The sequence below is a fragment of the Aricia agestis genome, chromosome 16, assembly GCF_905147365.1.
Source record: "Aricia agestis chromosome 16, ilAriAges1.1, whole genome shotgun sequence".
Taxonomy (NCBI): Eukaryota; Metazoa; Arthropoda; class Insecta; order Lepidoptera; family Lycaenidae; genus Aricia; species Aricia agestis.
Genome location: NC_056421.1, coordinates 2,256,983 through 2,314,371, shown reverse-complemented (window position 1 = coordinate 2,314,371; position 57,389 = coordinate 2,256,983). Strand labels below are relative to the sequence as shown.

Sequence of the window (57,389 nt, the reverse complement as noted above, 5' to 3'; positions counted from 1 at the left end):
GAATGATTTCGGCAGATAGCAGAATCAAATGTCACAAAATCGTCTTGGGCGGTTTTCGGGAGTTTTGGAATATCTATCTTTGACGGACTGCTTTGACTGACGATGGTTTAAAAAATACTCCTGATTTACTTAAAAAGCAATAGTGTGAATTTTATCGCCTTTTTATAAAATAAAGGTACATTTTGATTTTACTTACGTATTAATTGAAATAAATTATTATCTGAAGTACGATAAACTTAAAGAAGTTTTTATTTTTGAGTCCAAACAACCATAATTTGTGTGTTGCAAAAAAATAGCGAAAGAGCAAAAAATAGTTAGGATAAGCAAAATTTGCTAGTACTATATTGTATGTATTGATTGAGCCTTTAACAAGTTTTGCAAATAAAATATGTTACGTTTCAATACTGCTCTATTTATTTCAGGGAAAAAATAAAAGAGAACGAATATTATTAATTACTTATTAATAAGACTTATAATGATGATTGTATAAATTAATAATTATTGCGTAAATATTTCATACAGCATTGAAACACTGAGTATTCCAATTTCAATTTTTTCTGAAGAAAGGCGTGGGGCCTTTGCCTAAACTGTTGTCCTAAACATCCATAGCTTATATTATAAATGCGAAAATGTGTCTGTCTGACTGTTACCTCTTCACGCTCGAACCACTGAACCGATCTTGCTGAAATTTCTTATGGAGATACTTTGAGTTCCGGGAAAGGACATAGGTACTTATATCCCGAAAAAAATATATGGTTCAGTCGCGATAAACGAACGAGTTGTTGGCGTCATCTAATTACAAAATACTAGATGACGCCCGCAACTCCGTTGGGTCAAAATTAGTTTATCGCGCGGGAACCGTACATTTTTCCGGGATATAAAGTATCCTATGTGCTTTCCCGGGACTCAAAGTATCTCCATGCCAAATTTCAGCAAAATCGGTTCAGTGGTTCGAGCGTGAAGAGGTAACAGACAGACAGATTCTTGATGACTTTTTAAAACAAACAAAACTCAGCATGGCACGATGCATTATCCTGAGTTTTGAAATCTTGTGGTTACTTCTATACATATTATAAAACAAAGTCGCCTTTTTCCCCTCATATCCCTTTGTCCCCTTTAATCTTTAAAACTACGCAACGGATTTTGATGATTCTTTCAGTGTTAGATAGCCCATTTATTGTGAAAGGCTATATTTTATCACGTTAAAACTAATAGGAGCGAAGAAATAGAGGAATATGTGGAAAAAACGGGGAAAATTATTTGAAAGGGCTAACTTGAACGCGCTAATATCAGAAACTACTGGTCCGATTTGAAAAATTCTTTCAGTGTTAGATAGCCCATTTATTGAGGAAGGCTATATTTTATAGAATATGAAAAAAACGGGGTGAAATATTTAAAAGGGCTTATCTCGCGAACTACTGGAGCAATTTTTATGTTATTTGGCACAGATAAGAAGTAGACCACGTGAAGGATCATAGGCTATCGACTTTAGTCATTTTTTCAGTGGCTATAATATATTTTATACTCGTGCGACGCCAGGGCGGGTCGCTAGTATTTAATAAAATAAAGACGATGGTCAATTTTTTTACGAATTACGTGGTGGTACCGTCACATCAAGTCAAATTCCCGCGCTGGACAAAAGATGATGATGATGAATTTCCCAATTGTTATACATTTGAACACTAGGCTAGTAATAGTGGGTATAAATTAGTGAGCCAATAGCGGCCGGCCATTTCGCAAGCTGACATTTTGTGCCCTACACCGCGTAGGACTTAGGTTCAGTAGGACCAGGAACAATACTATGATGCAAATGCTAGCTTTTATCTTGTTTTGTCGTGTTGATGGTGATTGCAATTATTTGAATGTAGGAAGGTTATAAATTTGATTATGTTTTGTAATAGATTCTGATTTGGACGCTGTTAAGCATTCGTGTACTAACCGACAAAAAATACGTATCGAGTTATGAATCCAGTTATGTTCTTTAGATGATTTATAATAAGACTACATTCAAAATATTTAAAAAAATTGTGGGTTAGTACACATATGCTTCACAGCGATCAGTGGTCTCTAGACTCTATCATACTAACATTTTATCTGGTACAATGCTAGATTTGTGGTCTCTACTCATTACCAAAGTACTTGTTTATCTGGAGATATTATCCGAAATTCCAGTTTTGAAAAATTGACTCCAGTATTTTCGAAATCTATTAGATTTAGACATAGAATTAATAGTATATGAATACAATATGTAGAGACTTTTCCCTAACTCTGTCTAGTTTTGCAACTCATTAACACTCCATGTTTCCTTAAGCCTATAACGTCATAATATGATTAAAATAATGTCAGGACCCTTAACAATGACCTGCTGACCATCAAATTCGTAAATAATAAATAATAAACAAAATAAAAATTGTCTTATTTCTGAAAATAGACGTGGAAGAGCCATACTTCGGCACGAATAGGCCGGATCGACCGGAGAAATACCACGGGTTCACAGAAAACCGGCATGAAACAGCACTTGCGCTGTGTTTCGCCGAGTGAGTGAGTTTAGCGGAGGCCCAATCCCTTACCCTTTCCCTTCCCTACCCACCCCTATTACCCCTTAAAAGGCCGGCAACGCACCTGCAGCTCTTCCGATGTTGCGAGTTTCCATGGGCGACGGAAGTTGCTTTCCATCAGGTGACCCATTTGCTCGTTTTCCCCCTTATTTCATAAAAAAAAAGATTTAAGAAAAAAAATGCTCTCAGAATGTTGATACTACGGTGCCTACCACCGTACGAAGAACCGGCGTAAGAAACTCGTTTTCAAGATTTTAACATTTTTTAATCCGCACTTATTGTGTGGTTAAAAAATGGATTGGATTCACGGCGCCTACTCAAGAAATAAATCATGATGATGATACACCATTTGCACATGAAATTGCAAATTAGAAACCACTTAAAGTCTCAAACGTAAAATTGGCAATTGGTCAAAACCGATTTCGGTGGCGCTACGTGCGCGGAATCGCGCGTTGATGTCTTTTGCCCTGTTGATAACGAGAAAAAGATTTTATTGATTACAATAATATAACATTTTACTAAATACTAAGGAAAAGCTTAATTGAGAATTAGATTTTTTGATTAAAATATAAGATTTTACTTAGAAAAAGCTTGCTTTTCAAAAAATAAATTATTGATAACCTATAGTGAGTCATCAAGTCCGGGCCTGAAAAAAAAATGAGTTTGATTTATTTTATTTCTAATCCTTGATAAAAACGAAGGCTGTTATAAGTTTGTGTCTGTCTGTCTGTCTGCCAGTGTGTATGTCCATGGTATTGTAGCAGCCAAAAGGACGTAGTTAGTAATTTTGATCTGATTGTTTTAAAATTAATTTTATTATTTATGTAGATTTCTTTGTTAGAGTGTAGTCGAGAAATCGTTCTTTTAAAAAGAATAAAAATAATAATAATAATAATAATATCTATGGACGCTTCACACCACGTCAGTCTGGCCCCGTGCTAAGTACCTGAAGGACTTGTGTTACAGGCACCAAACAACGGAAATATATTTAATACTTTTATACTATACATATATTTAAGATTTTTATTATATCATACACATATTTAATACACATCCAGACCCGGGAACTTTGAAAAATATTTGTTCCGTCGGCGGGATTCGAACCCGCGACCCCCGGCTTGAGCTACCGACGCGCTCACCACTGAGCCACAGAGGTCATATAATGAAAGAAGGCATATAATGAAGTATAATAATAATATTTTTATGTTATAAATAGCACATATAATATGCGACTTATACTTTTATAATAATACTAGACGTTCCGCGCGGCTTCACCCGCGTAAATTTGATATTTCACAGACAAATAAGTCCACAAAAATAGCCTATGACCCTTCACGTCTACTTCTATGCGAAAAATAACAAAAATTGCTCCAGTAGTTCGTGAGATATTAGCCCTTTCAAATAATTTCCCCCGTTTTTCCACATTTTCCTCTATTTCTTCGCTTCTTTTAGTCTTAGCGTGATAAAATATAGCCAATAGCCTTCCTCGATAAGTAGGGTATCTAACACTAAAATAATTTTTAAATCGGATCAGTAGTTCCTGAGATTAGCGCGTTTAAATAAGCCCTTTCAAATAATTTCTCCCCGTTTTTTCCACATTTTCCTCTATATTTTCTTCGCTCCTATTAGTCTCAGCATAAACAAATATTGCCTATAGCCTTCCTCGATAAATGGGCTATTTAAAAATAAAATATTTTTTCAAATCGGACCAATAGTTTCTGAGATTAGCGCGTTCAAACAAACAAACAAACTCTTCCGCTTTATAATATTATATAGTATACAGTGTGTAATAAAGATAAGTGATAATACTTTAGGGTGTGTACATGTTCCTTGTAGAGAGTTCACTGTGAAAGTAGCAGCGCTCAAAGTAGAAAAAAAATTTTCACTCTTGTATGGGCAAGGGCCCGAGCGTCACGAGTTTCCCCATACGAAAGTGAAAAAAAATTTTGGTCTTTCAGCGCTACTACTTTCACAGTGAACTCTCTACAAGGAACACGTACACACCCTAAAGTATTATCACTTATTTTTGTTACACCCTGTAGATACTCAATAAATTTAGAAAAAAAGTGCAAAGTATTTTATTGCAAACTTTTACCTAATTTCTCTACTAGGTAGTGGTCAAACGGTGCGCAGGCGCCGCCGGTTGCTACATAGACAATTGGGCTGGTCCGTTTCTGATGCAACTTTTGCAATTATTCCTTAACCAGTTTGCATATGGCACCGTAAATTACATTCGAAAGGGCTCAGATTCCCACAGAATCTATAACAATAATTAACAGTAGCGAGTTGGTTCAAGCTGATTTGGACTTTATTTTCTGCACGCAGAGTTTAATTTCAATTGTATAATTTGAATTATAGATATGCAAAAGTTTTGTTTATGTGTAGCAATTAGGCATCTTAAAACAACACTAATATAGGACTTTACACCTTATTTTGAAGGTCCTAATGAATATAATCCTTTGTAAGTGACAATAAGTATATTAGAGCAAGGTGAAGTGAAGGCATGGTCCCTGTTAGAATGGATGTGTCCGCTTATCTCCTTAACATTTACACATTCCGATCCTTAAGGTCTTGAAGGTCTGAAGAAGTCGTGGTCGATTTAAATTCACATAAAGCGATTCTAAACTTTCATAGAATCTTTAACAAAGGGAGGTTCGGTAGGTTCTGTCTTCTTATATAATAAATTAATTATTATGTGGATTGTGGCGGTACCCACAATTCGCCTCACATTCCTGCATCGCGCTATCGAAGTTTTCTAAGTGCGTCGGTATATACAGTATGTAACAAAAATAAGTGATATTACTTGAGGGTGTGTACGTGTTCCTTATAGAGAGTTCACTGTGAAAGTAGCAGCTCTGAAAGACGAATTTTTTCTCAATTTTGTATGGGCAAGGTCCCGAGCGTCACGAGTTTCCCCATACAAAAGAGAAAAAAATATTTGGTCTTTCAGCTGCTACTTTCACAGTGAACTCTCTACAAGGAACACGTACACACCCTAAAGTATTATCACTTATTTTTGTTACACCCTGTATACGACAGCAAGTGAAATGTATCACGTGGGCTCCAGCCTGACCGAGCATACCACCTCGCTCGGTCGGAACATCTTCCTTTGTGGCCACCAGGCACCACGTATATCCCCTCAATTATATTATAGGGAAGTAATTTTCAGGATTTCGATTCCATACATTTTGATCGGTGATTCTATAAAGAAACGATAAAGAAAACGTATTTGCTAAGCCCCCTGACTCTTTATTCTGTAACGCCATAGGTTCATTAATACATTGAGTTAAGTAGGTTAGGTTAGGACTACATTATTATGTCACGAGCATATTATATAATCTGGATCTTGTCCTATACATTATGTCATTTGAGAAATGCCATAAAAACTATACCATATATAGGGTACTTTTACACTTACGCCAAATTCAACCTTAACTCAACAAGCTAAGAAAGATTATTGAAAATCAACAAAAAGTTACATGGCATATAAAACAGGATGCGATCACATGCGATTTTCGCGTTTATTGCAATGACATAAGAGCTCAAATTGAGTGTAATGAATTGCGTAGAATATGTAACATACTTTACATACCAGAATTCACTTCTTTACATTCTAAATAGGTTGTAAATAATTGGAAAAAAGTTTAACTGTGTTATAAAAAGTTGTTTGCGAAATGCTTAAAATATTTATTGGAAAAAGTCTCATTCCCATTTTGTTGTACTTAATAAGTTTTTTTTTATAAAATTCGGGGCAAAAGGGCAAACGGGTCATCTGATGGAAAGTAACTACCGTCGCTCGCAATACTACACTCGCAATATCAGAAGAGTTGCAAGTGCATTGCCGGCCGTAGTAAAAAGTTTATGTTTGAAACATTAAATTACAGACTTATGAGTTACATGGCTTGGATGACATTGTCATGGATGGATACATGAAAATCAGTTGTAACATCCTGGGACGCTGCCCTAGGACTCCATAGGACGCTGCCACCCATAGGCCATGGCCTATACTGCCGTTACATGAATCCAGAGCTGCACAGATGATGATAGTGACAGTTTTTTACGTCCTCTGCAAGTTCACATATTGTGATGGACCAATACGAATATGTAGATAGGCATGTTCGTCGATTGATGCCAAAGATCGACGATGATAGCGCATGCTACACACAGCTTTGCAATGAGAAACGTGAAGGGGCGTCTTAGGTATAAGTCCATAGGCTGATACTGACATTATGTCAACGTCAACTTTGTCTCTACTTGGATAGTATTTAGTAATAATCCCTGATCAATATTCACGCTGTAATAGAAGCCTTATGCGTCACCTGACTCATGTCCTGCGTGGTATTGCTTAAACCATTCTAGATCATAGTGTTAGCTATAAACTGAGTTGTGAGCATTACATCAACTATTTACATTGGATGCAAATAGTGTCCTGAGTTAGAAAATCTGTTAAACTGTTGTTTTTAGATATTTAAAATAAAAATATTAAAAAAAAAAGCGAAGAACGTTTCTTAAATGTTTATTCACTTGGTAGCGGTCGGAATGAAGACTACTTTTTATGTATTTCTAAAACATTCTTTTTTTTTTTTATGAAAGAGGGCAACTTCCGTCGCCCATGGACACTCGCAGCATCAGAAGAGCTGCAGGTGCGTTGCCGGCCTTTTTAGAGGGAATAGGGTAATAGGGGAGGGTAGGGATGGGAAGGGAAAGGAATAGGGGAGGATAGGAAAGGGAATTGGGCCTCCGGTAAACTCACTCACTCAGCGAAACACAGCGCAAGCGCTGTTTCACGCCGGTTTTCTGTGAGAACGTGGTATTTCTCCGGTCGAGCCGGCCCATTCGTGCCGAAGCATGGCTCTCCCACGTATAATTGTTTGTAAATACATAGTATGAAGCAGCGATATATTTAGTAGTATTTAATATGAAGTTCATGAACTACACTGCAATCCCTCAGACCATTTGTCATATTATAATCTCAGGACAAAATGTCACGAGTTAATTTGCGATAATTTATTAATAAGTAAGTTAATTTGCGATAACACCGCCTTGCACACTAATTATTGTGGCATATCACATCGAAGCAACGAGGATGTGGTATGTACATAAAGTTAATATACCTAGTGGAATAGAGAAAAGGCCTGAGCAAGAGAGATGTCACTATAGTAACACTGCGTGGTAAAAAGAGACGTGTGATAGACAGCAGCACTCTTTTTTTGATGCCCAGTTGGCACGTGCCGCACGTTGACAATTTAATCTCATAGAAAACATGTTCAATCATGCTTGTGTAAGTGTATACGTACACATATTTTTACACACAGATGAAACCAATTTCGGTTTCGTTTGACAGCTCGAGATTGTTGCTCCATTCCGCTAGGTATATTAACTTTATGGGTATGTACGCGTCGTCAGAAAGAGGCGACGACATGTACTTGCTTTTAAGATTCAAATTATTAGCAATTTCTACATTCGCAAAATTGTCCTTCAAATCAGACACGTGTAAGCGAGCCACCTGCTACAGTGACTAGACAGTGAAAGATTACGTGAGATTTGCACTTGGCCAAGCTCATCTGTTGCGTCAGGTATTGTGAGCCAGTCCGCTAGCATTGACATTGTGTGCAAGTTTTCAGTCCACTAGACTACACATACAGATTGAACTTGATATGCAACTAGTAAGCTTTGGTGAATTAATACAGAATATAATGGAAAAACAGGGAAAAAATATGTTTGCTAAAATATGGATTTTGGTGGAACAATAATATTAAATTTAATAAAAAATATATTATGGTAAACATAGAATAGATATAATAGTTTCAAGTATAAGTAAATTATAATTTAAAATTATGGGTATCCCCACGTACGTTTGCAAACAGATTCGTTGTACGATTTTAACATTTAAAGTTTTAGGTAATGATAATTGAAGCTCATTTTCTTAATTAAAATTTAAGAAAACTAGACATAGAGAACCTTATATTATTCTTAAGTACATTTAAAGTTACTTTTTAAAACTTTGTAACCATAAAGTATACAATTTTGTTCTTGTACGACTTCCTATACGATTTCAATCGATTCGATTCGAAAAAATGAGTCCGGACGGGCCGTAGTCGATAATTGAGTACTCGTAAGAGTTTTACTAATTTCTATACAGATGGTGATTTTCCGGTTGCGTTAGCGCGTGCTGGAATGTCTCTAATAAGGTTGCTGGTTGCTGGTTTCCTCCGAGTTTTTACCTCATGACCGCTGTGAGCTGAGGTAACTTCCCTGTCAGCTGTCTGCTATCATAATTGCACTTCTTTGGTTCTTTGTGAGACACTTATTGTGTCTAAACTTTCTGATCGTTTAAGTATTACATGTTAAATATGCACTTTGTTCAAAGTAATTAAAGTAAAAAAAGCGACATCGCAGAAGACAGAAAAAAATATGGGCGTTTCGTTAGTTCTTTACGAGAACATTGATTTCTTTTTACCCAAAAAGGGTATTGTCTGGCCGACAAAGAATGAAGTTCCAGTGATTTTAATGTTCTATGTGGTTGTACTAATAAAAAAATATCAAATATTCACTAATTATAAGTTACACTTAAGATATATATAGAGCTTAGGATTACACTTAAGATAGATATAGAGCTTGTAGCCAAGATATGGGAGATCCGAGGGTTTATGGAGAACTGCATCTCTCAAGTCTAAGTAATTACTATGTGTCTTTAATTTAGCCACAGATGACACGTCCCCAAAATTTCAAGCTGTTTCCGCGTCTGAGCCTAGACACTCTCAAACTTAGAATTTCTTTCCCAGTCAGCGCGCATCTCAAGAAAAATCCTTCACCTATTGGGTATTGAGTAGCCCCGCCAAATCACAAGATGCCGCAAAATCAATGCGAAACTTACGTAAAGCGAATTGTCAACCAGACCGCGTATTCGTTGCTCACCTGAATACGTACCACACTTCTTGGTCAATGTCCTAAATGGTATTGCAATAAGACAACTACATTGTCTCGTTTTGCAGAAAAATTACGCACCAGCAGGTCTTCTGATGTTGCGAGTGTCCATTGGCGACGGTAGTTGCTTTCCATCAGGTGACCTGTTAGGTCGTTTGCCCCCTTATCTTATAAAAAAATCTTTGAGCTAATTCAAATATTTTTTTTAGATAATTAAAATAATGTATTAATACACAATCCATACAGTGATCCATAGGCGGTGGTCTGTATATGGTGTATATTTGCCTGTATTATGTATAATTATGGTGTCTGGCCTGTATAACGTATATGGTGTTCTGTTCAAACTAGCAGGACAACTTCATGTTACGTCTTTCTATCTTGGTAAACGATGTAACCTATTAACATACGCACCTATATACAAGAACTACAGTTTACTTCTTGATAATGAATACTGACGTTATAGGTTACACGCTCAGTTTCTCATCAGTCATCACTCATCAGTTTAGTCCATCAATCTGGTATAGATTGACGGCGAAACTGAACGTCTTAATGAAACCCACGGATTGATGGAATGATCATGTTTTTTTTATTTTTTATTTATTTATTTTTGGAACGATGTTCGGCGTAAAGGCTAGATAGGTTAGACAGAACGATATTTGACCTCGACACTTTTTTATTAATACCTGCATGGTAGGGACAGAGAGCGTTGATAGTATTCCTGTGAGTCAAATATATGCTGTTTTTTGAGAATAAACCGACGAGTTGTTAGTATTCCTGGGCGTCAATATCTATGGCGATTTTTTAAATTTTTTGAGTGTATAATATGTACACAGGTTTTTTGAACATAAGAAATAACTTCGTTCCATTCTGGTGTCCCTTGATACCTCTCAAGTTTTTTTATTATGTACTTTTTGTTCATCAGTTTGGCGTCACTGATGATTTACTACAGTTCTTAATTGAAGACATAAGTGAATGAACCGGGTAACTAACATTTTATAACATAAGAACAATTACTCATTTTTCACTTTTAATTTGAACAAACCTTGTAACTTACCTCCTTCATCATCTGGCTAATATAATTATCTAGCTGTACATTGAATACATTTTATTTTTTATTTGAAACCATTTTCCTGTACAAAATATACAAAAGCTCTGTGAAAGAACTCAAGTCTCGTTGTGACTAGATGATGCCCACAACTCCGTTGCGCCAAATTCATTTATTGTTCGGGAACCGTACATTTTTTCGACATAAAAAGTATCTTAGGTCCTTTACCGCGGACTCATAGAACATCCTTACTAAACAGCAAAATCGGTTCAGACACTTGAATGTGAAGAGGTGACAGACAGACAGACAGACACACTTTCGCGTTTATAATATTAGTATGCATTCCAATATCAACATTTATCTTGCTTCGATCCCAAGCAACAATAAGTAACCTATTACGTATAAAACCAATCCTATAAATCTCACCATATTAGAATTCGATTGAAACACAGATGCCCTAGAATAACACCTAGGTGAAATACTTACTCAATAATTAGAACAAATAGTTGGCGTTGGGCGAGACCGACAAATATGTAACAATATAAAACCTAGATTTTATTAGTAGTTATATAACAGCTTACGTCTTGATCTAGAATCCTAGACTTAGACCATTAGAACTGATACACTCGTTAATATGAGATAAAACTTGTGGATTTATATAGAGCTGTAGTTTATTATTTTTATTAGCAAAGCTTCAGTCAAAGTGGTTTTTCAAGCTTAGAAAAATTCATCGATTAAAATAATGTTTACGAAGACTAATTTTAGTATACTATTTTCCGGGCTGTTTGTCCACTACAAATTTCGATCACTGCAACTCCTACGTTGCCAGAATCAATTATTTAGTGGTAGCTGGTTGTGCACTTAATTTTGTTATAATTTAATATTTCCTTAATTTCCTTAATAATTAAATAATAAGTTCTCAAATTACACTCTGGATTTGTGTTGTGTTTGATTTCCACTGTTGGGATGTAGCTCAGTTTGGGAGTTTCTGTTCATCAACTGTTGGATGAACCTTTAACATAATATGGCAATTCAGCACTGTCGGAAGAAGACGAAGAATACATATCTTTGACACTTGACAGATGACAAGTGTTTACTGGTCCCTTTTTGCCGGGGACCGGGCTTGACGGCATACGAGAAAAGTTTTTCTGATAATTTTTCCTTGAAAAGGCTCAATCCAGCTGGAATTTCAAGTTTCTTTCCCTTTTGGTTTTTCAATATAATCGCTGTGAACTTTTTGTGTGGTCGGCCGATCAAAGTGCATCAAAATTCAAGAGTACTTCAGCTACGCTCCGGAGCGGACCACGTGCTTGAGAAGGCAAGCATTCTGCCCCTACAAGATACAACGGGCTTGCTGCTACTGCAATTGCCTGATGAGCACCCCTGCTGACTATGGAACGGGTGAGTCGGGCATGATACGGGTTCGGAGTGTTTTGTTTTTTTTTTGAGAACTTTTACTATCCCACAGGCAATCTAGCTATTACACGCATTTTGCCTGTCCAGTAGCTAAGCACGAAAACCCTTTGATATGATCTCAGGGGTGCCCGAGGGACAAGCTAAATCTGTTTTAATGACAGCAGCGAAATCAATCAGAAGTAAGTTAGAAGAAGGAGATATTCGAATTATGAAAATTTAGAAGAAGGAGATATTTCAGTTTCTTTATCTAAGCAAAGTTCGTTCGTAAGCAAAGTAATCTGTAACTTTGGTAAACAGGAATACGCACATTTTTCAGCCTGAAAACTGTTCTTCAAGGATTCAAAATATATCAAAATAACTTTAATGTTGTTGAAGCGTGAAGATGAAGAAGCAACAGACAGAAAAGCAGTCGGACACCTTTCAGCTTTGATAACATTTAGAGTGGACTAGACGACGCCCGTAACACCGTTTCGCCAAAATTAGTTTATCGCGCAGGTAACGTAATTTTTTCCGGGGAAAAAAGTATCTTATGTCCTTTCTTGGGGCTCAAAGTATCTTCACACCAAATTTCAGCAAAATCGGTTTAGCGGTTTTGGCGTGAAGAAGCAACAGATAGACAAGCGGTCGGACACTTTTTCGCATTGATAACATTTAGAGTCGATTAATTAACAGCTTTATACAAATCCAGGCTTTCTCGCTTTTCCCATACAGGGTGTGCTCATGTTTCGGGCGGGTTTACTGCGATATAAATACCATCACTTTCATCCACACACCACTTTCTTTGCGCCTGCGCACACCGTGTTAGACATGCTGCGTCTCAGATATGTGAGTTCTGATTAATATATTAAACATTAAAGTTGATTCAATTAAAAATGTAATAACATAAATCATCTAATTTTAAATAAAATGAAGTAAAAAATAAAATGTTGATAATGACTAATGAGTTACTAATTAACTTTAAATATGCTATGGGACTAAGATTTATAATGGCGATTATAGAAACAATTATACTGTTTTCATCCCTCTTGTAATACTCGGCAAGCATTTTTATACATCATCAGCTATATTTTAATCCTCAACGAGACATTAGGGGGCGTCCACAAATTACGTGAGGTGTTTTTATTTATTTTCTGACCCCCCCTCCCCCTCTGGTGAGATTGCGTGAGATTTTCTGAACCCCTTTCCCCCACTCCGCAATCTCACGTGAGATTTTTTTAAATGTGGGTTTGTAAACGCGTTGGATTGTTTGACTGTCAGTAGATGTATACAGTGGGTATAACGTCAAAGTATAAATGAAATTATTTTCTTTCGAACGAATTAGAGAAAGATCTTAATCTAAACATTAAAATGGACCAAAACAGTATATTTTTTTTTATAAAAATGAGTAAAAAATTTACGTGAGAATTGCTGAGACCCTCCCTCCCCCCAACGTAAGATTAGATGAGATTTGACTTGACTCCCTCCCCCACTTATATACCTCACGTAATTTGTGGACGCACCCTTAATAGTTATGCTGTGCTAAATTTGAAATTAGTGACAACCCTGGATATAATTTTTATAATTATATTTAAAAAAATTAAGCATTTTTATTTTATTTCAGCTTCTACTACTCTTCTGCCTGGTCTACCTGAGCCGGGGCGAGCAGGAAAAGCGGTCAGCATCAGGCATCGCCATAGCATCAGGCATCCACGGAGTATCTGGCATTGTAGGATCGGGCATTGCCGTGGGACCAGGCGTTGTAGGGTCAGGCATTGCCGTAGGATCAGGCGTCGTAGGACCAGGCATTGCCGTAGGATCAGGTGTTCCGGTAGCATCAGGCATCCCCGTCCGTCACACGTACTCTGAGTACCACAACCGCGTAGCGATCCCGGTACCACAGCCCGTGCCCGTGTCCGTCCCACGGCCGGTCCCGGTACCTGTCCACGTGGGGGTACCGGTTGATAGTCCCCGAGCGGTGCCAGTATCGGTCCCACATCCCGTCGCCCACATCGTGACCAGGCCCGTCGCCGTACCAGTCGACAGACCGGTACCATATCCCGTAGCGCAGCCGGTCCCGGTTACCGTGACGCAGGGTGTCGGTATACCAGTACCCCAACCATACGCCGTGGGAGTACCAGCGGCGGTACCAGTGGGGGTACCACAGCCTGTGCCCGTAGGGGTACAACAGGTGGTATCTCCTGTGGTGGGCGGCATTGGAGTTAGTGGTATCGGTATTGGGATTGGCGGGATAGGTACTGGAATTGGCGGTATAGGCAGTGGGATTGGCGGTATAGGCAGTGGAATTGGCATAGGCCGGTACATCGGTAGTCCCGTTGGGATACTCGGATCCCATGGAATTTCTGGTCACATCATATCTTCCGGGATACACGGCAAAGGGTGGTAGATCATAGTCTAACCAAATAGGTGTAGCCAAAAATAGATTTGTTGTAAGATACTTGCCATAGATTTAGAAGTACAGCATGTAAGTTCATAACAAAATTATTTTTCTTATCTCTAGTCTTATGTTTAGTTTGTAAGTTTTTTGTTTGTAAAATATATATAAAATGTTACCAACGCTTACCAAACCCACTGAAAAAGATGTAAAAATGTTTTATTTACTTTTAAAAGTTATTTAACAAAATAAGTTTTGCAATAAAAGTTTTATGAAAACAGTTTCTATGATTGTATTCTTTTTTCATCCTTATTGATAGTTTTTCAATTTTTAACCACACATTTTACATTATAAGCTCTATTCATAGTGCAGAAAGTCGACATATTGTACAGAATCCAAGCTATTGCTACGTATTATAATAATTTATCATCAAGGAAACAAAAGATAACAATATAAAAATTAATAAGTTATTATGTCGATGCACTCGGGTTTTTATTGTTACTCGTTTATCTTTTATTGGTGAAACATTGTTGCATTACTAATTTACTGAGAATAGGAAAACTACTTTACAATAATTATACTTGTCTCAAAGAGGCAAGTCACAAAACATCACATTAATTGCCAAAATATTTGGGGTTCGAGTCTTGGTTCGTTGTAAACAGAGTTGTAAAGTAATAAAGTAACTAAAGTAGATATCTTGGAATGTAACAATTTACTCAGAGAAAGACATTTACGAAATCTTATCACTTAACAGAACTTAGACAGAGAACGGGAGTTAGAAATCTGGAACATATGAAGAAAATTCTCATTTTTTGCGTAACATCCTTTTTTTGTAGCTTTAAATGAAGTACTAAATTCTTCTGTATCTACTAAAATTTACTAATTCAGAATAAGTATTCTTCAAAATATATTATTGGCAGAAATATTAAACCTATACATTACTAGCTGTCCCGGTGAACTTCGTGTCACTTTAAAACCTTCCCTGGACTTCTACGAATATGTTGAGACTAAAATTAGCCCAATCCGTTCAGCCGTTTTCAAGTTTTAGCGTTACTAACACAATTGGAAATCTGTTTTTATATATATAGATTAAAATTATAATTGGCGGATATATTTACTTTGCATCGTGAAGGGCACAATTTGGCTATCGGTGTTTATGACACACTTATTATCTATGCGTGATTAGTATCGAGGTATCGACGTCGATAGCTTATCACAACCCACTCGGTACAAAGAAATACTTTACTAGTCGACAAACTGAGCGCTGAAAACGACGTCAATATGAAGACTAGTAAGTAAAAATTATAAAAAAAAACTCTTTATTTTAAAACAAAAATTTGAGAAAATAAAAAAGAAGATATAAAGTGGTGGCCTTGCTGTTTAAAGCAGTTCTTTTCAAGTTTGAGGGATATCAGTGATAATTTTTAATTGTGGTACCCAGTGCGAAAAACAGTGATGAATCAAGAATGTGATGGTATGAAAAGTGAGGTTTTGGTTGTGGTGCTAATTGAGGATGTAAATGTGTTATGGTGGATAAGTATTTTTAATGGGGCACGTATCAAAAGATAAAACAGATTATTATTAGATTAATTAGATTATTATTATTATTAGATTATTTTTACGAACTAAAAGAAGTTAACTAAATCAATGAAGAAATAATATACATCATGCAACTTTATTCTTAAGACATGACCATGATTATCTTGGTGATAAGTTCATAATATGGAAAGGAAGTTAAATGATTGTGTAATAAACATGGTCAATACATAAAATAATAACATGGTAACAGATCTACATCCTGCTTACTTACAAAATATTGATAATAATAATAATTGGCCATTATGATGAGAGGACATTAAAGTGTTTTGTGAACATGAAACATTTTCAGAATTTTCGTTTTCACTGGAGAGCATACCAAGGCAGAAGGGGTTTGGATGTCTGTCGCTCAAATTTGGAAGTATCGCCTCTGCTTTGATTCTTATTGTGAGTATGGATATTATGTATACGAGTAAATAACTAATAATATATAATAATAGCTCCCACACCACTCGGTGGCCGGTTTCATTAAAACCAGGCCAGCTACGCAGGAGTAATTGTATAGTGCCCAAGTGTGTGCGCAGTATACAAGAGCACTCTCTATTCCTTTATTCTCATAACCCAGTGGAACGGAAGACCGACACAACCGGCGAGAGATCAGGCGCAGGACCGACTTTTTACATGCCCATCCGACGCATGGATCATCTTACTTGTCAGACAATCAGGTGATCAGCCTGCATTGTCCTAATCAAACTTGGAAATAACATGTTTCCAACGCGGGAATCAAACCCACGACCTCCGAGTCAAGAGCCGCACTCTATACCACTAGACCACGGAGGCGTTAGTTGGCGGAGGCGTCGAAATAACTAATATTTTAATGATAATATCATAATATCTCCGACGACGTTGATGATGATGATGGTTTTTTGAAAGCAATCCAGCTGGACGTACAAGTGTTGTATAAGCAGCATACAAAAGTTATTTTATATTATGTACCATCGAGTAAATTGATTCCTAGGCAGTTGACGGACCTACGTCACTTGGTCGGCTTATGTCAATAATTCAATGTTAGCTGTGGGTCGGTCGGATGAGTTTGACTTAACGCGACTGAATTATGCAGGTTAGCCATCTGCCTAGGAATCAACTTCTCTGATAGTACTTACAGTAAGAATCCCGATCCTTATCCACTTTCGTATCGCCGTGAACATTAGCGACGAGAAACTGGCGAGAGATCAGACATAATACCAAAACTTGGCGAGTACACTACAACACAACACAACATTAATTAATAGGATACAATTAATAATATTGTATTTAAATTACCCTGGCCTTGGTGCGAAAAACCTATACCTATACTTACAAAGATAGCAAAAAAAAGGATATGGGCAAATAGCCCATAGACGGCCCAAAAAAAAAATACTTTGCGTGTACCATCGATGCATAATAATATCTGTCTTGTCATGGTGATCAGTCTGATGTCGATGTCCTCACCAAACTTAAAGGTGCTCCCTCACCGCGAGCATTTACCAGTATAGATTCGTTTTGAGCATTACATTACAATACTATCTCTCTAACTGACAGCATTCTCATGTAATGTAACATTCGACTGTGAGCATTCCATAGCTAGTTGATGTTACAAGTTGTATCAAAATATTACGATTACAAACTGTATTATTTACACGGTGCGCATTGCAATTCTCGGCTCTGTAACGTTACATTACAAGCGAATGCTCCCTATGCACCTTAAAAATAATTTTATTACGGAAATAAAAAGGCGATGATCAAGTTTCTATGCATCCCCCATTGATTATACTAACATATTGTAATATTTTGTGTCTATCTGTCTATGCATAAAAATACATTGCTAAAACTATTCTTTTCAGCTGTACTCAGTATTCGCGATCGCCCAATGTCTGGCCGCCCTCAACGTCCTGCCTCCCCACTGGAGCAGCGACAACGTGGAGGTGACATTGCTGTACACGCTGGTCATCGGAGTGACCATCTCTCACACTCTCACGCTGTTCCTCAGCACGCTTATGCTGATTGGAGTACTGCGGGTAGGTGCTTTCTTAAAGTGTTAATTGTATGTATGTTAGTTTATAAGGTATTTATAATATGGGCCAAGATGCCTGAGTTAAATAAATAAATAAATAAAGTCTTCTCCTTGAAGAATCTATATTAAGCATATTATTGCATAAGCACTTTACATCGGTAAATATCTCCCATAGGCGACGGTGTTCTTTGGCACTCTCATGCGGATGCATAGGTACAGCAGCTGTTGGCTCATGCTTATGCTGGGTTATCTACTTTAGAGTTTAGGCATCCTCGTTCGAACATTATTTGAACCTCTGACAGAATGTTAATACAAACGACATAATAGTAATTTTATGGAGCCTTCGTGATAAAATATATTTTATGGGGCCGCAGGTTCCACTAGCAGTAGATTTAGCTGACTGCAGAACTATATACGTAATTTGAAACTTGTCTTTGAATTTTGGCAAAATATAGATATCTTCAAAACTTTTTATTAAAGAAAAACACAATGCATTAGCCAAGTAATATAAAATATCTTGCAATCTAGATTTTGTTTACAGTAATACGATAAATTTAAATATTTAAGGTTCTTCACACCTACTAATAATACCTACGAATAAACTCATTCTCACTTTCCAGGAGAAGTCCAGGTTTATCAAGCCCTGGGTGTTATGGACCACCATCCAGGTGTCAGTCTCTCTACTTCTGTTCATCTTCTTCAGCACCATGAGCATCGTCAACCATTCACCTGATAATTCCCTGCTGCTTTATGTGGTGGAGTTCTTGGGACTAAGTGAGTAGATTGTTTAAAAAATTATCTAGGAACAAAATTTTTGGCTTATGGATTTGGTTCATGGATTTTTAATAAATTGAGGCCAATCATCACTCACACTAAGAATCACATGTACTTCCTTAAAGATTTTTTAGTTTCTACGTATATTATGTGCAGGAGAAAATGCATATCTAAATGTGAAACATAATAATAACTAATTAACGGCCGTTCCCATTATTTGATCTATCTCTGGTATATTAACTTTATGGTTTTTCCACACAGTACAAAATGAATTAATTAATATACTTACCTACTTATTTATAATAGCGAAGACGCACAACTTCAACTTAACATTAAATTAAAACCCCTTCATATTTCTAATAGCAATATGTCAATTCCAGTGATTCGCTTCTACATGCTGATGATTGTGTCGAGCTACTACAAGCAGCTCGAGGAGGAAGGCTCGGAGACAGAGAGACTCAGGCAGCTTATCAACAACGAGCTATGGTACAACTCCGCTTAGCGGCTAAACACCTGATTATATAAGCACTGTAAAGAAGAGCTACTACAAGTGCCTGGTTTTTGACTGAAATGTATCTATTCATAGTGCCGAATTTATATTTTTAAAGACTGTAGGCCACTTATTTCCGCCGCCCCATGTATGTACAAAATATGCCGGCTCTCTATGGACGCTGCTGCCCCTAATTAGGCCGCGGTCTATACGGCCTATATATAAATCCGAGACTTTTGATTGGTTAGCTTCAAAATAGTACTTAATCAACAATGCTACAAAACTTGAGAAACTGGGAGAGAACTAAATAATTCTGTTGTGATAAAATAAACTATGACGTTTGCCGCATAAATTGTCCAAAATTTTGTGACTAGTTTCGTGGTTTAAACCATATAGGATGGTGTTGTGTGGAATAAAAATAAATTTGTATTTTATCCTATTTATGAATTTGTACAGATGCGTACTTAGAGGTATCTTATTTAAATGTTGTGATATTTTTGTATCTTTAATAAATAAATTATTGTAATTAAAATAACGGTCTATTAAAAGAACAAGAAACCTTCTTGTAATATTTCTTGTGCGATTGCAAAATAAAGAAATAAGTTTATGCATTTTCAATGCAGAGCATATTAAACTATGTTTTAATTTTTTAGGAGTACCACAATATGAAACGAAAATGGTTCTCATATATAAAATTATAATATTCAATAAGTATCTAAAAATATTTTATTACAGGCAAGTTTATCTACTCGTAAATATACACGTCTATATTACAATAAATTATAAACAAAATATACATTCTTCATAACTGGTGACTCACAGGCAGTATTATGAAGAATTTATTTTCTTTATCCCCCCGTATAAAAATATTTAATCTAATTTGTAAAATCACATTAAAGGCACTATCATTAACAAAATCTTAGGTAGGCAACTAGTAAATTGATTGAAAACATACTGTACAGTTTTTTTTACTTTTAAAATAACATGCAATGACTATCACAGCATTAAAGTTATTTGTTGTTAAATTTCCTGCATAAATTCAAACTCTTTATTGTTTGAACTCTCAAATTAAGATAAATTGCATATTATTATTATTTTTAATCCAGATTCGAGAGAAGTATAATATTATGTTTCTACTATATCGACAATATTAGAACAATTTGTGACTCTAATACTTTTGCCAGTTTTAGTTTTGTCAGTAGGTCAATTTTTGTCACATATCAGCCCAATAATTACATTAATCTTGGTTACAGCTGTCCTTACCAACTTTAGTTTCTCTCTCTTGTTCTTGATATATAGACAAACAAGTAACAAAACAAAGGGATAAAACTTTAGGGAATGTACGCGTGCCCTATATATAGAGTTCATTGTAGAGCTCGACAAGGCTTTAAATAAACGTGGCGAAAAAAGGAACTAAAGCTGCCATCATACAAAAACGTCATATTTGACAGTTATCACTTGAGGCGGTACCCACAATTCGCCTAACATTCCTGCATCGCGCTATCGAAGTTTCGGAGAACGGCAAGATATATACAACGTCTGAAATGACGTCAGTGGGCTTCGGCCTGACCGAGCATGCTATCTCGCTCGGTCGGAAGATCTTCCTTTTCGGCCGCCACGAACAACGTTAAATTGGTGACCACCGACAAGAACACGCATCCTTCTGGACATCAATCATCATCAACACTCCCCGCCCATCCGCACCACGTCAGCAGACATCAAGCATAACCTCCTCGACCATAAGCCGCGTTAGGCTTCCGCGCCGGTCGAACACGTGTCTGGCTTGAACGGGGCAGCCATAGGCTACAACGACCGGTCAGCAAGCAGAGCACGGGGTCCCTCCCCTGGTCATTGCACGCGTAGCTTAGGCCCACACCTGACAACACAAGCGCATCGAAGAATACCACAGGTCTTCGGGGGGGAGTGATGTGGCGGTACCCACAATTCGCCTAACATTCCTGCATCACGCTATCGAAGTTTCGGAGAACGGCAAGATATTATATACAACGTCTGAAATGACGTCAGTGGGCTTCGGCCTGACCGAGCATGCTATCTCGCTCGGTCGGAAGATCTTCCTTTTCGGCCGCCACGAACAACGTTAAACACTTATCCTTTACCAGCAGCGCCCCCGCCCACGTTCATTTATAGCCTTGTCGCACTTTAAAAGTACAGAAAGTAATTTAAATTGACTTTTATGAGCTAATCTTTTGTTACACTATATTATGTAAGAAAGGGATGGCTATCTTTAGACAAGAACAGCAATAACCCAGACTAGCGCTAGTGGTGTTATTCTATCAGTCTGGTTACGCGTTGGTGTCGTCTTGTCTCATGTAGTTGACGGAGACGTTCCTCTTCATCTTCACAATGGAACTCCAGATCAGAATCACCAGGTACATCTGTACAGCTGGAAATTAGAAAATACACATGAGAAAGCGAATACGCTTAGCTAATTTTATCTCCGGAATCTCTAAGAAATCTCAAATCTAAGTGTATCACCAGAATGGAAATATAAAACAAGCTGAATTAGTACACCATATTGTTATAATATTGTGGGGACACAATATATTATATTATATCGATGTGACAATGTGACGTTAATCGTTATATTATATCGATGTTCGATGCATGTGGTGAACAAACATGTGAACTAAACATTAGTGTTCTTGGTGCAGCAACCCGAGTGGTCGCTTGCGTAATAAACGTAATTCAGTTAGCAAAAGGATTTTATTTATGAACACGCATTCTAGTTACCCTAACGTAATAACATAGGGTGTAACAATATATAACTAGCTGTTTGACCGAGCTTTGCTCGGTATAGCAAACACTCATTGCTTCGTGTTACTTAACAACGCCATCAGTCAGCTGTTGTTGTGTCGTTAAAGCAATTAGTTGCTCACAAAATAGTATTATTATTCGCCAATAGATGTCAGGAAGAGTCATATTTTTCAGTTTATCGATTATCGATAAAACACGAATAAAAAGACATTTTCTAAAAATGATTCCTAGCTAGATCGATTTATCGCCCCCGAAACCCCCTATATACTAAATTTCATGAAAATCATTGGAGCCGATTCCGAGATTTCAATTATATATATATATATATATATATATATATATATATATATATATATATATATATATATATATATATATATATATATACAAGAATTGCTCGTTTAAAGATATAAGATAACATCAATGCTCTGTTAAATTAATTTTGAGCAAAATGACACTCGTACACGTTATTGACCTTTTCTATAATGCCATGATGGATAACCATGATTGTCGTCGTGTGAAATTTATTTACAATATCCACAACTGACGTCATTCATAAGTCCCTCTTTGCTCAGTACTCACATACGGTTTTTCTCCACAATTGACGTCATTCATAAGTCCCTCTTTGCTCAGTACTCACATACGGTTTTTCTCGATAGTTTTACTCGAAATCGAGCAAAAACCACTGTGTGGCCCGCAAAACTCACGGCTCGCATCGAGCCGGCTTAACAATTTTTTTGACACTAGTTTTTATATTCGTAGCTAATTTCCTTCGAACAGGAGTAAAACTATCGAGCAATGCTGAATGTGTGTACGAAAGCCCGAGCCGTGGCTTTTACTCTACATGATTGCTCGATCGAGCAAAACAGTATGTGAGTACTTACACTATTTTTTTTTACCGGAGGCCCAATCCCCTACCCTATTCCCTTCCCTACCCTCCCCAATTCCTTTCCCATCCCTACCCTCCCCTATTACCCTATTCCCTCTTAAAAAGCCGGCAACGCACCTGCAGCTCTTCTGATGCTGCGAGTGTCCATGGGCGACGGAAGTTGCTTTCCATCAGGTGACCCGTTTGCTCGTTTGCCCCCATATTTCATAAAAAAAAAATTAGCTTGTATTCATAGGCCAACATGGCTACTTCATTTTTATCATCTGAATTTACGCATATTCAAGCGTCTTTAGCATATTTTATACCACATCTGTGGCTAAACTGTACTTGGCTTACTGGCAAACGAGAAGGGAAGGCTGTACACGGAGCCCTGTATCAGGTGATCGAGCAGCTCGTTACTTACTCAGCTGGAACAGTATGAGGAACAGCTATCCCGCGGACTCGCGCGTGTTGTAGGCGAGGCTGTACACGGAGCCTGTATCAGGTGATCGGGCAGCTCGTTACTTACTCAGCTGGAATAGTATGAGGAACAGCTCTCCCGCGGACTCGCGCGTGTTGTAGGCGAGGCTGTACACGGAGCCTGTATCAGGTGATCGGGCAGCTCGTTACTTACTCAGCTGGAATAGTATGAGGAACAGCTCTCCCGCGGACTCGCGCGTGAGGAAGGCGAGGCTGTACACGAAGCCAATGGCTGAGAACACGATCTCGAAGTACAGGTAAATCTTCATGAGGAGGACGTGTTTCTGGAATTGTGAAGAATACTCGTAAAGTTAATGAAGCATTTAATTGGTAGACAAAGGGGCTCGTTCACTAAGTAGACAATACTATACGTTTCGCACGGTCACGCCCGCGTAAATAAGGTAACGTGGGACAAAAAGTGACCTATGTCCTGCCCCGTGGTCTTCTCCATATCTCTGCCAAATCGCATAACATTCAATGCAGTAGTTTGTGATTGGTGCGTGTAAAGTATTAAGAGGAGTCCACACCGCCCTTTTTTCCATACAAACGTTGTCCCCTGTTTCCTCCCTGGATAATGCTAGTAGAGTTATAATTTTTTTCCTGAATATCTACGGCCACTAATACAATGTCCCTATGTTTTCTTTTTTTTTCATAATTTAATTATTAAATAAGATATGAACGTTCAAAAACCCAAAAAAATGGCCAGATTTTCCGCTGTGTTCAAACGTCCAGAAAACAGAATTGGCTAGATTATACAAAAAAAAGCAAAAAATAGGAACACAGCTCAAGCCTTTTTTTAATCTTTAATGAGAAAAGTACTTCAATCGGTTAAGTTTTGGAGAAGGAATCAGGGGACAACGAATCGTTGATTTTCTGGATTTTCTGCAGTTGTCTCTATCGCGTTCTGCGGTATAGGCTTGAGGTAAGGGAGACAGCTATAGATATTACACGTACTTTTTTTTCATTTCTCTAGCCCCTGGTGTATCCTCTTAAGATTGTAAAGTTAGTGAAATGGAAATAATTAAACACCAGTTAAAAGTCAAGTACAGTGTTAGAAGCAATTATCACTAGCTCAGTTATCTAACAAATTGGCACTCTGTTTAAGACATAACAGGCACAACCTGTATCTAAAATAATGGACGTATAGGTTTCATTTATGTATTTATTTCTATGAAATTGAATATTAAATTGTGGCTACTACAATATTTAATGATGATGCTTTTAAATTGTTGTGACAAAAGCTTATAATTTACACCTCTTACCTAACCTATTCTCTTTACTTTTACATCCTAACCATTCAGGCAGGATATAATAGTTATAATAGTCCGAGCTAGGTGTGTATCGGATGTGTTTCTGTGCCAATAACTTTCCCTCTTACAGAGAAAGCATAAGGCTCTAAACGCGCTAAACAGGTTTTGTGTGGAAAAACGAACTTGATCAGCTGATGATAAGTGATAGCAAGATAGCGCCTTTGATGTTTTAATTAAAGGGTCATTAACGCTATTCAAAATGTAAAAATGTTAATTCTGTAATGAATGCGAAAGTTTGTCTGGTTAATCGCTCACGCAACCGTTGCGATAAACAAATTTATACGAAGCCCAGTGTTAAATAAACTTAGGTCCCTATCAGACAGAGAGCGGTCAAAGCGTTCTGCGTTCGAGCGGTCAGTCACACAGGAGAAATTCTGACGCGGTAAGAACGCTCCCTGTGTATCTATACAACGTAATACAACACAAATAACGCAAAACTGACCGCTTGAACGCTTGACCGCGTGACTGCTCTCTATCTGACAGGTCCCAAAGGCTTTGTTTTTATGCCGTATTCAATATCGAGTATGAATAGTATGTCCGTCCCTTCCGTAGATTGTAAGAGTAAAGGAGCAGAGTGCTCTCGTGTACGTATTACGCACTGACTTGGATACTGAAATTGACTGCTGCCTATTTTTATATCACTAATGATGAAGATCACAAACATGTGTCATGATCTAATTGATCTTGGTCATTAGCACTGACGACAACTTAGCTTAAGATTTGACAAAGGATTAACTCTAGTCGCCATCAGACCCATTCGAATAATACCCCTATCACCACACTACAAACTCCTCGTCATTATCAAAATATTATCGGCCATTCTCAGGAGAGCAAAATTTAAGTGTCCCGGGCTTGTATACTCTGTAATATTATCTTATTCAAGTATGCAATATTTTTAAACGGTAGATAGCATCCGTAACTAGCTACAAACTTAAACACAGGCTTCTAATTTAAATAATTCAGACTAAATTAATTTAAGTCGTGTTCATAAATCATGTTTTTCTCATTACCGTGACGTGTCCCCACGTCAACTTGATCTCGAAACTTGCTTGTAATTTTTATAACATACATATTAACCATGATCTATTCATCGTTTTAAATGCTCATAAACATTGGTTATCGTATTGGAAAATATCGACTCAATAGGCCCAGCCTATAAATAGTTATCATGAAATAATGGCTTGTCCTATCAAAAGTTCTAATTACCGTAACGCATGCTGTTTTCGGGTGCCCACCCAAAAATAACAGGATTTGGCACATTACAAGTGCACGGGTCACTTCTCCTTAGCGTGTTCCACGGCCCATCAGCGGTCCCACGTCGTTAATGTTAGTGTGCCGCTGATGAAGCACGAGAGTATCTACTTACCGTAGCTTTGGTAACGAACTTTTCTAATTACCGTAATCTTATTTTGCTACTTGATTTTTGAATAAGATTGTATGTTGATCATGGTAATTTGGCCTACGTACTTTGCCCTAAGCAAGTTTTTGCAAACTGTGTCGGTTTTTTTAATTTTTCAAGAAAATCTAACTTTTTCTAATTACCGTACCTATACTAATTACCATATGTTCCTAATTACCGTTGTATGAAAAACTGATACATACTTTTTTTTCAATTGAAGTTTTCTCGCGGTTTTCATAGATTATTATTATCATGAATGAGTCTTTAATAATACTAGCTTTTGCCCGCGCTTTGCCCGCTTTAAAAAGTATTATTATATACAAACTTTCATCCCCTATTTTATCCCCTTAGAGGTAGAATTTGTCAAAACCCTTTCTTAGGGGATGCCTACGTCATAGTAGCTTTTTGCATGGAAAGTATTAGCCCGATCGGTTTAAAATTATATTGTAAAGTGGTCTGGGGCTCTTTCTAGCGAGTATAAATTAAGGTGTGGAGTTCTGCAAGGTGGATTAACATCTCCTCGTCTGTTCAATCTTTACTTAAATAAGCTGATCGAGGAGCTGAGCAGCACTAATGTCGGTTTTTCCATTGGCGGAGTACGGCTGAACTACAAGTTATGCTGATGACATGGTGTTGCTCAGTCCCTCGATTAGTGGCCTCAGAAAACTGCTAGGCAAGTGTCAAGCGTATGCCGAGGCCCAAGAACTGAGGTATAACTCTAAGAAAAGTGAATTTCTTGTTTTTCAACCCCGTGAACACAGAGTTGGCACAATACCACCCGTGTTTCTAAATGAAGTTCCACTTGCTAAAGTCAATAAATTCAAATACCTGGGTCATTGGGTAACTGGCACGCTTGCTGACGAAGTAGATATTGAGAGGGAGTGAAGGGCGTTGGCCGTACGTAGGAACATGTTAGCTCGTAGATTAATTTCGAGCTGTAAAAGCTGTGAGCTACATTTGAGTTGCTATTCTGTCCAAAGAGATTTAGAATATAATTATTTTTAGGTTCATCTACCTGGATCTTAATAAATATCTACCGATTAAAACAATATTTGTTGTTATTTTCTCATTTTTCAGATTTTATTTGAAAGCGTCTATTTCTTACTATCGGCAGGTTATGGTTGTATAGGACATCGTTAATTCTACCCCTTTTGTGACAATTATACATGTGCAACTTATTAATCAGTGTTTTTCTATGATGTTTTAGATAGAATTATAATGCTTTCTAATTACCGTTACACAAAATTTTACATTTGTCTAATTACCGTACCCATAAAAATTTTAAGTCTTGTTATCTAAAAAACTATAATTAACTGTACCACGCCAAATTTATTATTGTATTCGTGTCTTTCATTACTTTCATATTTTAATGAGTTTAAGTCAAATTAGCGAAGAAAAAAAATGGTAACGGTAATTAGGCAAATAATGCCAAACCTGAGAATGGCCGTTATGTAATCCCACGATGAGGCGTGTCTGCGGCGCACATACTGTCTGCATGGCCGCGCCATGCCGACTGTACGTGCGCCGCAGACTCAATCACACAAAAAGAGTGCCGTCTGCGATCTCCCTGAACAGTACAGTCATGATCATCTCCAACATCATGTCGGCCGTCCACGATGACACTTTTAGTTCTAAGTTCATTCGCCACACCATAATTCCAAAACACATTCAACACTTCCCCGATGATCTTACCAGGTGTAACCCCACGATGAACAGCACAGTCATAATCAGCTCCAGCACCATGCCAGCCGCGTCCACGATGAGGCGAGGGTACTCTGTGCCGGGGGGCGCTGCCGTCTCCCCGCGCTGGATGTACGAGATGTAGATGGAGAGCAGTGTGGTGACGACGAGGGTGAGGGCCTGGAATTGAGAAGGAGGAATTGAGGGTAATTGGAAGAAAAGATAGTATATCTGTGAATCCGCGGTTAACTGGGAGCGTTTCCACCGAAGCTGCATTGCTATTGGTTCTCAAAACATGCTTTGTTTTGAGAACCATTAATAGCATCGCTTCATTAGCGTTAAGCGCAACGTTTTGTTGGATTGAATGACAGAATTTTATCAGCGCTGCTATCAGACTATAATGTAAGGGACACAATGACCACTGACCTCTATAATACACTGGACAGGCGATCGCTATAAAATGTTCCTATTTGACAGTCGCCATATTGGCGTTGATTGCTATGTGAAAGCAGTACTGAGTGTACTTGGAACTACTATTTTGCAAATGGCGGTTGTCATTTTCTATGTAATTAGTTCACAGTACGCTCGCCGCGGCGCTTCAAATCGGCACAAAAAAAGCTGTCATTTTGTACGGCATAGCCTGTCCAGTGTATTATAGAGGTCAGTGACAATGACACATACACACCCTAAATTATTACTACTTAGTTTTTTTTACACCCTATATAGTAAAAAGTCGCCTTCGTCTCAGGCACTAAAGCCCTGAAATAGAATCGTAACTTACAAAGTTAAGGTACCCGAAGGCTATGAGGCCCTTCCGCAGTGGGAAGCAGAAGCAGCATCGCGACAGGATCGGGATCTCCACGTAGTAGTCCAACTTCTCCCTGAAATTGCAAAATTAGGTTAGGTACAACATATACAGTGTGTAACAAAACTAAGCGATAATACTTCAGGGTGTGTACATGTTCCTTTTAGAGAGTTCACTGTGAAAGTAGCAGTGCTGAAAGACCATTTTTTTCAGTTTTGTATGTACAAGGGCTCGAGCGTCACATTAAGTTTCCCCGTACAAATGTGAAAAAAATTAGTCTTTCAGCTCTGCTACTTTTACAGTGAACTCTTTATGAGGAACACGTACACACCCTAAAGTATTATCACTTAGTTTTCTTACACCCTGTATAAAAATGAAAAGCTTTAATGACATGATGGAGTATTTTCGAAACTTTTTGTTTTGTATGGCGAGCATCATCTTTTTTCGCCATAACGCGTCGTGTCGTGCATCGTCGCTTCGCGCTGTGGTCTGAATTGACCCTTAGGGCCTATCTCTACTACTTATAGAGGTATATAAAAAATTAATTACGAATATAAGATAGGTATATAACAAAAAGGTGTTTTTTTTAAATCGGATGATTCTCTAAATCACAAGGCGCATAAAATAACACAAGGTCATTTGAAATGAGTGCCATTATTTTAAACAAGTTTTCTTCAATAATATTATGACTGTCGACGCGCCTTTCCAAGAACGCAGATTTAGCGAACTGCGATTCTGCGTAGTCCATGTGGTTTTTTTTAATGAAATAAGGAGGTAAACGAGAAAACGGGTCACCTGATGGAAAGCAACTTCCGTCGCCCATAGACACTCGCAGCATCAGAAGAGCTGCAGGTGCGTTGCCGGCCTTTTAAGAATAGGGTAATAGGGGAGGGTAGGGATGGGAAGGAATTAGGGGAGGGTAGGGAAGGGAATAAAGTAGGGGATTTTGCCTCCGGTAAACTCACTCACTCGGCGAAACACAGCGCAAGCGCTGTTTCACGCCGGTTTTCTGTGAGAACGTGGTATTTCTCCGGTCGAGCCGGCCCATTCGTGCCGAAGCATGGCTCTCCCACGTTTAAATTCCCACTCTATCGAGAATCAATTGCTTTAGTTGCTAGATTTTAAAAATCAAAACTCGTGTAGCCTCTTCGTACTACGTAGCACAAAACTAAACTTCTTTCTTCACAAAGGAGGAATAAACTTCCTGATAAGTATATTTGATACGAGGGCTGCTATTTATGTATCCGGAATGAAAAAAAGAAACAAACATATATCATTTAATATGGTTTTATTGCTTTTCAAAATATTCGCCGCGATGATCGACACACTTTTGCATACGCTGGAACCAATTTTCATTGCACTTTTTCCATTCTGATTGAGGTATCTCCAAAACGTGCATTTTGAACGCATCAACAGCCTCTTCGCGGCTCGAAAAACGTTGACCACGTAATTTGTTCTTCGCGTATGGAAATAAAAAGAAATCGTTAGGTGCCAAATCAGGGCTGTACGGCGGATGACCAGTCAATTCGATCTTTTGACCCTCCAAAAACTGAGTTGTTTCAGCTGAGGTGTGACAGCTAGCATTGTCGTGATGTAATATGATTCTGCGTTGTCGGTTGTCCTTTCTTATTTCTTCAAAGACTTCTGGTAAACAAATGGTCGCATACCATTCAGAATTAACCTTTTTACGATTCTCTAATGGCACTGTAGCCACATGTCCATTAATTCCAAAAAAACAGGCGACCATTTGCTTCAAAGTACTTTTTGCACGAGTAACTTTTGTTGGTTTCGGCTCATCTTGGAACACCCACACCGTTGACTGTTGTTTAGTTTCGGGGTCATATGCATAGATCCAAGATTCATCACCTGTGTAAATATTATTAACGGCTTTTGACGTACCACGGTTGTATTTTTTTATCATTTTTTTGCACCAATCGACACGAGCCCGTTTTTGATCGATTGTCAAGTTGTGCGGAATCCAACGCGAACATATTTTTTTTACAGCCAAATGTTCGTGTAATATCTTATGTACGCTCGTCATACTTATGCCTAGGGACGCCTCTATCTCGCGATATGTAACATGACGATCACGCATTATTAGTTCCCGCACAGCATCTATATTTTGTGGGACAACAGCTGTTTTTGGGCGACCTTCTTTATTTTCATCCGTGAGCATAGACCGCCCACGATTAAACTCACTGTACCAGTGATAAACAGTGGTTTTTGATGGTGCTTCATCTCCAAAAGTTGCGGTGAGTTGAATAAAGCACTGTTGTTGATTTAGCCCACGCCGAAAATCGTAGTAAATCATTGCACGAAAATGTTCACGCGTTAAATCCATGGCAAATGAAGACACGCAATTTTCAAAATGACGCCACAATGGAAAAATAATTGACAGTCACATGAAACAAAATGTATTCTTCAACCAAAGAGTTCTATTTTCAAATGTTGTAATTACTTTTTAAATATTGTTCTTGTAAGTGGCAATTTCCGGATACATAAATAGCAGCCCTCGTAAGTACATCTTTCACCCTTTGACCCTAAGGCTGGACAAAGGAATGTTTGTTCGTTTATCAGAGAATGCTACGTTTATAACATTGCAGTTCTCTTGATAATTAAAGCAGTATTATGATGCCATTGTTATAACAATTTAATCGTACTCAGCTGACCTGAATAAAAGTTGGAATTTTCCGCCATTATTGATAAAAATTTATTTGAATTTAGAAGCCTTTGAGCAAAAATTTCAACATAAAAATTTCACCATAAGCCAAATAATAAAAATCAATGAACCACTTATTTGTAAAAATAAGTGGTTTTTTAATCATTTCAAATCAGAAGAATGAGACACTGAAATAGACTATAGAGTTTAACGCAGTAAGCTTCGAATACTCCTTTTCACGAAGGGATGAATGACAACGCTTATATCCAAGATTGTGCATGTGTAACTCTATAATAGACATAATCGACGTCGATCATGGACAACCATAAACATACATAATATTAAGTGAATATAAGAAGTATCTCTACTCGTTTATAATTTCCACTGCATCTGTCCATCATTGTCCATTGGCCAACGTGGAGTGGCCAGTATAGTTTATATTTATAACTAGATGACCCGGTTAAATTTATATCGCGCGGGAACCGTTCATTTTTCTGGGACCAAAACTATCCTATGTCCTTTCCCGGAAATCAAAGTATCTCCATGCCCAGTGAAATGAGTTGAGCGGTTTGAGCGTGAAGAGGTAACAGACAGACATACAGACAGACAGATGAATAATAAATAAAATAAAAATTGTTTTATTTCTGAGTAGATTTTAAGAAAATACTTTCAGAAAGTTAATATTAGCTACGGTGTCTACCACTGGTTAGATAAACAGACATCCACAGTTTCGCATATTTTATAATATTATTATAGATTATGGATTCTTTCTAAATTCTTTTTAAAAGATTAATTTTTTTCTCACTTTTTTTTTTGGTAGAAAAATTGGGCCCCTTTTTCCCGAGTTTCTTACGCCGGTTTTTCTCGCCGGGTTAGTTCCCGAACCGGTCGTAGGCACCATGTAGAACTTTCTGAAAATATAAATTTTAAATTTATTCAGAAATAAAACAATTTTGATTTGATTTGATTTGATCTAATACAAACCTTCCCTGGATTACCACGGAATTTAAAATTCATTTTTATTTATCTATACTATTAATATTATAAATGCGAAAGTATCTCTGTCTGTCTGTCTGTCTGTCTGTCTCGCTTTCACGCCAAAACTACCGAACCGATTGTAATGAAATTTTGTATACAGATAGTCTAAAGCCTGAGAAAGGACATAGGCTACTTTTTTACTGGAAAAAAGGGTTGTAGGGGGGTGAAAATACGAAAATGTGTTCAAATTAAGTTAGTTCCAAAAATTCATATTAGATGGCGCCGTGCGTCTCTTACATCGCGCCGTGCGTCTCTTACATCGCGCAAACGCTTGCCCAAAATCTTTTTATAAGAGGTGGTATCATCATACATTCGCGTTCCGAAGTTATTTAATAAGTCAGTACTTTATATTAAATACAGTGACTTAACCTTAAACCTATCAATGATAAATAGTTTATGGGTAAAGTTGTGTAATTGGGGGGCTAAAGAAGCTTTAAAATTTGGCATAAAATATAAAGTTTAATTTTAAAAAATGAAATATTATGTGCACACTGCACAGCTGTTTTGATTTAAGGGGTACCAGGGTTTTTTTTCATAAAAGCTTTTGACACCAATTTTGTTGACATCGCGCGCTATAAACTGAAGTCCACGCGGACGAAGTCGCGGGCAACAGCTAGTATAATATAGTTTCGACTGCTGATACGAACTTTCAATAGGAAAGTGCAAATTCACAGGAGAGCGCTTTTAAAATTTAGCATGGCAAGTTACGCTGGCATTTGACCTGCACGAGACATTTCTCATCAAGTACTAAACCATGAGAGAATGTCGCAACTGCAAACTGTTAAGCGATAATGCGCGACCCTGGCCGACATGACAGGCTAATTACATCGGGATGGAGATTCACCTCATACAGTAGTATAGGTTCGGCGCAAATTCATTATGCCAAATAGCATAATATAACGACTTCTAAGGTTAAGTATGGCCACTAAAAACAGAAATAGTTTCATATTTAAGTTGTAAGCTGCTCAATTTCCGTTGCCAATGTGTCACTCTAATGTAATTTGTAACGTATAAAAGGAAACTAATTAATAATTATACATTGTTAATAATTATCTATTATGGTGATCATGTTAAGCAATTTTGATGTGAGCATGTTGATGTGTATTGTGTACTGTGTCTTTCATATTATATAGCAGTTGAAAATAGTAAACGTTATTGAATAGAGATATTTCCGGACCAATACGACCTGCAAACCTTTTTTTTTTTTTAATGAAATAAGGGGGCAAACGAGCAAACGGGTCACCTGATGGTAAGCAACTTCCGTCGCCCATGGACACTCGCAGCATCAGAAGAGCTGCAGGTGCGTTGCCGGCCTTTTAAGAGGGAATATGGTAATAGGGGAGGGTAGGGATGGGAAGGAATTAGGGGAGGGTAGGGAAGGGAATAAAGTAGGGGATTGGGCCTCCGGTAAACTCACTCACACGGCGAAACACAGCGCTAGCGCTGTTTCACGCCGGTTTTCTGTGAGAACGTGGTATTTCTCCGGTCGAGCCGGCCCATTCGTGCCGAAGCATGGCTTTCCCACGTATAAAACCTTCAAGAAAAGAGCGTATTCCCTCTTAAAAGGCCGGCAACGCACCTGCTCTTTTAATGTTGCAAGTGTCCATGAGCGACGGTAGTTGCTTTCCATCAAGTGACCCGTTTGCTCGTTTTATTTTATAAAAAAAAGACAGTAAAACGAATTTATTTTTAAATTATTTTCATTTCAGAAAATTATAATGCACGAACTTAGAACTCTACGGCCGGTATAAATAGTCAGTACTCTCAGTCTCAAGACGCGGTTCGCCTCTATGATTGGTCCAAATTTTGGCAGCCAACCAATCACAGAACCTGAACCGTGTCTTGAGACCGAGATGCATCTTGCGGTACTGATTATTATTTATACCGGCCTACATGTACTGAGGCGTAGTTCATGTAATTGCAGTAAGCTATTGCAGTTCGCTTGCACTATGCTAAGAAGGAAAAAATATGTTACACTTTTGCGAGTAGGTACCTACAATTCGGTACCGATTCCGTCTAGAATTTACATACTGCGCGGCGTAATTATACTCATGTTTCAAGGTATTTTATCCTTGTTTAAAGAATTTTGTATTTATTATACCTCCAAAAATTTACAAGAGCCAAAACGGTGAATCACTTAACAAAATTTGGATAAATTAAAAAAAAATGTTGCGCAGATTTCCGTTGTTAAAGTTTATAATATTATATCTCATACCTACATATAAATGTTTTTAACATCAGCCATTACTTATGTAATTACATCGCTGTACGTTTTTGTCTATTTTTGGCAATAATATATCTCTTAACTTTTTTATTGTTTTGAGTTGCTATATCATTTTAAGCAATATCAGGTTTAACCATGATTTAGCAATTATTATTAAATATTAAACTGTTGATGGCAAAAAATGAAAAACTGATGTTAATGTGGCAGAAAAACTCCTGGACATCTAATAAAAATTGTATCAACCGCCCCATAGAGTTAAGTTCATATCAATGGTATATTAAGTCTCTAAGAGGCTGTGACACTACTTGCTGATAAGTGCCGGCTATCCACAACCTATCTGACAGATAAAGTATAGAGTATATTCTGTCAATCTTCTATATCCTTAAGTCGACAAGTACAAAAGTATTGGTGATAAATGATAATATTTTCGTTGGGCACTAAGCAGTTGATGGAACCAGGCAATAATTGCCATCATTAATTTGGATGGTTACAAAATTTCCAAAACAAATAGCTTAAGAAGATGACTAAAGCAAAATTGTCGATTTCATAATTCATTTTTATACTTAAAAATAAGCCCCGATTAGCGAAAACTCGATCTCTTAAAATTTTCTCTTTAGAAAAGAATCAAGATGTATCTAATTGTAACGAATTTTTTATATATTGCCAAAACCATGCAATAAACTGACTTAATATTTTAACACATTATATAAAATTCTATCACCAAGGGGCTGGCTTGGCGAATTTTTAAAATGTAAAATCGAGTTATTAAGAAAAGACTAACTTGGCGGTGATTCCGCGTCGTCCTTTTTCACCTGGCATAATATGAAAGACGGGCTTGAGTGTGAAGACAGAAGGAAGATGTTTCATTTTTTGCGTTAGTCGCCCTCTTACATAAGACTAACTAGGTATACCTTTTCCATCACGTCTCAACACTGATTAGAGAATAGAAAACAACAATACAATGTGATAGTGTATGTTTGTATTTCTGTGGTTGCGACTCATGGTTACAGTAATACTTATTACCGGCGTCTTAGATAACATCTACGAACAACAACACCTCAATATGTACACATAAATTGTTTCTTGCAACAGATTTTCATGAACAATATACAAACAAAATTTGACGCAGAATCTATGTATTATATCTAAGAAGAATCATTATTTTTTTAGAATTGAAAAATCTACCGCATCTTTTACTGACCTACTTATCGATTAGGATACTTTTAGCAGACTTCAATATAAATAATATCTAGGTGTAGAGCCGTGTATTTTTTTTTCAAAATAAGTTTGCGTATGCGACAATTCGCATACGCAAACTTATTGCGTATGCGAATTGTCATTGCGGTGCCATGTTAAAAAAATTCACTTCGCAATCGAAGTGAATTTTTTTAACATGGCACCGATAAAAACCGGCGTGAAACAGCGCGTGCGCTGTGTTTCGCCGAGTGAGTGAGTTTACCGGAGGCCCAATCCCCTACCCTAGTCCCTTCACTACCCTTCCCTATTCCCTTCCTTACCGTGAGGGCAAGGAAGGGAATAGGGAACTTACACCTCTTAAAAGGCCGGCAACGCGACTGCAGCTCTTCTGATGTTGCGAGTGTCCATGGCGACAGAAGTTGCTTTCCATCAGGTGACCCGTTTGCTCGTTTGCCCCCTTAAGTATTTCATAAAAAAAGACAGTTAAGTTCATATTACTTCTTCTTTAAATGATAATAATTAATAATTAACTAGATGACGCCCGCAACCACTCTGCGAAACTCGTTTGTCACGCGGGAACCATACATTTTGTCCGGGATAAATAGTATCCTGCATCCTTTCGCGAGACTCAAAGTATATCTGCTTACTAAACATCGAGGTGAAAGACAGACAAACAGACAGACAGGCATAGGACATAAAATATATTATCATAAAAATTCAAGTTAACTCGAGTTAACAATATTTTGAGCTTCTACATATTGATTTTGACGGCTGCATCTATAACCATCAAATTATTATTTAACTTTCATTAAATGATGATTTTTGACTTAATTAATCATTAAATGTCTCTGAATGCAGCCTTATGTCAGTGACGCACGCGCTGAGTGCAAAACTTTACGGTAGTCAAACACGCTAATTGCAGAAAAACATGAGAAAAACGGTGTCAGACGTTAGTATAATAAACTGTTTGAGTTCTGAGCACACCTTGAGCAGCTGGTAGCATATCTGAATGTTTAAACACACTAGGTCGAAAATACGCGGCCGAAGTTCGGCATTATTACGCCAGCAATGCGCTACGCATACAACGACGTACGCATACACAAAAAAAAATACGCAACGTAATTTCGGCATGGTGTGTCACCGGTTATTTAAAGTTCATTGTTGACGTAATCATGCCGAACTTCTACCGCATTTTTTTTCGGCTTAATGTGTTTAGATACTAAGGGAATAGAAGGATCACTACTGTTTAAAGGGTAGAGCCTCTGAAACCTGTTTTCGCCACATGACTAACATTTATTCCTTAAGGACTCATTATATTATTATTAAGTATATCTACAATATTCCTAATTTTCAAAAATATTGCTGCCTATGATTTTAAAAAGGGAATCGGCCTACCACACCTTCCTACTACTATTCTTCTAAGTCAAGATAGACCGTTGTAACCACAGCCTTTTTGCAGACCTAGCTTCAAATCTCAGTGTTTCCAAAGCCCACACGAGGAGAATGTAGATTATTATTAATGCCACCCAAGCTTACCAGTCGTTAAATCACAAAAACCTTATCGTTAAAAGGGCCATCCATCCACCTAAAAGCCACCTAACAGCTAATTAAGAAATTAGGTTCATTGCTTACTAATATAGAAGTGCTCGGTAATTGTTTTCCACAATTATCACGGCTCTGCTTATCTTCAGCTAACAAGCTTCTGACTTGGCCCCAAACGAGGACGATGTATTATTTAGAAAGATAATTATTCGCTCTATATTCTGGTAAAGGTTTCATGAAAGTAACATTTCTAAGAAGTATTCTGTAGGCCTTCTACGAAGACCACGAGGTCGCAGTCCCATGCGTTGGTCCGATTAAATCCGCACCACACTTGAGTCCACCGTCTACGACGCTCTTCGAGTGGCCGAGGATAGGAACAGCTGGCGTAAGACCATTAGAAGGAAGGTCATGGAAGGGGGAGGTCACGACCCTCAGATATGAGGAACACGATTGGAGGAGGAGGACTACGAAACTGTTTTGAGACTCAAACAATCGGACAAGAATGCCGCGTCCTGCTCTAACAACGTCATTTCACGTTTGTTAGAGTGGGACGCGGCATTCTCGTACGATTGTTTGAGTCACAAAACAGTTTAATGGTACAAGCCCTGATTCATTAGGATTTACAGCCATAAAAATGTTCCCCGAAGGTAAACAGTTTTGTGTTTTGTTTCGTATTATCCTTAGCTGTGTTCAAGGAGATACTGTACTGTGTTTTGAGATCATAATAATAATAAATTTATTGTAATATACTCACAATTAAGACAGTAGGCTTCGGACTGACCAAGCAGGCAGGCAAGCATTGTATGCTTACTGCTATATGAGCTTTTGTTGATTTAACGACCGATAAGCTTGGGTGGCAATAATTTAAACTCTACTAAATAGGAGGTTACCAACTTACCACTGTCAACGTAGCAAGTTAATGTCTGTTAGAGGCTTCCACTTACACGTAATTACCAAAACGGTTGGGTTATTTGCACGTTCCAGATTTTACCACATTATGCCAACTCCAAGAGACCTTGGCAGTGTGATCACCAGAGCGGGTAATATCCATTGTGGTACATAATGACCGTTATATCACTATTTACTAGTCACTATAGTCACTACTGTATCATCATTATCACGACCAACTTTATCACAATATTCATATTTATTTGCTTCCAAAGTAGTGGCAGAGGCAGCGTTAGGAGTAGCCCAGTATATATATGTATGTATTATCTATGGAGTTGCCCACGGCCTCGCGGTCTAAGGGGTCTCAAGCCCCTTGGATCAGTAGGTTTTTTTAAAGGATTTACGAGTTTTGATACTCAAATATTCATAAACAAACAGTTTTATACTTAAATAAAAGTTTGAGTATCAAAAAAATCTTTCTCTCAACAAATTCGTCCTCTTGCGTCATCCATCAGAGGGCCTCGCAAAATATATTTTAGGGGGCCCTTTTTTGCATTCTACTTATCAGCTATTTTACTTTATCTTGGCATTTGGCACTCTACTATAAATTGAGTAAACAAAAATTAAAGCAATATACTTATGTTTTTGTTTGTCCTTCTTATTAGAGCGTCTGTGGCCTAATGGGTAGACCTTTGGTTCGCACTCTTAGAGGGTGCAGGTTCGATCCCGGGTGGAGGCGTGTACCAATGAGACATTTTCTGATCTCAAGTACATAATACGGACGCTCGTACGGTGAAACCCGCACATAGTTGGTCCCAGACGTATTGACTAGTTCTTTCCTCTGGACTAGGTCGACTATGTTGTGAGAATGCCGTATGTGCTTGGGCAACCATACGGACATTTAAAAATCTTGTCCCAGGCACTACAGTATTTGAGGAGTGGTTACTTCGCTCTGAAAATACTGTATAAATCATTCACAACGGATGAAAAGGCCTAGTTTTTTGTTCTTCTTATTATTAATGCTGCTAATAAAAACGATGGGTATTAGAGTATATGCGTAAATTATAAATAATTATTCTTACTGCAGGAAGAGATGCACAGACATAATGTATGTGCGTGTTGATAATTTGTACTCGAATCAATCAAATTATCAGAGTTTCCTGTTTAATTATAGTTTCCTTCGTGAACCGACTACGGATGTACTGATAAAGTGACATCGGAAGTCTACTGGCCATTATCATGTTATGATTAACGTCCACTAAATGTAAGCATTGAATAAATAACTCAATCTAATAACATGTATTTAACAATCCTTATATGCCGCGACTGGCGCGTCATCGGCCTCGCTGAATGTTTTTAAATGACGCGTCAGTGACCACGAATCGGTTAATTCTGATAGCATTCTATATGGGATTTTAATAGCTTAGCGGTTATGTCGAGTTCAATAAATTTTTGTTCCTAATTTCCCTGTCGAAGCTGTCGAACTTAGAACCCTGAAAAGAATTTAAAAAGTACAGTAGTTTTTTTAATTTTAGAAAACTGTAAAGTTAGTGTAATTCATTTTGTATAAAAACTAGGCCTTTACATCCGTTATGGATGATTTATACAGTATTTTCCAGAGCGAAGTAACCACTCCTCAAATACTTAAACTGTAGTGCCTAGGAATTAAGTTAATATTATACCTAGCGGAATAGAGAAACAAAGGCCTGAGCAAGCGAGATGTCACTATCAGAAACACTGCGTGGTAAAAAGAGACGTGTGATACAAGACAGCAAAACTCTTTTTTTGACGTCCAGTCGGCACGTGCCGCACGTTGACATTTTAATGTCATAGAATTTATGTTCAATCATGCTTGTGTAAGTGTATACGTAGGTAGTAGGTACACATATTTTTCACACAGATGAGAATCAATTTTGGTTTCGTTTGACAGCTCGAGATTGTTGCTCTATTCCGCTAGGTATATTAACTTTATGTGCCTGGGACAAGGTTTTTAAATGCCCGTATGTATGCCCTAGCGCTTACGGCATTCTCACATCATAGTTCCTCACGATGTTTTCCTTCACCGTACCAGCGTCCGTATTATGTACTTGAGATCAGAAAATGTCTCATAGGTACACGCCTCCACCCGGGTTCGAACCTGCACCCTCTAAGAGTGCGAACCAAAAGTCTGCCCATTAGGCCACGGACGCTCTATTTTTTATAATATTTACAATAAAACATTTTCTTACTAGTACTGTTTTAATACGCAATTATTAATTGACATCTATAGTAGCAGCGTGATAACTGATACCGCTAATTGTGCGCTTTTATAATTCTGGACGTCACGTTATCGTGGACGCCGCCTTCCACGATAAAACGTTGGGTACGTTTTAATGCCCTTTTGATTTTACGCACCGCGGACGTTTTGTGCGATTCAGAAGAGTGTAGACGTCGAGATGTCCTCTAACGTGCACGTTAAAAAGTTATCGTCGGCGGAAATTTAAAAGCGTCTTCATATACGCCATACATTTTACTTCCCTATGTTATCGTTTTACCGCGGACGTCCACGATATTACCGTCGCGTCCAAAATTATAAAAGCGCACATTACCAGCGCAGAGTAAACAAAAAGTTTTCGACGTTTGTCAACTTTGCAGTCAATATGGTGTAAAGTGTGAAACCTATCAGATTTTGGGCGGGCTATTTACTGTGTGTGCTAGCGCCTATAGCGCCCTCTGCTCCTTAACGTAATAAGTCGCTATTGAAACGTATAGTCGTGTAGTATGAAAGAGATGTCTACTCAACATGAAATTCATTGTAATGCAAACTGTATGTTACACAATCAGTCATAAGACTTCTCGGCTCAAGCCCCTGCTCTGATTTCCACGACGTCGATCCGACATGAACTCTATTATTGTAATGATTTCTTAGGTTTACGCGAATATTGTTCATATAGTCCGGGTTTCCTAGAACACAATAATTGTTTTTATTACTGTAAAGCTAATTTTTTGTGAGTAGCTTCATTTTGATGACGAACAACAATTTTATCTGTCTAATCTCGTAATCTTTCTAATCTCGTAAGTGGTAGCTAACATAGATACAAAGGATTTCATACTTTGATTTGATGGTCCTAAAATATGGATTGTTCTATTTGTAGGACAATGTTACTTTTAAATAATATAACTATTAACTACCTATCAATATACAAAAAATCAGCTGGTTAGGGTTTCCTTTTTAGGGTTCCGTAGTCAACCAAGTTTTGTTTATTACCCAACCCTAAAACGGAACCCTAACGGAACTGTGTGAGTTGTGAAAACAGTTTACTTGACGTAGACGTTTAAGGGGACGACTAACCCGAGATTGACGATTTTATAAAAAATCATTTTTATGCTTGAAAAAAAATTTCACGAATTTTTCATATATTGCCGTAACCGTGCATTGGACTTACTTAATATTTTTACACATTGTATAAAATTCTATCATTCAGAAACTGACCTAGCGGATTTTCAAAATGTTGTATATTTATCGAGTATTTAAGAAAAAAACTAACTTGGCGATTATTCCGCGTCGTCCTTTTTCACCTGTAGCCCTAGCCACGGCCACCAGTAGAAATGCGAAAGTATAGACAAACTGTGGACATAAACTAAAGGTGCCGTTCCGATCTTTACCGCGGCCAATCGCGACCGACAAAAATTCAATTAAAATGCCACTTTATGACAGACTATAGTATATGTCATAGATTAGGATATTATTTTAATTTTTAGGACTATAGTCTGTCATAAAGTGGCATTGTAATATAATTTTTCGGAACGAAAAAAGATCGGAACGCCACCTTAAGTTTATCTCCACAGTTTGTCTATACTTTCGCATATGAAAGACGGGCTTGAGTGTGAAGAGAGAAGGACGATGTTTGATTTTTTGCGTTAGTCGGCCTTTTAATATGAAATATGATATAGATTCATTAAAAAAATATTATGTTGCATTGTTGTAACACATAAAATGCTTGCACATTGCTTGTGAAACGTGCGATTAGCTAACTCATTGTTTCATATTAGTAAACTTCACTGTTTATCGCTAATTTTGCATCATTTGAAACTAAATCCATACTAATATTATAATTATGCGAATGTGTGTCTGTCTGTCTGTTACCTCTTCACGCCCAAACCGCTGAACCGATTTTGTATGGAGATACTTTGAGTCCCGAGAAAGGACATAGGATACTTTTATCCCGGAAAACTTTTTGGCGCAACGGAGTTGCGGGCGTCATCTAGTATCAAATAATACTAATATGCCCTATATACATTCGGCATCTCTAATGTACATACGTCTATGATGAGGTGAGAGAAAAGGGGTTAAAAAATACCCACCCCTGTCCTGCTTCGCATCAACCACCCCTCTCCCCTGTTCAGTGCTCTATGCCAATGTCATCTACATTCTACGCGTCAAAACATACTTGTGGTCTGTTCGTTATGTAACATGTTACATGTATGATTTAGTGGGAATAAGTTCATACAATGCAGTAAGTATTGAAAAACAATGATGCGATAAGCACTAGTTTTTCTCAACATCTTTGAGGAAAAACTTCATCAAACCTTTGATCATTTGTTACTTGTATAAAATAGTCAATAATATTTATTAACCTTGATTTTTTTTAGGATTACATCAAAAGGTCAACATAATAAAATTAAAACGTATAAAAACATAAACAAATAGAAATATGTAGGTACCTATTATGTTCCTACCGATTTACCGACCGATTCACTTTCGAACTTCTGTTTTTACAATTAGACACTGCACTCCGGTGTAATCAAGTCGAGACGTGCGCGCTGACTAAATGAAAGTTCAACAAATCTTGCTCACTTGTGCAAGATTGAAACACTCGTACTCCACCCGTTTAGCCGTTCTATCTTTATTTATTTCTGTGATTATAGGCTTTGATCCCTCTTTATTTTTGTTTAGGTTATAATTTATAAGTTACATAGGATGTAAACAGAGCATAGTTTTTTACGTCCCTGACATGAAGCCATACTTTCTGGCATGTACAAAAATTAATAAGGTAAGTATTCTGATTTTTCTTACTTTAGTTAATTTTTACTAAGGCTCTTAGCCTTATCTGTCATTATAATGCAGAGTGGAGAGAGAGAGAGATCTAAGATAATATGGTATATATCTCAGTTATCTCGATGCCTTTAACAGACGTTTAGTGAAATTGGTACATATTAGGGCCTGTTTCACCACTTCCTGATTTAAGTGTCGAATAGGCTATACACCACTTAACTTGATAGATAAAGGGCCTGTTTCACCAGGCTATCCACCACTTAACTTGACAGATGAGGTATGGATAATCTGTCAAAAAAGTTGTAAATAGCCTATTCGGCACTTTATTAGGAAGTGGTGGAACAGGCCCAAAGTATGGAGAATCTGTCAAAAAAGCTGTGAATAGCCTATTCGGCACTTTATCAGAAAGTGGTGAAACAGGCCCTTAGTTTTTATTATTCGTAGATTAACTAGCATAATAATTAATCGACTACTAGATGACGTTCGCATCTCCGTTGAAATCGTCGTGTGGAAACCGTACATTTTTTTCTCAACAAAAACTATATACGTCCTTTCCTGTCTTCTAAAGTATCTCCATACCAAATGTCATCTAAATCGGTTCAGCCGTTTAATCGTAAAGAGGTTACAGACAAACAGACACACATTTGCGTTTATAATATTAGTAAGGAAGTGAGGATTGTTTTGGCCAAACTTTGTAAACTTGCTTTTTCTCATTGAAAAGTTATGTCCTAGATGATTCTCCTATCTAACCTTATTATGCAGTTATTCGCTTTACGAAATCTGTGCATTCTAGAAATATTTCTCACCGTACCTCACGAACTCTGTATTAGCTTCATGCCGTACCTTCATTCCAGATAGTCCAAATGCCATTGCACATTTCAAAAGTGGGTACTTAACAACTAAGCATTCGATAATCTCAACGGCGAAGTGGGAAATCAAAAGTCTATGGGATTTAACGAAACGCGTCGCATAATTACATGACGATTACGATTTCTTATGTCAAAAGTTCAAAACCCATACATTTTTTGATTTGTAACTTTACTATCGATATTATCGAATGCAAATTGAGTTAATACCCTGTTTAAGCAACGATTAATTCCCAAGTTAAGATTATTTAGTTTCTAATCACCAACCAAATAACAATCATAGTAAAATTTCCGTTAAAAATAAGATTAAAATTGACCAAATCGCGTAAGATCGTGCGTAAAACTTTCTCTTACTTTATCGTGGTCTGTACTGTCGCCGACATGACTACTGACTAGTTCGCTCCAAACACAGAGTTGCACTAACACTTTCACAACACAACTGCACTACACAGGCAGTAGAGGCTGACTGACTGGGTAAACTGTTTCGATATCTTCTAAGAATAATTATTGTTTTGTTTGTTTTTTTTTAATGTGTGAATTTGGTCACATGTTATCTGAATTACTGAATTGTTTTTCTTCTAAGAATTGTTTTATTTTATTGTGAGTATTAGGTTCTGTTGTTTTTGCAATGTGCATAATCTAGTGTTTATGATCGGGAAAAGCCATGACTTTAAGAAGAATCTTATTAAAAACAGTAATAGTATGTGAACTTATAGCTTATCAATTTGTGTCAATAATAAGGATAAATTCAAGTTTCGCAAAAATTACGCATTAAAAAAATTCATTATTTTTGGCATAAAATACTATTTTTAGATAAACAAGGAATTAAAAAGTCATTAATAATGATAAAATAACATTTTTCAAATAAAGTTTTCTCATTTTCAAATATAAAAAAATACAAATTTAATACGGTAACAGCCGCATTCAGAGACGAATATTAATCACTAAGCTGTAATTAAATGGAGAGTTTGCCAGGTAATGTCAAAATCTTCATTTAATTACATTTAAATAATAATTGATATTCGTCTCTGAATCCAGAAGTCATGTTATCATACCGCCGTACTCAGAGACATTTCATTATGATTAACCTTCAATTTAATGAAGAGTTTGACAGATAATGTATGAGGCAAATGTCAAAATTTTAAATTAATTACATTAATTAAGTAATTAATGTTCCACTCTAAGTGCGGCAGTTAGATAAGTAAAATTCCATACTTTTATAACTGCGAGTCTGTTTATTATTTTTAGCAAACTCCAGATCTTTTCTGCACCTACAAAGAGAGTCATTTATTTACATAGACTTTGATATATCAACATATTATTTTATCTCTATTTACACGGAACCACTATCTATGTATATTGTATAAGGTTACAAGGTTAACAAATATGGTTAATTTCTGATTTCTCAGAAGTTAGTGTTACATGGAAACGTGGAGGTATGTTCCTGGATGAGAGTTAAGACGCAATTTAAAGAAATGTACAAAATATTTATTTTTAAAACGTTTTTAGGTACAATGCTTAACGTTTTATAACTGTAGTTTCTTCAAAGGTAGTAAGAATTAAGTGTTTATAATCAATGAATAAAACTGGTTTAAAATATTAAAAAGTAACATGCAAGACTTTTTACTATCAACAATATTAGTGATATTTTATATAAAAAATAATAAGCTCTTTTCATTTAACAACTAATATGTAAACAATATGTACTCAAATGTGTCAGGAACGTAAATGACTTTGCAAAGATCTCTCTACCTATGACTTTGTCATATTCTACGCTCAAATCATGATTGTGATATGCGCAAAATACCTTTCGAAAATCCCATTACACCTTTTTCGTAGTTTTCACTCAAATTGTAATAATTGAAGACATGAGTGGATGAAACGGATTTAAAGTATCAATTTGAAAACTATATTTAATAACTTATTTGCATTTTAAATTGAGGCTTTAGTAAAATGATTTTAAATAAATACCTACTATTAATGATTTTAAATACTTACTAGTAATGATGAAGTAGATAAGTTACATAGTACTTGGGGTAGCAAACAAGGTTTATAAGTTGTAAGAGAATAATCGGCCAAGTGCGAGCCGGACTCGCGCACGAAGCGTTCCGTACGGTTATAGAGGAAAAATAGGCGAAAATTTGTGTTTTTATACAAAAACACAAATATAATAAATATTTTAATTTTATCAATAATTATTAGACTACAGATAAAATTAATGATATTGTGAAAATTTCAAATGCCTAGACATGTCTATGTCTAGTCTAGACATGTCTATGTCTAGTCTAGACATGTGACCTATGTCTAGTCTAGACATGTCAATAATGGCAACACCATTATTGATTACGAGCCAAAAAGGTCAAAAAAATTACGTTTGCTGTATGGAAGCCCCCCTTTAATAATATTAATTGTATTTTGTTTTTAGAATTTGTTGTTATAGCTGCAACAGAAATACATAATCTGTGAGAATTTCAGAAGTCTAGCTATAGCGGTTATTAAATGCCTGGAGACAGACAGACAGGAAGTCTCAGTAATAGGGTCCCTTTTACCCTTTGGGTACGGAACCCTAAAAATGAGTAATTGCCCTTATTTTGTAAAATGTTAGTTACCCACTTCATCTTCACAATATGTAAACAATTAAACACCCTCTATTTCAGAATCAGAATCATTTATTTCCGGAAATTGGTACATGAGGTTCAAAAATTCAAAGACTTTATTAGCATCCAAGTATAGTATACAATATACAAACTCAGCACCTTGTACAGGTGGTTGCTTATAAAATAGTATTTAACAAATATTTTGGATTGTAATTTCTTAACTAAGTACTTATAATGTAACATAATATTATGTATTATTCGTTTCTTAATTTCATAATATATAAACAATTACAATAGTACATGAGTGAAAGTAATATTATTTATAGACACATCTATGCTATTCAGTCATGCTATTCCTTGTACTATAACTGTAGAAATATCACACTAAAATATGGCTAACACAGACCACTCCTTGAAATGGGTAGAGTTGCAAGTTGCAACATCGTGGGAACTCTGTTGCATCGTACAATTGTATGGCGCGTTTGGTATTACATTCTGTCTATACAGCTTAAGACGCTCCCCCTACGGAGATGCCGTAATTTACCGTTTTTAGAGTCTTATTAACTCATAATTTGAAAGCTACAAAATTATATTAAAAATACAGCAATAATCTTCAGCATTTGAACATTCCTTTCTCTGTTATTAATTTTGTTTTTTATACCTATGATATCAGCTACCAAAGTAATACAAATTTATTTAAATTCAAGCATACATCTCCCTAGTATTTAAAAAAAACGTTTATTTGAAACACACGCCAATAGACCGACAATTTCATATTCTACATACCTATCTATTACTACATATACATAGTACATATTCGCCGTTTGATTTTTTTTTCAGGTCAATTTGGAACTAAGATATTTAAAAAAATAGGATTTCGGTGCGATCTCGGCAACGCGGCAAATGTATGGTCAAGGTCGTTTGCTCAGGGGATGGCCTTAAACTGTGTGTACTACAGAACTATAGTCACAGAATACATAATATCATTAGTACAAGCTATAGCCTACTAGGACGTTTTGGTGCATGGTTTTTAATTATACTCGTAAGTATATATAACATTTTAGGGTTGTTAGACCGCACTGAAAGGCATTACTTAACTTAATAGTTTACCAATAATAATTATATCTAGTTTAAGTATGTCAAAATCTTCGCTGCATATAATGTTAAAGCTATTTTAATAAATATTAAATAGGTAAAAACATTAAACACGTCATGAGTGGAACCTTGCAAAATGACATACAAAAATATGCTTTAATAGTGTAGTAGTAATATTTATTTATTTATTTATTATGAAAACCAACAGCTTACATACTTAAAAAAAAATACATAGAGCGTTTAACAAACAATAAAGCCAATAACAGGTTTCCCATATATAACTATTATGTAGTACAAACTAAAACCTTAAAATAATAAAGGCACATTAATATTCATATTAAAAGTTAAAAGTCTAGAAAGAAGAGGCTGGTCGAGAAATTTAACCAGTATAGGGCTCTTGGATATCTCTAGTGGCGCGGCGAGTGGCAGATTCAGGCAACACGTGTCCGTCAGAGTGCGATCAGCTGTGAAATACGGTTTACTAGTAATTTTAATGAAAACACGTTGAAAACGTTAAAAAATGCTCTGAAATAGGAAAATATGGGCGGGCGGTACGAGGTACTGTTGTGTTGTAGGGTGCAAAAATTCTCAATCTTCGAATCGTGAATTAACGTTTTATTCGTTTCTGAGACGGAATTGGGAAACGTATCGAAATCAACATGCCGATTATTAATCATGCTTAAATCTAAATCTCGCATTAATATTTCGAAAATATCACGTGCAAGTTATTTTTAATATCATTGTTTCATTATGTATAATAATATATTGTAATTTAAAAAACGATATAATAAAAAATAACAAATAAAATTATTGTCGGTTCAATATTTCAAAACAATACTTATTCCTTCAATATTCACTTTTGCATTTATACTATTATCATACTAATATACTAATTACTGATATTACTAATTTACTAATAATATTATAAGTGCGAAAGTGTGTCTGTCTGTTACCTCTTAACGCCTAAACTGCTGAACAGATTTTGCTGAAATTTGCATGGATAACTCCATAATATCCTTAAGAGTTCCGAAAAAGGACATAGGCAGTGGCGTAACTATAAGATCCGGGGCCCGTGGCAAATTGATGGGGCTCTATCAGTAAAAATCGTCACGTTAATAATAAAACAATATGTACTTAAAAAATGTTGCCCTTTTGGGCCGGAGGCCCGTGGCATTTTGCCAGCCCTATAGTTACGCCACTGGACATAGGATACTTTACTCATGGCATTAATTCTTATCAAAATAAATTATTTCATTACTAAGTACAGTTAATGTAGATAATGTTTGGTCTTTGAATGATTAAAATTGGACGTTTGGTTTTAATGTTATGGCGAAATTAAAATATTACGATTTCTGCTGCACGTTGCGAATTGGGCGTCGTAAAGGCACGCCGCGCGGGTGTGCTCGCCCGAAGTTACAGGCTAAATAGTGTAAAACCATTTTTATGTTCTGCTTAACATAAAGATTGACTAAGAAATAAAGATTGAAAAAAAAATATTTAAAAATCAATGTCCACCCGTGCGAAGCCGGGGCGGGCCGCTAGTTATTAATAAAACAGTAGTGACGTCATACATACTATAGATCCGTTTTGGCGCCAAAATTTAAATTGACAATTTTAAACCGCATTTTTTGCAGTAAATTCAAGTGTTTTAATTTTTTTAATATACTTGTGGTGTATTCCACATGGAGTTCTTTAAAATAAACACAAAAATAAAAATATCGCATCTTCCCTATAATTATAAATAAAATAAAATGAAGTATAAACATAGCATTATTTTCTGACATCCACGTTTAGGATAGGTAACCACTGTAGAGATCCTGCCGCGAAAATTATTTATACAGCGGTTGTGCTATTTGCGATGCTATATTGTCGCTCTCCGTTCATCAGACAAGTTACCTTCGGTAATGTCAATAAATCAAACGTGTGAGATTTTACACTATGTGACAATATGGTGCATGCGATGCCTTAAATACCATAAATTGTTAGGGAGATCGCAGACGGCACACTTTTTGTGTGATCGAGTCTGCGGTGCACATACAGTCGGCATGGCGCGGCCATGTAGAATGTATACAGTGCGGCGCAGACTCAACAGATCTCATAAACTAACTTCGTATCGAATGCAAGTGGCCTAAAGCCAGGTATTATTACGTGCATTATAAGCTTACATCTAAACATTATATTAGTTGGTGTTAGGGGTTTGGTGTGTGAACTGCATCCCAGCTGCCGGCTCCTCAGCTGTGTATATCAGTTGGTATACAAGGAAGAGCAGATAGTAGTTTAAACCTGAAAGAGAAAAAGGTTAAGGTCTTTTAAGGGTTTACAAAAGTAAGGAGTGATGGACTAGGACAGGGGTCCATCTTGAGAAATAAAATATTCTTCGCGGTCAACACATTTTCTAGAAAAAAATATTTAGTAACAAAACCTTTGTTACTAAATATTTTTATTACGGAAATAATAAAATTTATTCTCCGCCTTCTTTCGCCAACCCTTTTTCTAATTTTCATTAATTTACGTTCCACAATCACTGATGTGTTCCGTGGTCCGTACACAACTGGTTGGCGGTCCGGATGCGCCATTTGGCGACCCGTGTCACCCGTGTACTAGAACTATGATAATATGACTAGAATGTATACCCGTAGATAAGTGAATGTCCCTATAGGCTCTCCATATTGCATTATCCATACATGCATGCATGCATGCGTCTATTTTGCATTCTAAATAGCTTCGCAATCGCAAAGCTGTTCAAAATGCAAAGTAGACGTCAAGCATGGGTAATAAGTCCTTTGCTTTGGTCTCTTGCTAATGCAATGTAGAAAGTTTGTATTATACAGGATATAGGATAAGTATTAATATAACAGTTAGTGCTTTATATAAGATGAAAACTTTAAAATGGGATGTTAGATTATTATTTCATAATACGTATGATAATATAATCAATACTATAGTTAATGGAATCAGGCGTTACTTTGCGGAAATCCATAGTTTAAAATTTTAAATTTAGTTTGTTATTATTTTTAGCAATATTCCGCGAAAACAACTTCCACCTTTAAGTAAATGAGTGAGTGTACGCATAGGCATGCGTACAGCACCTCCCTCCTCCCACACTGCCTATGCGTACACTCGCATGCAAGAACCTGCAAACACCACCACCACACAAGCAATAATGTTGGCAAATCCGTGCAAGGCCCCTCACCACCATGCAGGTTGAAAACCTCGACGCGCGTTAAGTCTTGACTTGACGGACGTTGTTCGTAGAGTCCACATCCTGAGGATGCTCCGGTGTTGGGGCGAAACGCGCTTCGAGGTTTTCAACCTGCATGGTGGTGAGGGGCCTTGCACGGATTTGCCAACATTATTGCTTGTGTGGTGGTGGTGTTTGCAAGTTCTTGTATGCGAGTGTACGCATAGGCAGTGTGGGAGGAGGGAGGTGCTGTACGCTATGTTGTCATTATATGTTGACATTGTATAATTTTAAGTTACAGCATTGTAAATGTTATTTTAAAAGATTAATTTTTTTACCTCACTTTTTTTTGGTAAAAAAAGTGGGCCCCGTGCGAGTTTCTTACGCCGGTTCTTCTCGCCGGGATAGTTCCCGAACCGGTGGTAGGCACCGTAGCTAATATTAACATTCTGAAAGTATTTTCTTAAAATCTACTCAGAAATAAAACATTTTTTATTTTATTTAATCATCGAACAGTTAGGTTCCTTACGCCTACGGCAATTTGCACCGCAATCAGTTGGACTCTAACTTACTGTTATGAAAAAACTTGTAGGCATTAAATGTAGACACTTCTCAAACTTACAACAATTAATACTGTGCTTTGATTACTGTCTTTTTTGGATTTAAAAAGAAAGTATACTTGACACTTGTTATGTTTGCTGTTTCTGTCATATATTTTCTTTACATATTATGTCAATGGGCTAGGCTTACGGAAAATGCAGCAAAACTTACATGAAAATGACTTACCCAAAGCCAAGAAGTGTGCGACTGCGAAATTCTTCAAAGCTGTGTTGGCTTCGAAGAAGATGACATCTATGAAGAGCGGCAGAGTATAGAAAACCAGCCCCGTGTAGAAGTATACTTTTAGTATATTCTTCTTATTCTGCAAAAGCATGCAGAAAGTGTAAATTTTTGGTTGCATTTTTAATTATATTTTGCCGCTTTAAGTAAAAGTTGCCCTCTGTACATTAAAGAAAAAAAGATTCGTGATATAATGTCGGATTTTAATTGCACATACAGAAAGGCGTGTTCACTGCTCTGTGTATATTTTGTGCTTTGTATATATTTTGCCGCAATTATATGTTATTTCATGGGTAAGTATGTGCAAAAGACATATAAAACACTATAAAAAAACACTATAAGTTTCCATTTCAAATACCTACATTAGAATCTGAAGAATATCGTGATTTCGATTCATAATCTGAAGTTCAGATTATGAATCTGACATATACTTTACTTTATCTATGCTATTGCTACCTTTGGTCGTTGCCATAGTACCGGACTTATTTACTTCACTTCATAACTATTCTTTACAAATAAAGCACTACGATACAAAATGGTATTATAACGACACAACAGAATCGAAATCACAATATCATCCAGATAAGTATGGGGTTTTAGTATAAATAACTCTATAACGGTTGGGTTGCACCAGAGGCGTGGTTAAAGTTAAAGTTAAGGTTAAAGTTATAGTTAAGGCAAAATTTACCTTAAATTTTAACTTTAACCCTAACTTTGAACGGAGAAATTGACAGATGACAGCTGGTCCAACAAGGTTATAAATGAACGTGGGCGGGGCCTGGTAAAGGAGAACTGTCAAAAATGGCGTTTTTGTATGATGACAGCGTTAGTTCCTTCTTTCGCCTCGTGCATTTAAAACCTTGTCGAGCCCTATGGTTATGGTTAAATATGGCGTCTTGATGGCGTCCATTTTTAACTTTAACCAAAGATATGACATTTTGCATTGTAGTTAAGTTATAGTTAAAGTTAGTTGGTGCAACCCAACCTAAATGAAATTAGTTTGTCGCCGCGCGCCGCGTTAAATACAATGTATGCCGTTAAAATTGCAGTTTTTGCATAAATTTCTGTGGGCAGCAGCTCAGCCGACGTAAATATTATACATTATAAGAAGCGCATCGTAGTATTTTTTGTGCTATTCTAGATCTTAAGAGGAGTCCACACCGCCCTTTTTTCCATACAAACGTTGTCCCCTGTTTCCTCCCTGGATAATGCTAGTAGAGTTATAATTTTTTCCCTGAATATCTACGGCCACTAATACAATGTCCCTATGTTTTCTTTTTTTTCATAATTTAATTATTAAATAAGATATGAACGTTCAAAAACCCAAAAGAATGGCCAGATTTTCCGCTGTGTTCAAACATCCAGAAAACAGATTTGGCTAGATTTTACAAAAAAAAACAAAACATAGGAACACAGCTCAAGCCTTTCTTTAATCTTTAATGAAAAAAATTACTCAAATCGGTTAAGTTTTGGAGAAGGAATCAGGGGACAACGAATCGTTGAATTTCCTCAGTGGTCTCTATCGCGTTCTGCGGTATAGGCTTGAGGTAAGGGAGACAGCTATAGATATTACACGTACTTTTTTTTCATTTCTCTAGCCCCTGGTATATCCTCTTAAGCTAGAGTCTGGCCAGCGAAAGATGAGACTAGAAAAAAGGTGGCAAATTAAAAAAATCGACGTTTAACCACAGAATAGATAAAAGTTGGTATAACAACTCTGTCTATAACCGGAATTATAGTTTTGATCTACGAACTACGATTAATAAGGTTCCTTAGTTTTTTTATTATTCATAACATCTCTCCAGCCTCAAACACTTTCATAAATCAAATACTAGAAAGCTTAGCTTCAGCTCCTACCTTGTGTACACCAAACAACAGAATGCTAGTCATGACGACGTCCAGTGCTGTGAAAGCGATGGTCAAGTTGTGGTGGACCTTGCCTCCCTTCTTCCCTTCCACCGCCGAGAAGATCAGGGTGGGGAGGCCTATCATGGAGATTATCTGAAAGCCAATAACATCCTAAAAATACTAACACAGTATAAGTCCACCTTACAGTCTTGCACGGAAGATGCTACCGTTGTTCTAGAGGTCTGGGTAGGTAGGTTTGAAATTTTAAGAACCAAGATTCAGACATTTAAGATCTAGAAGAAACGTACATCGTGTGAGCTATTAAAATTTCGATACCACTGATATATTTTATACAGAATGTAACAAAACTAAGTGATAATAATTAACTACTGGTAATTCTTAGGTTAAGGTGTATCCAAAAAGCAGTACTAAACATATTTTGTACGCAACTTAATTTTGGAGAAAAACGTAATTTATTAACGAAAATAAGATTGCCATTCCGGTGTAGCGCGGCCCTAAGTTTATTCGATTTTATTTTAATGTTCTTTTTTACATTATTGTTTTGGTTTTTTTCTTTTTCACTTTTTTTGGTAAAAAAGTGGGCCACATGCGAGTTTCTTACGCCGGTTCTTCTCGCCGGGTTAGTTCCCGAACCGGTGGTAGGCATCATGTAGGACTTTCTGAAAACATTTATTTTAAATTTATTCAGAAATAAAACAATTTTGATTTTGATTTTTGGATTAATCGTGTATTATTTAATAATAAAAAAATATTATTTTGAGTACAAAATGTAAAATCTATTACTTTTACATTATTTTAGATGAGAAATCGTTATGATCCCTAACTTCCAACGGCTTTGATCACCAGCGAGTAGCGACCCTAGCCTAGGTCACAGTAGAAAATAGAAAAGCGAAAGTATAGAAACTCTGTGGAGAAAAACTGGAGGGGCCGTTCCGATCTTTACCGCGGCTTTCCGAGACCGACAAAAATCCTTCAAATCCTACTTTATGACATACACTATAGTCTATGTCATAAAGTAGGATTTTATTTGAAATTTTAGGACTATAGTATATGTCTTAAAGAGGCATTATATTTGATTTTTTGTCGGTCGCGGCTAGCCGCGCGGGGCTAAGATGGTCGCTTTGGAGAATCATATATTGAATCATAATATGATTCATTTTTAAACTTCACTTTGCGTGCAATTCATATAGTGATTCGCTTCGATTAATGACTGGTCGCCGCGCGCGAGCGCCGCTCGCGGGACCAGTGATTAATCTAAGTGAATCACTATATTATGAATTGCACGCAAAGTGGAGTTTAAAAATTAATCATATTATGAATAATTATATGATTCTCCAAAGCGACCATTTTAGCCCCGCGGTACCTTCAGTTAATCTCCACAGTTTTTCTATACTTTCGCATTTCCACTGTGGCCACAGAATATAATATATTAGTAGTACCAACTGTGGCTAGGCTCGGTGATCAAGGTCATTGCGCTCGCGCTAGTAAGTACTAGGGTTGACAAATTTTTTTTCGATGCGGATTTAAATAAAAATGCATGGAAGAAAAAAAATTTTCTTCCAGCGCTGCTACTTTTACAGTGAACTCTATGTACTACGTCAACTTTCAAAAAATTAGTTAATTTTTTTTTAACTTAAGCTCGTTACACAATTTTATCCAGTGTAGATAGGTACATGGTTTCTATATTATGAGCTATGGCTGATTACTTTCCAAATTTCCATTAGAACATTATTTTATTTAATAAATTATCATAAAATACTATAAAACATGTGCCAGTATAAAATATTAGCGTAAATAGTAAACTCAGCTTGCAGCGTTTTGCAAAAATAAAAATAAGCTCCAACTTAGGCGATTGTTATCCTACTATGTGTACAAAACGCTGCAATATTTAATATTTTTGCAAAACGCTGTAAGCCGAGTGGCTTACAGTGTTTTGCAGAAATATTTATCCACATTTTGGGTTTAAAATGATTCATGGAATATTTCTGTTAAAAACTTTTCCTCAATTTTTTGGGTTCAATCAATAGAAGGCTAACAATATCAAGTAGATAAATTTAGACTATAATATTATTACAAAACTATGTAACCCGGGTTGCATTGTTTTGTCGTAACAGGGTAGTGTAAAGGACACATACACATTACACACCCTAAAGTATTATCACTTAGTTTTGTTACACCCTGTAATCTAGTATTTTTATGTAATAGTTTTTAGAATGAAAAGTATTTAAAAACTAGGGACTTTTTTGATACTTCACAAAAAAATTTAACCCGACTTCCATCCAAATAGAGATACTTATTCTATTCGGTAACGCGTATATATTATTATAAGTCTATGCGGTAACGTTCTAAAAAGTATTAAATAATTATTCTTATTTTAAATTAGTGTCATTTTCAGAATTCGCCTAAACCTCGACTATTTCTGTACAAGCTAACGTAAGGGTTGGTTATATATGCCAAGGATCTTAGAATTTTTTGGACTGGTACGACGAAAATTTAAGATGCACCTTACCAGGTTGATGTAACCAAAAATCAGCACTCCTTTCCGCAGCGGCACGCAGAAGCAACACTTCGTAACCACGGGACACTTCATGACTCCTGGCTGACTTCTCCCTCCTGACTGTTCTCTCTCCTGACTTGTTCTCTCTTCTGACTAGCGTCCTTTCTCCTGACTAGTGACAGACTGGATAAACTAGGCGTCAAGTGACTGCCAAGGTACGGGTTGCCCCCCCCTACAAGAGCGATCGGTCGCTTGTTCACGAGTTTCATACATGGAGCGGAGAGATTTGCAGTTCGCTCGCTCATAATATTTAGTTTTTAATTTTTACCTCACCTCCAATATCATTGTGAGATACTCATATTAAGTTTGCTAAAAATCACGAATAAAACAATAGATATAGTTAAGGTTATAGGTCCTTATTCCTAAGAAAAAAAAATATTCTTTAATTTCGCGGGGCACTACGTAATTTTTTTATATTTTTTTATATTTTTAGAATAATATTTAGGAGTCGCGACCAAGGTTTGAAAACTCAAAATCTGTATTTGTTAGATTTTTTTTTTATTTTTATAGAAAGGACATAAGAAATGTTCCTAAATTTTTGCTGTTATCATGAATTAAGATATTATGCAGATATTGAGTCATTTATTTTTAAGATACAAGGGTTGACTTGTTAGTATTAGGGTACTTTTTTCTATCATCTTTTACCAATAAAAGCAAATATTGCTTTTGGTTATGGTTGGCTGTGATTGTGGAGCTTTTCTTTGGAGCGATTGTTTGTACAAGTAGTACTTGCACCTCTGATGTGAATAAACACCTTAAACACTAATGAAACCATAATTTAAGCTGTCCTTCAAAGCTTTTTAAAATTTTTGACAGCTGGTCGCGACCTTTAGGTACATCTTAACAAAATAAAAAAAAACGAAAAACATTATTCCATATTTAGAGCACATATTAAGGATATACTTACTAGCTATTTGACCGAGCTTTGCTCGGTAATCGGTATTCGATAAAACACATGACAGCATGATTAATAGTTGGGGAGGGGAAGAGGGGATTTCAGGAGTAGCTCGAGCGTGTCAGATTAAGCTTGCATAGGCTTCCGACATGTGTCTAGTTATCATGGTATAGAAATCAGATTTCTCAGGTGGTGGGTAAAAAAAATTTTTTTTTGAATATTGAAATGTCGTCGGATCTGTCAGATTAAGATAAAGCACTGACGATTCAAAGGTTAGGTAAGCCTGTATATCCTAAGATCCGACCGTAAAATCCTGCATTAATCGTTTTTTTCGATCAAATATATTTTAAAATAATCTTTAGAACGTATAGAATGGATCAATGTTGGGTTGCCTTGTTAAAAGTAGCCGCAAGTACCTC

General features: G+C 36.8%; 3 protein-coding genes across 3 annotated transcripts; 1 reads left to right on the top strand and 2 right to left on the bottom strand.

The window, feature by feature from the left end:
• Positions 1-15,548: 15,548 nt before the first annotated feature.
• On the top strand, positions 15,549-19,676 carry LOC121734663. The gene is made up of 5 exons (XM_042125263.1): positions 15,549-15,608; positions 16,206-16,300; positions 17,737-17,910; positions 18,527-18,680; positions 19,061-19,676. The coding sequence occupies exons 1-5, from the start codon at positions 15,599-15,601 to the stop codon at positions 19,180-19,182; spliced, it is 555 nt and encodes a 184-aa protein (XP_041981197.1). The 5' UTR covers positions 15,549-15,598; the 3' UTR covers positions 19,183-19,676.
• A 1,630-nt stretch (positions 19,677-21,306) lies between these two features.
• LOC121734664 lies at positions 21,307-44,417 on the bottom strand. The gene is made up of 5 exons (XM_042125264.1): positions 44,291-44,417; positions 28,464-28,563; positions 27,695-27,862; positions 23,448-23,577; positions 21,307-21,574 (listed from the first exon to the last, which is right to left on the bottom strand). The coding sequence occupies exons 1-5, from the start codon at positions 44,317-44,319 to the stop codon at positions 21,474-21,476; spliced, it is 528 nt and encodes a 175-aa protein (XP_041981198.1). The 5' UTR covers positions 44,320-44,417; the 3' UTR covers positions 21,307-21,473.
• A 4,936-nt stretch (positions 44,418-49,353) lies between these two features.
• LOC121734807 lies at positions 49,354-56,241 on the bottom strand. The gene is made up of 4 exons (XM_042125424.1): positions 56,028-56,241; positions 53,507-53,650; positions 51,596-51,731; positions 49,354-49,911 (listed from the first exon to the last, which is right to left on the bottom strand). The coding sequence occupies exons 1-4, from the start codon at positions 56,106-56,108 to the stop codon at positions 49,808-49,810; spliced, it is 465 nt and encodes a 154-aa protein (XP_041981358.1). The 5' UTR covers positions 56,109-56,241; the 3' UTR covers positions 49,354-49,807.
• Between the last annotated feature and the right edge of the window lie 1,148 nt (positions 56,242-57,389).

What these genes read in the sequence shown, in the direction of transcription:
- LOC121734663 (XM_042125263.1), top strand. An exon ending in CCTCTGCTTTGATTCTTATT is followed by an intron (nt 16,301 to 17,736) that starts GTGAGTATGGAT and finishes TATTCTTTTCAG; the next exon opens with CTGTACTCAGTATTCGCGAT. An exon ending in TGCTGATTGGAGTACTGCGG is followed by an intron (nt 17,911 to 18,526) that starts GTAGGTGCTTTC and finishes CTCACTTTCCAG; the next exon opens with GAGAAGTCCAGGTTTATCAA.
- LOC121734664 (XM_042125264.1), bottom strand. Translation starts at nt 44,319, where the DNA reads ATGTCGGCGACAGTACAGACCACGATAAA. An exon ending in CCTTCGGGTACCTTAACTTT is followed by an intron (nt 27,863 to 28,463) that starts GTAAGTTACGAT and finishes TCTCAATTCCAG; the next exon opens with GCCCTCACCCTCGTCGTCAC. An exon ending in CCTCATACTATTCCAGCTGA is followed by an intron (nt 21,575 to 23,447) that starts GTAAGTAACGAG and finishes TCTAATTTCCAG; the next exon opens with CTGTACAGATGTACCTGGTG.
- LOC121734807 (XM_042125424.1), bottom strand. Translation starts at nt 56,108, where the DNA reads ATGAAGTGTCCCGTGGTTACGAAGTGTTGCTTCTGCGTGCCGCTGCGG. An exon ending in TTTTTGGTTACATCAACCTG is followed by an intron (nt 53,651 to 56,027) that starts GTAAGGTGCATC and finishes ATTGGCTTTCAG; the next exon opens with ATAATCTCCATGATAGGCCT. An exon ending in TGTTGTTTGGTGTACACAAG is followed by an intron (nt 51,732 to 53,506) that starts GTAGGAGCTGAA and finishes ATGCTTTTGCAG; the next exon opens with AATAAGAAGAATATACTAAA.